This window comes from Hemiscyllium ocellatum, chromosome 2 (assembly GCF_020745735.1).
Source record: "Hemiscyllium ocellatum isolate sHemOce1 chromosome 2, sHemOce1.pat.X.cur, whole genome shotgun sequence".
Lineage (NCBI taxonomy): Eukaryota > Metazoa > Chordata > Chondrichthyes > Orectolobiformes > Hemiscylliidae > Hemiscyllium > Hemiscyllium ocellatum.
In genome coordinates this window covers 144,232,900-144,304,988 of record NC_083402.1, presented here as the reverse complement: position 1 = coordinate 144,304,988, position 72,089 = coordinate 144,232,900, and positions in this window count along the sequence as shown.

The window sequence follows — 72,089 nt, the reverse complement described above, 5'->3', positions numbered from 1 at the left end:
GGGAACTACAGACCAGTGAGCCTGACGTCGGTGGTGTGCAAGTTGTTGGAGGGAATCCTGAGGGACATGATGTACATGTAGATAATAGACAATAGACAATAGGTGCAGGAATAGGCCATTCTGCCCTTCAAACCTGCACCACCATTCAATATGATCATGGCTGATCATCCTTAATCTATATCCTGCTCCTGCCTTATCTCCATAACCCTTGATTCCACTATCCTTGAGAGCTCTATCCAACTCTTTCTTAAATGAATCCAGAGACTGGGCCTCCACTGCCCTCTGGGGCAGAGCATTCCACACAGTCGCCACTCTCTGGGTGAAGAAGTTTCTCCTCATCTCTGTCCTAAATGGTCTCCCCGTATTTTTAAGCTGTGTCCTCTGGTTCGGCACTCACCCATCAGCGGAAACATGTTTCCTGCCTCCAGAGTCTCCAATCCTTTAATAATCTTATATGTCTCAATCAGGTCCCCTCTCAGTCTTCTAAACTCAAAGGTATACAAGCCCAGTCGCTCCAGAATTTCAGTGTAAGGTAGTCCCTCCATTCCAGGAATTGACCTCGTGAACCTACGCTGCACTCCCTCAATAGCCAGAATGTCTTTCCTCAAATTTGGACCAGAACTACACACAATACTCCAGGTGTGGTCTCACCAGGGCCCTGTACAGCTGCAGAAGCACCTCTTTGCTTCTATACTCAATTCCTCTTGTTATGAAGGCCAACATGCTATTAGCCTTCTTCACTACCTGCTTACCTGCATGTTTACCTTCATTGACTGGTGTACAAGAACACCCAGATCTCTTTGTACTACCCTTTTACCTAAATTGATTCCATTTAGGTAGTAATCTGCCTTCCTGTTCTTGCCACCAAAATGGATAACCATACATTTATCCACATTAAACTGCATCTGCCATGCATCTGACCACTCACCTAACCTGTCCAGGTCACCCTGTAATCTCCTAATATCCTCATCACATTTCATCCTGCCACCCAGCTTAGTATCATCAGCAAATTTGCAAATGATATTACTAATACCATCTTCTATATCATTAACATATATTGTAAAAGGCTGCGGTTCCAGCACTGATCCCTGTGGTACCCCACTGGTCACTGCCTGCCATTCCGAAATGGAGCCATTTATCACTACTCTTTGTTTCCTGTCAGCCAACCAACATTCAATCCAAGTTAGTACTTTGCTCCCAATACTATGCACCCTAACTTTGCTCACTAACCTCCTATGTGGGACTTCATCAAAAGCTGTCTGAAAGTCCAGGTACATTACATCTACTGGATCTCCCTCGTCCATCTTCAGAGTTACGTCCTCAAAAAATTGCAGAAGATTAGACCAGCATGATTTTCCCTTCATAAATCCATGCTGGCTCTGACCTATCCTGTTACTACTATCCAGATGTGTCATAATTTCATCCTTTATAATAGACTCCAGCATCTTTCCCACCACTGAGGTCAGACTAACTGGTCTATAATTTCCTGCTTTCTCTTTCCCACCTTTCTTAAAAAGTGGTACATTAGCCACCCTCCAATCCGCAGGAACTGATCCCGAATCTATTGAATTCTGGAAAATAATCACCAACGCATCCATGTTTCTTGAGCCATCTCCTTCAGTACCCTGGGATATAGACCCTCAGGCCCTGGGGACTTATCAACCATCAGACCTAACAGTCTCTCCAACACCAATTCCTGGCAAATATAAATTCCCTTCAGTTCAGGGCCTTCAGCCACTGTTACCTCAAGGAGATTGCCTGTGTCTTCCCCAGTGAACACAGATCTGAAGTACCAATGTAATTCTTCTGCCATTTCTTTGTTCCCCGTAATATATTCCCCTGTTTCTGTCTTCAAGGGCCCAAATTTAGTCTTAACCATGTTTTTGCCTTACACATACCTAATAAAGCTTTTGCTATCCTCCTTTATATTTTTGGCCAGTTTACCTTCGTACGTCTTTTTTCCTCTGTGTATTTCCTTCTAAGTAATCCTCTGATGCTCTTTAAAAGCTTCCCAGTCCTTCTTTTTCCCACGTATCTTTGCTATGTTATACATTTTCTCTTTTAACTTTATATGTTTCTTAACTTCCCTCATCAGCCACGGTTGCCCATGCCTTCTCCTAGGATCTTTCTTCCTTTTTGGAATGAACTGATCCTGCGTCTTCTGCATTATACACAGAAATATCTGCCATTGTTCCTCCACTGTCATCCCTGCTAAGGTATTGCACCATTGAACTTTGGCCAGCTCCTCCCTCATAACTCCATAGTTCCCTTTATTCAACAGAAATATTGTCACTTCCGATTGTACCCTCTCCCTCTCAAATTGCAAATTGAAGCTTATTGTATTATGGTCACAACTTCCCAATGGCTCCTTCACTTTGAGGTCCCTGATCAATTCCGGTTCATTGCACAATACCAGATCCATAATTGCCTTCTCCCTGGTAGGCTCCAGCACCAGCTGTTCTAAGAATCCATCTCGGAGGCACTCCACAGGAGGTCCAATACCATCCTGATTCTCCAGTCTACCTGCATGTTGAAATCCCCCATAACAACTGTACTAACATCTTTGCGACAGGCCAATTTTAGCTCCTGATTCAACTTACACCCTACATCCATACTATTGTTTGAGGGCCTGTAGATAACTCCCAAGAGGGTCTTTTTACCCTTAGAATTTCTCAGCTTTACCCACACTGACTCCACATCCCCTGACTCTAGGTCCCCCCGCGCAAGGGACTGAATATCATCCCTTACCATCATGGCCACCCCACCCCCTCTGCCCGTCAGTCTGTCCTTATGATAGCACCTGTAGCCTTGAATATTCATTTCCCAGGCCCTGTCCACTTGAAGCCATGTCTCAGTTATCCCCACAATATCGTATCTGCCAATTTCCAAAAGAGCCTCAAGCTCATCCATCTTATTTCTAATGCTTTGTGTATTCATATATACTATTTTTAATTTGTTACTGCCCTCACCCTTCCCATCAACTCCTATTTCACTCAACCTTACAGCACAATCCCTTTTTGAGTTTTCTGCTTCATTAATACAGTTGTCTTTCTTGACTTCCATTGTCCAAGAATTTAAATCCTTGCTTCCTGCACCAGTTCCCCAGCACATATTCAAGTCCATTATCTCCCTGTTTCTGGCCTCACCAGCCCAAGGAACTGGAGGCAAACTGGAGATAACCACCCTGGATGTCCTGCTTTTCATCCTTCTCCCTCGTTCTCCGAAGTCCCGCTCTAGTATGTTCCCCCTCTTCTTTCCGACATCATTTGTGCCGACATGTACCACCACCTCTGGCTCTTCACCTTCTTCCTTGAGGATTTCCTGCACTCTGTCTGTGATGTCTTTAATCCTGGCACCAGGAAGGCAACACACCATCCTTAAGTCCCGTCTGCTGCCACAAAATCCCAGTCAGTTCCTCTCCTATGGAGTCCCCTATTACCACGGTTCTGTGCGATGTTCCACTCTCCCGCTCTGTTTCCACGCCAACGTTTGATTGACAGACCTGGCCGCCTCATGGACTGGCAGTGTCATCTATCTCTACTGTTTCCAAAAGATTCAACTTGTTCCTGACAGGTACTTCCCCTGGGGTCTCTTGCACCTGTCTCCTCTCTGCCTTCCTCATCGTCTGCTCTCTTCTGTTATGGTCAGTGTAATAACCTCGCTGAAGGTCTTGTCCAGAAAGATCTCGTTCTCTTGGATGAGCCTAAGGTCCTCAAGTTCTTTCATCTGTGCTGCAACATGCTCTGTCAGTAGCTGAACATGCGCACACTTTCCACACTTATACAAGCCAGACACACCAGAATCATTGACCTCCCACATCAAGCACGTAGCACACTGAACTAGCTGGGCAGTCATGTCTTCACCCTCTTCAACTGTGGCGTAATCACTTCACTTAACCTCCTTGTCAAAGACTCCTGAGCTAAAGCCTCACTCTTCACTCAACAGGAATGTATTTGGAAAGGCAAAGACTGATTAGGGATAATCAACGTGGCTTTGTGTGTGGGAAATCATGTTTCACAAACTTAATTGAGTTTTTTGAAGAAGTAACAAAGAGGATTGATGAGGCAGAGCATTAGATGTGATCTGAATGGACTTCAGTAAGGCGTTTGAGAAGGTTCCCCATGGCAGACTGGTAGGCAAGGTTAAATCTCATGGAATACAGGGAGAACTAGCTATTTTGATACAGAGCTGACAGAAAGGTAGAAGACAGAGGGTGGTGGCGGGGGGTTGTATTTCAGAATGGAGGCCTGTAACCAGTGGAGTGCCACAAGGATTGGTGCTGGGTCCACTAAATTTCGTCATTTATATAAATGATTTGGCTGCAAACATAAGAGGTACAGTTAGTAAGTTTGCAGATGACACCAAAATTAGAGGTGTAGTGGACAGCAAAGAATGGGCCAATGGGTTGAGGAGTGGCAGATGGAGTTTAATTTAGATAAACGTGAGGTGCTGCATTTTGGAAAAACAAACCTTAGCAGGATTTATACACTTAATGGTAAGGTCCTAGGGAGTGTTGCTGAACAAAGAGACCTTGGAGTGCAGGTCCATAACTCCTTGAAAGTAGAGTCACAGGTAGATATGATAGTGAAGAAGGCGTTTGGTATGCTTTTCTTTATTGGTCAGGGAGTATTGAGTACAGGAGTTGGAAGGTCATGTTGCGGGTATACAGGACATTGGTTAGGCCACTATTGGAATATTGTGTGCAATTCTGGTTTACTTCCTATTGGAAAGATGTTGTGAAACTTGAAATGGTTCATAAAAGATTTACAAAGATGTTGCCAGGGTTGGAAGATTTGAGCTATAGGGAGAGGCTGAACAGGCTGGGGCTGTTGTCCCAGGAGCGTCGGAGGCTGAGGGGTGACCTTGTAGAGGTTTTTAAAATTATGAGGGGCATGGATAAGATAAACAGACAAACTCTTTTCCATGGGGTCGGGGAATCCAGAACTAGAGGGCATAGGTTTAGGGTGAGAGGGGAAAAATATAAAAAAGGATCTAAGGAGCAACCTTTTTCACGCAGAGGGTGGTATGTGTATGGAATGAGCTGCCAGAGGAAGTGGTGGAGGTTGGTACAATTGCAACATTTAAAAGACATGTGGATGGGTATATGAATAGAAAGGGTTTGGAGGGATATGGGCCTGGGGCTGGCAGGTTGGACTAGATTAGGTTGGGATAGCTGGTCAGCATGGACAAGTTGGACCAAAGGGTCTGTTTCCGAGCTGTACATCTCTATGACTCCATGACAAAACTGAATTTTCACCAGGTCGGCCAGGAATTGGAGTTGGATTTGTTTTCAGCTCAGAAACTTGCTTTCGGTGGGGAACTGAATGAAGTTCAGAACTTTGTGGAAGTGAATCCTCAATGCCTATGGGGATGGTTTTCTGGTCCTCTTAGAGCCGATGGAGATGGGGACAGTGTGGGTTGGATGAAATGTTATTTAGATACCCCGTGGCAACCATCCCTAAGGCTGTGGGTTGTTCTCATGGTGAAATCTGCTAACTCTAGCAAAACATTCCACTTCTCAAGAGGAACGTGAGCCAGAGACTGAGAAACTGGAGCAGGGTAGACAAATCTGTTCATGGCTACTAACCTGGATATAATGCCGGGGGCCGGGAGGGAGAGGATGGAGGTCCTTGAAATGGTAAATTGCAGCAGGGACATTTCTTTTGCTGAAAATTCCTCTTTGTCTCTCACGTCATGTACCTGTTCCTTCCTCGATGATCTGAATCCAATCAGAGATTCACAATTCTCAAAGCCCACACCTCTCAGGAGGGCCATGCTATGGACCACGCAGCAGTTCACATCAATGGACGAGGTGCTTGCAAGAGGTTATTAATGGTCACGAGTTGACCGGTTCACACTTCATCTACAGGAGGCTGATAAACTTCTCAATGGTTACCTTACTGAGCAGATGATTTCCATTGTATCACTGCTATCCTTCTGTCTAATGCTCACACAGAAGAATGATGCTGTATCTCCCTTGTCTGGTAGAAATGGTCAACACTTTGGGGATGGAGGATGAGGGAGTCAAGGCAGCCACAAGAAAAGTGGCAGTAAAGGAAACTCTTTTGGTAGTCACAGACCAGTTGGATGTGAGGAAGGGGAAGGTCTTTCTGTTGCTGGATCTCACTGGCTGGTCACTGGTTGCTTTGGTGGCCATATGACTGCAAGCAATGTTGCCCCTCATCTGGGGAAATTCAGTGATAGATGCAAATCCCAAATCCCCCTTTGCTGACAGAGCCATACCCATCATTCAATGCATGTGCTAACCAGGTCCAGCAAAGATAGCCTCAGGAACCTGTGGAAAGCAGTGGTGTTCTAGATGCCACTAAGGTTTGCAATTGATTCTTGAAATGAGCCAGAAGTGAAGAGGTCTAAGATCATCATGACCACATCAGCCAATGACAGGGGGCCAATGATCAGTCCTATGAAGTTTGAAGTGTTTGGTAAGTACAGATGTCTGGAACTATCTGCCTGGTACTTTGCAGTCCCCTGTGATTTTGTTTCTGAATTTAGTCTCAATCATCTCTAGGTTGTTCCTACTTTTGCAGTAGATAGTGTATTGAGGGTTTAACCTTCATTGTGCTCCTGCTCCTCTTTTCCCTTCAATGCCCTCTTGAGACCTGTAATTATGCCCTTTCCTGGAGACAGCTGCCCCGGTCACTATCTGGAGTCCGAAGTCTGAGAGCCATGTCCCCACTGCCAGAAGGAATATTCCTTCTTATAGTGACCATCCAATTTTTCTTCACAGCCTTTCCCCTTGCTCTTCCACTCCTGTGATGCTCAGGATTTTGAATGCTGAATGCTTATTCCCCCTGCCAACTGCACAATATCAAGAGCATCCCCATATCAAAAGCCAAGTCCCTTTTTGCCCACTGACCCTTCTTCTGGGGTCAGTGTGATGTCATAAGCAAACTATAGTTGAAAAGTGTGGAGCTTGAAAAGCACAACAGGTCAGGCAGCATCCAAGGAGCAGGAGAATTGGTGTTTTGGGCATAACCCCTTCATCAGGAAACTGACTGGCACTCAATTATTTAACTGGCTCCCTTAAGGTAATATGTTTCTGAACTTGTAGGTAACTTGTCCAGCTCTCTGAACCTTTCAATCTCAGATCCCAGCAAATTCTCAATGAGCTTTTCAACAGTTTTGTTTTGGAGGAAAGCATATTAATAACAATTTAATAATAATGTACATGCGCGGCTTTTGGAAAATAAATTGTAGGTACATTGACTTCACAGACTCATTAGGAAGGATATTACTAAACTGGACAGGGTTCAGAACAGATATACCAGGATGTTGCTGGGACCGGAGGATTTGAGTTACAAGGAGATGCTGGATAGGCTGGGACTTTTGTCATTGAAGTGTAGCAGGCTGAGGGGTGGCCTTGTAGAGATTGAGAAAATCATGAGGGGTATAGATAAGGTAAGTGGCAGCTGTCTTTTCCTGAAGGTGGAGGATTTCAAGACTAGGGGGCATAACTTTAAGGCGAGAGGAGAGAGATTTTAAAAAGACACGAGGGGCAATTTCTTTTACACAGAGGGTGGTTTGTGTGTGGATTAAACTTCCAGAGGTTGCGAGTACAGTTAAAACGTTTAAGAGACATGTGGATGACTACATAAATAAGAAATATTTGGAGGGATATGGGGCAAGCACAGGCAGGCAGGGCTAGTTTAGTTTGAGATTATGGTCGACATAGACTGGTTGGACCGAAGGGTCTGTTTCCAACTGTATGACTCTGACTCACACAGACACAAAAAGAAAGCTGGGATGATAGTGATAATGGGATTTTTCCTGAGGTAGGCTTGAGCTGAACTTTGCCAATAGTCTTCTCTCTGATACTCCTTCATTGTCCACATGGTTTAATCCTCCTATGTTGCAGAGTAATGTTGCTCTATCATTAACCAGTAGTGGTTGCAGCAGAATGAAATGGCCTTGGGTTGAGGAGAAGCTGCCTTGGACTGGTTCTTTCCTCTTTCCCCAATGAATTCACCCTGACAGTATAAATTGACTACTTTTTCAACCATCTGCCCACAGAGGAGTCTCTCTATGTCCAACAGTGCAGCCCACCATCACCCACCAGTTCTGAACAACCCCCTTCCCACCCCCCAAATCCCTTCTCTCACATTCCTGATGAAGGGCTTATGCCTGAAATGTCAACTCACCTTCTCCTCGGATGCTGCCTGTGCTTTTCCAGCACCACACTTTTCGACTGTGGGAAATCTGAGTTGAACTCTGTTGAAGAAGCACCTCTGCAGTAGCAGCTCCAGGGTACAGTTGGCCTCAGGTGGAAGGAGAGTGGGATTCCTGTCCAAACAAAGCTGGCACTTTCATTGTTGGACACGCACCCTAGCAGTTATTGCCAGCAATGTGATTAGCACCTTGTAATTAATCTGGCATCCAACCCCAGCCCACCCCCGTTCACTCCTCCCTTCTTCATGTGCCCTGCAAATTCCAACAGGGAATGCATTATGCCAAGTGGGCCTCCAGATAAAGAGGAATTTACATTAATGTGTTGAATATTTATCAAATAACCCCTGGTTGGTGCAGAACAAGCTTATTAAGAAACAGAAAAAAAGAAATAGATGTAGGGCATGGTCAAAAACTCTGTATCCCCTTTGAATTGCTTTTCATGGATAACGTTGCCATGGTCTCCGTGATTTCTGGATAGGATGAGTTGCTAAAGGAACCTAATCTGCTTGGTGTGTGTAACATTTACTCTGTTGTTCATTTTCACCTCAGAAGCTATTGCTGCCACTTCTTATCTCATGACAACTTTTGGTTCTGCTGTTTCTTTAGCAGATCCACATACAATCACCGTTCAAGGCAATATTTAATGAATCCTACAGGATCAACATTCAATCTTTTCACAGCATAAAACCTCAGGATCAGAGTGGATATGTGTGTGTAGTATAAGGCAGCAACCCTGCTTAAGACGGTACATCTGCATTAGACTGCATTTTCAAAAACTCAGTACAAGGTTACACATAATAGCACAAAACACCAGACTGAATACCAGACATATGACAAGACACTGTGTTTTTTAGGTATTGATATTCATGTTGCATTACTTGTCAATAACGCAAGAAACATCCAGAATTTATACGAGAAAATAAAAACGATAGGAAGAAGAAAATATCAGCAGAATTTAATTCTATGGGAAGATTACACTGAATACGCCCTTTTTTGATCTGTGCCTGTTTGAAGTAACAACTCCCCTATTGTTCCCCACACTTGTTTATTGTTCCACAGATGCTGCCAGACCTGCTGAGCTTTTCCAGCAATTTCTGTTCTTGATTATGGTTTTCCAGTATTCCATCAAGCCAAGCAATCACAAACCTGCAACTATTTATTCTGAGAGTCATAAACCTCTAGTTATCCACCATAATCACAATTTGGCACTTGCTGTGGCATGAAATGATTTGCAAACTATCAATAAAAGGCAAGTACCGAGAAAAGCTGATGTGAAAACCCATTAATAAAACAGGAGCCTTAGAATGTAGTAGATTCTGCGGCAAAAGAGATGTGAACCTTCATTCTCTGCTATAGAAGCCCATGAAAACAAACTCAGAGCATATCATCAATTTAGAATTGAATGGATCTGAACTGAAAGCTTCCTTAGACAAATTTAAACAACAGAGCAAGGGATTGAAGTCACAAAATTCTTTGTCTTTCCTCTGCTCTGAGACTCAAATGGCAAGTGGGGGCAATTTGCTTCTGAATGGGAAATTATTTGTTTAAGTTCCTCCATCTCAGTCTCATGTTTATTTTAATGACTGTAACAATTTTAATGATCCATAGTTTTCTTAAGGTCTCATCATCAATTCTTTTTAGTGAACTTGAAGCATCCCTGTACCATCAGGAGTACAATTTTACTATCAAATAGTTAGAGGCCTAGAAGTGGAAACAACCCAGAAATTTATACAGCCGCATGTTGGGAGACAGTTTAGCACAGTTGATTGGACAGTTGGTTTGAGACAGCAGTGTGAGTTCAATGCCTACACCAGTTAAAATTACCATGAAGAACTTTCCTTCTCAACCTCCCGCTCACCTGAAGTACAGGGGTTCTCAGGTTAAATCATTGCCAGCCATCTCTCTCTAATGAGAGATCAGACTCCCAGTCTGCTGATTTGACTTTTCCATTAGATCTCAACTTTACCACTGTCCCAATCTGCTCAGATTCCAGATTATTATATCCATTCAATTCGAGTAACACACTTGTAAAGTGTGAGGTATGGGGGCCCTCGGGTTAAATCACCACCAGTCACCTCTCACTAATGAGACAGCAGCCCTCTGGTCTGGTAAGACAATGGTGACTGACTGTTGCACAAACTGAATGTGTGAAATGGCATGAGTTATAATGTATGTTGTGTTATTTTTTTGAGGAGGTAGACAGGAATAAGGCTAATGAGTTGAAACACAAATGCAAAGTATATGAAAAAAATATTGATCGTGAAAAATCAAGTGGCCCAAACAGCCACATGTACCACACATAATGCGGCTGATTTTTGCTTCTGATCTGTCTCACCGAGTTGAGAAATATCCAGACTTGGTAAACTCTCTTGGTTAAAAGGTGTTCAGCAATACTCTTCATGGAGAGGTGGGAGTGGGATCTTGTTCACTCCAAAAGCAAATTCCATCTTGGGAACTGATGCGGCAGGCTGGCGCAAAGGTTCAGCTCAGTTTTCTGGGATTTACCCCAGTTCTCTCAAATGTAATTGGGCACCCGATCCCTCACTCCTCACACATCACACTCCTTTATGCACAGTCCTGTAGTGATTGAAACCAAATGGATCTTATTGTCAATGAGATCCTTGATTGGGATTGTTAACTTGGGCCGGTCAGAGAACCCTGGGTGACAGATACAAACCAGAATATCCTACACACACACAACATGGGAAAAAAAATAAATAGGAGTATCAGAGGTTTAAAAAAAAGAATAAAATAATAAACAGGAGTGTTAGTGCTTCTGCTCACTCTAAGAAATAATAAAAGAAAGGAGTGTCAGAGGTTCTGAAAAAAAAATGAGCAAGGGCATAAGACATCCTGTTCACTCTGAGAGCTGGCTCTGAGAGAGCTGGACCAGTATTCAAGGACTCTCGTCTTGATTGCTTCAGGAGAAATAAAAAAGAAAAAAGAAACAGAATATCCTCATTTCTGGAACTGATTCAGAGCTGAGTGTTGAGAGCTCATGTACTGTGCACATGTAAATAAAGGGTGACTTGGTGATGGGATACTGGCGGACGTACAGTTATTTCACCTCCTGTCCCTATTTTTGCACCTGGAAATTCTATCAACAGAGACCGTGGCTGAATCTATGCTTCTCCAAGGTGGATTATTATGAATGCTTGACTATATTCCAAGACTGCCAAATGAGTTAGTATTGCAGGGACTCTGGCAGATTAGAGACATAGAATCATAGAGTCATAGAGATGTACAGCATGGAAATAGACCCTTCAGTCCAATTTGTCTGTGCTGACCAGATATCTGAAAATAATCTAGTCCCAACACTTGGCCCATATCCTTTTAAACCCTTCCTATTCATATACACATCTAGATACCTTTAAATTGTTGTCATTGTACTAGCCTCCACCACTTCGTCTGGCGGCTCATTCTATACACACACCACCCTTTGTTTGAAAAAGTTGCCTCTTAGGTCCCTTTTAAATCTTTCCCCCAAATCTATACCCTCTAGTTCTAGACTCCCCCAACCCAAGAAAAGACCTTATGGATTAATTAGCATTTGCAATTGATTTAGATCATTTTGAGGTTTAAACAAGTGTAATATTCTTTGTTCTGTTTTGTCAATGTATGTTTGTTTAGATATGATTAAGAGGTGTGAAATGAGGAATCACTTCTGTTATATTTGTCCATATATTCATGAGAATGTGGGTGCCATTGGCTGGGCCAGAACTTATTGCTCATTCCAGATTGCCCGTAAGAAGTTGGTGGTGATTTGCATTTTTCAACCACTGCTTTTGATCGACCCACAATGCTGTTAGGGAGGGACTGTCAGGATTTTGACCCAGTGACACTGAAGGAATGCCAATATGTTTCCAGATTAGGATAGTGAGTGGTTTGGAAGGGAAATTGGAGGGGTGTTGGTGTGCCTATACATTTGCTGCCATTGTTCATCTAGATATAAGTGTCAGGTTTAAAAAGTGCTGTCTAAGGATCTTTGTTGAATTTCTGCAGTGCATCTTGTAGATGGTACAGACTGGTGCTACTGAACATTGGAGGTGGATTGACTGAATCTTTGTAGATGTGCCAATCAAACAGGTTACTTTATCTGAATGGTGTCAAGCTTCTTAATTGTTATCAGAGCTGCTCTCATCCAGGCAAATATTTCATCATCCTCCTGACTTGTGCCTTGTAGATGGTGGACAAGCTTTGGGGAGTCAGGAGGTGAGTTACCTGCTACAGGATTCCTAGTCTCAGATTGGTTATTACAGCTCATGTTATTATATGACTTTAGTTTAATTTAACTTCTGTTCAATGATAATGATGTTGATAGTGAGGAATTCAGGGATGATAATGCCATTGAATGTCCAATGATTAGATTTTCTCTTGTTGAAAATGGTCATTGCGTGGCATTTGTGTGGTGTGAATATCACTTGGCACTTGTCAGCCAAGCCTGGGTATTGTCTGGATCTTGTTGCAATTGAACACAGACTGCTTCAGTATCTGGGGAGTCGTGAACAGTACTGAACATTATGCAATCATTGGCGAACATCCCCACCTATGATCTTGTGATGGAGGAAAGGTAATTGATGAAGCAGCTAAAGATGTTTGAGCCAATTATATTACCCTGAGAGACACTTGTAGACATGTCCTGGAGCTGAGATGACTGACCTTCAACCACCATAATCATCTTCCAATGTGCCAGCTTTGACTCCAACTGATGAAGAGTTTTCCCCAAATTCCTATTGACTCTGGTTTTGCTAGGGCTCCATGTATCAAATGCAGTCTTAGAACATAGAACATAGAAAAATACAGCGCAGTACAGGCCCTTCGGCCCTCAATGTTACGCCGATCCAAGCCCACCTAACCTACACTAGCCCACTTTCCCTCCATTTGCCTATCCAATGCCCGTTTAAATGCCCATAAAGAGGGACAGTCCACCACTGCTACTGGCAGGGCATTCCATGAACTCACAACTCGCTGAGTAAAGAATCTACCCCTAACATCTGTCCTATACCTATCACCCCTTAATTTAAAGCTATGCCCCCTCGTAATAGCTGACTCCATACGAGGAAAAAGGTTCTCATGGTCAACCCTATCTAAACCACTAATCATCTTGTACACCTCTATCAAGTCACCCCTAAACCTCCTTTTCTCCAATGAAAACAGCCCCAAGTGCCTCAGCTTTTCCTCATACGATCTTCCTACCATACCAGGCAACATCCTGGTAAACCTCCTCTGCACCCGTTCCAGTGTCTCCACATCCTTCCTATAATATGGCGACCAAAACTGCACACAATACTCCAGATGCAGCTGCACCAGAGTCTTATACAACTGCAACATGACCTCAGGACTCCGGAACTCAATTCCTCTACTAATAAAAGCCAGTGCACCATATGTCTTCTTCACAGCACTATTTACCTGGGTGGCAACTTTCAGAGATCTGTGTACATGGGCACCAAGATCCTTCTGCTCATCCACACTACCAAGTATCCGACCATTAGCCCAGTACTCAATCTTCTTGTTACTCTTACCAAAGTGAATCACTTCGCACTTAGCGACATTGAACTCCATTTGCCACCTTTCTGCTCAGCTCTGCAGCTTATCTATATCTCGCTGTAACCTGCCACATCCTTCCTCACTGTCAACAACTCCACCAATTTTCGTATCATCCGCAAACTTGCTCACCCAACCTTCTAGCCCCTCCTCCAGGTCATTTATAAAAATGACAAACAGCAATGGTCCCAAAACAGATCCTTGCGGAACACCACTGGTAACTGCACTCCAAGGTGAACCTTTACCATCAACTACTACCCTCTGTCTTCTTCCAGCCAGCCAATTCCTAATCCAAACCTCCAACTCCCCCTCAATGCCATACCTCTGTATCTTTTGCAGTAGCCTACCATGGGGAACCTTATCAAACGCCTTACTAGAATCCATATACACCACATCAACCGCTTTACCCTCGTCCACCTCCTTAGTCGCCTTCTGAAAGAATTCAATATGGTTAGTGAGGCACGACCGGCCTTTCACAAAACCATGCTGACTATCCTTGATCACATGATTCCTATCCAGATGTTCATAAATCCTATCCCTTACAATTCTCTCTAAGACTTTGCCCACAACAGAGGTAAGACTCACCGGCCTATAGTTACTAGGGTTATCCCTACTCCCTTTCTTGAACAAGGGAACCACATTTGCTATCCTCCAGTCTTCTGGCACTATTCCTGTAGACAACGAGGACATAAAAATCAAGGCCAATGGCTCTGCAATCTCTTCCCTTGCTTCCCAGAGAATCCTAGGATAAATGCCATCAGGCCCAGGGGACTTATCTATATTCACCCTTTCCAGAATTTCCAACACCTCTTCCCTACATATCTCAAAGCCATCCATTCTAATTAATTGTTACTCAATATTCACATTGGCAACAGTGTCCTGTTCCTGAGTGAATACTGACGAAAAGTATTCATTCAATGTCTCCCCAATTTCTTCAGCCTCCACACGCAACTTCCCACTACTATCCTTGACGGGACCTATTTCTACCCTAGTCATCCTTATATTCTTGACATACCTGTAGAAAGCCTTTGGGTTTTCCCTAATCCTATCAACCAAGGACTTTTCATGTCCCCTCCTTGCTGCTCTTAGCATTCTCTTTAGATCCTTCCTGGCTATCTTATAACTCTCAATCGCCCCAATTGAACGTTCACGCCTCATCTTTACATAAGCCGCCCTCTTCCCTTTAACAAGGGATTCCAATTCCTTATTAAACCACGGCTCCCTCACATGATTCTTTCCTCCCTGCCTGACAGGTACTTACTTATCAAGGACACTCAGTAGTTGTTCCTTGAACAAGCCCCACATATCGATTGCACCCTTCCCTTGAAGCCTACTTTTCCAAGCCACGCATCCTAAGTCATGCCTCACCGCATCATAATTTCCCTGCCCCCAGCTATAACTCTTGCTCTGTAGTGCACACGTATCCCTCTCCATCACTAGAGTAAAAGTCACCGAATTGTGGTCACTGTCCCCAAAGTGCTCACCTACCTCCAATTCTAACACCTGGCCTGGTTCGTTACCCAGAACCAAATCCAGTATAGCCTCACCTCTTGTTGGCCTGTCTACATATTGTGTCAGGAAACCCTCCTGCACACATTGGACAAACACCGACCCATCTAACGTACTCGAGCTATAGCTTTCCCAGTCAATATCTGGAAAGTTAAAGTCCCCCATAACAACTACCCTATTACTTTCACTCTTCTCCTGAATCATCCTCGCAATCCTTTCTTCTACATCTCTAGGACTATTAGGAGGCCTGTAGAAAACTCCTAACAGGGTGACCTCACCTTTCCTATTTCTTAGCTCAGCCCAAACTACTTCAGATGGCGAGTCTTCATCCATCGTCCTTTCCACTGCTGTAATACTATCTTTGACAAGCAATGCCACACCTCCCCCTCTTTTACCCCCACCTCTGACTCTACTAAAACATTTAAACCCGGGAACCTGCAACAACCAATCTTGTCTCTGTTCTACCCGTGTTTCCGTAATAGCCACAACATCCAACTCCCAAGTACCAACCCACGCTGCAAGTTCACCTACCTTATTTTGCATACTTCTCCCATTGAAGTATACACACTTCAAGCCACCTTCCTGTTTACAGGCACCCTCCTTCGAGATTGATGCCGGGTTCCTAACCTCCCTACACTCCAGGTCCTGCACCCTAAAACTACAGTCTAGGTTCCCATGCCCCTGCAGAGTTAGTTTAAACCCCCCGAAAGAGCACTAGCAAACCTCCCCCCAAGGATACTGGTGCCCCTCAGGTTCAGGTGTAGACCATCATGTTTATAGAGGTCCCACCTTCCCCAGAAAGAACCCCTGTTATCCAGAAACCAGAATCCCTCCCTCCTGCACCATCCCTGGAGCCACGCATTTAACTGCTCTCTCTCCCTATTCCTCGACTCTCTGTCACGTGGCACGGGTAACAAACCAGAGACAACAACTCTGTTTGTTCTAACTCTAAGCTTCCAACCTAGCTCCCTGAAAGCCTTCCTAACATCCTCAACCCTCTTCCTACCTATGTCGTTGGTGCCAATGTGGACCACGACTTCGAGCTGCTCCCCCTCCCCCTTAAGGACCCGGAAAACACGATCAGAGACATCACGTACCCTTGCACCTGGGAGGCAACATACCAAACGTGAGTCTCTCTCGCCCCCACAAAACCGCCTATCTATGCCCCGAGCTATCGAGCCTCCAATAACTATTGCTCTGCTCTTCTCCACCCTTCCCTTCTGCACAACGGGGATAGGCTCCGTGCCAGAGGCCTGAACCCCATTGCTTACCCCTGGTAAGTCGTTCCCCCCACAAGTATCCAAAACGGTATACTTGTTCTTGAGGGGAACGTACACAGGGGGTCTCTGCACTGGCTGCTTCCTCCCAGTCCCCCTCACCGTCACCCATCTGTCTACAATCTTTGGAGTTACTACTCCCCTAAAGCTCCGATCTATGACCCCCTCTGCCTCCCGAATGATCCTAAGTTCATCCAACTCCAGCTCCAGTTCCCTAACTTCGGTCTAGGTGGAGCTGGAGATGGGTGCACTTCCTGCAAGTGTAATCAGCAGGGACGACCATGGCATCCCTCACCTCATATATGTTGCAAGAGGAACATTGCACTGCCTTCGCTGCCATCCCTCTAAAAGTAAAAAAAAACTAGGTCTAAACACGAGAATAAGCAAAATGCAGCACTTACTTTCTTACCACAACGGGGCTTATTATTAGGTGAGAGGAGGATGGCGGGTGGGAGGCTCTACCCCTGTAGTGCCTCGGGTTCCTCTCCTGCACGCGTTTATAGGAAAACAACTTATCCAGGTAAGCTTGCGCTACACCAGCTTCCGGGTCCGCTCCGCGCTTTTCAAAAAAAAATTCAAATTTAAACCGTTAAACAAACGTCACTGAGCCTTCAAGCAGCCACTGCCAAACAGCCCTTACCTGCTCCGCTGAGAGAGTGAGGAGACTCTTGATGTTAAGGGCAGTCATTCTCAGCTCACTTCTGGAAGTCTGATTCCTGATGAAGGGCTTTGGCCCGAAACATCGATTTTCCTGCTCCTCGGATGCTGCCTGACCTGCTGTGCTTTTCCAGCACCACCCTAATCTAAACTCCTGGTTTCCAGCATCTGCAGTCCTCACTTTTGCCTAAGTCTACTCCTCTGCCCATTGATATTATGAATGAATATCAACGGGCCAGAACAGGTCAGGAATACAGATTGGATCACTACACGCATGCTTTTCCCACACCAGTCAAAATGGATGGTACCAAGAATGGGAGTGGGAATTCTGGATTCAGATCACGTGTGCCATTTAAACATGGTACAGAAATTGGATGACTCTGCAAAAGTCTAGGCAAATTTTTTGTACATCAAATTATAACCAGTCTTCACAAAAACCTGGATTAAAGTCAACCTCCCAGGAGAGATGGAACATAGATTAAAAACCAAGGCTAATTAAGTGGAAGAAGTCTGGAAAATGAATTTCAAGTGTACAAAGAAAGAAAGAAAGTGGGTTATTTTACAAGGAATGTAAGAATAAGCAGAAAAAGATTGCTTCCAATGTGAAGTACTTCATTACTAACAATTCTCACATCTTAAAATAAACTGTTCATACTCCTCTGGTTTGGGTAGAAAGTCTCTTTTTGATCCAGTGGACACTGTTGACATTATGTGTTGTTGGTGTTCAATCTGGCATGCTGCCACAATTGCAGGAGGTATATCGTGGAGCCCACAAAAAAAGGGGAAATGTACCATATGGGTGTGATTAGTTGAAACAAGATGGGAAATTTCAACTTTGCAACAACGGGTTAAGGTGCAACAAAAAAGTAATGATGTGTTTACAGTATGTGTGGAGTTTTATGCTAAACTAGAGGCAGCTTCATTTTGAGATATATCTGCAGCAATGAACACTTATTAATGTGAAACAGTTTTCAACATAGCCCTGATGTAAAGGTAAATTTAATGATAGACAGGAATACCGAAACACCCAGTTCATGATCATTTAGACTCAATATACAGCAGTTGGCTTTGGGCAGTTGTGACTGAGGGAAGTAGGTTTTCAGGTGTACTATCTGGGGCAGGCTGGGGAGTGTTTAAAGGCTGATGTTTGGCAGTAGAGTGAACAAGCTGTCATCCTGGATTCTGTGGTCTGTTGGTTGGGGGAAGCAGGGAAGCAATGTGGGTGATTCATCACAGGGATTAAAACATGTATGGTGGGTCTAAAGAGCACTGGGGTTCTGAGGTTGAATTGAGGAAGCTGGCGGTGGGCAGAATAGCTGCAGTCAAAGGATCAATTCTGTTCGGAATGGAGGGAGATTCAGAGTCAAAACAGGGTATTGGAAAGTCTCATCTGATGGATCATGACAAAAACATTTAGGATAATGGGCTGTTTCAGACGAGTCAAGAGATCATAGGAATAAAACAGAACGTGCTGGAGAAACCCAATGGGTCTAGCAGAATCCGTGAAGAGAAGAAAAAAAGTTAAACTTTCATTCCTGATGTAACTCTGCTTCCAAACTGGAAGGGCTGGAAAATGGTCAGAATGTATTTTTACTTTATTCATTCACAGGATGTGGGTGTCACAGACCAGGCCAATATTTATTGTCCCTCCCTAATTGCCCAGCGGGCAGTGAAGAGTCCTGTGGGTCTGGAGTCACATGTCGGCCAGACTAGGTCAGGATGGCAATTTCCCTCCAGAAGTTACATTACTGAACCAGATGGGTCTTTCCAACAACCATCTATGTATTCATGATCATTCTTAGATTCCTAATTCCAGATTTATTTTTAGCCTGAATTAAAATTCCACCTTCTGCCATGGCAAGATTTGATCCCCATGCACTACGTGGGTCGACAGATCAGCAATAGTACCACTGGACCATCACCTCCCCATTACATTGTAGTTAGAGGGGTGAGTGGAACAGCTGGTGAGGGTGCCCTGAGCAAAACACAAAGGGAGGGCTGATTTTGATAAAGCCAAAATGAAAACAGAAATTGCTGTGAAAACACAAGTCTGGTAGCATCTGCGGAGAGAAAACTGAGTTCTGAAGAAGGGTCACTGGACCCAAAACGTTACTTCTGCTCTGTCTCTACCGCTGCTGCCAAATCTGCTGCATTTTCCAGTAATTTCTGTTTTTGTTACTGATTTCCAGCATCTGCTATTCTTTGTTTTTTTGTGTGTTTGATCAAGGACAGTTCCACTCTGCTGAGCACAAAGTTAACAAGACACAAATGAGAAATGGGTTGGCGGCTCCTAATCAGAATGGAGGACAGAGCTCATGCTGTTTTTGAATTCCATGCTGGATCCTGCACGCTGGAAAGTGCCTAAGCAGAAAACAAAGTGTTGTTCTTCAAGCGTGTGTTGAACTTCACTTGAGCATGGCGATATTTCCATCCTGGGCCTGTCAGCATGGAAACAAGATGCTTTATTAAAAGAGTAAGCAACAGGAAGTTCAGGGTAATTCTAATGGAGAGAGGGGAGGTGTTCCGTAAAGTGGTCACCCAATTGACATTTCGTCTCAGCAATTTAAGGAAGTGAATGCAGTAGACTAGATTGAATGAAGTACACGTAAAACGCTGTTCCACCTGGACGGTGTGTTTGTGGTCTTGAAAGTTCACAATCAGTAAGATCGGTGCTGTCCATTCTGCAGGATGAACTGGTTTGATGTTTCATTTGCTCTTCAGCCTCCTGACTTCCACCTCTACTTTTGCCAATCAGGCCAACTGGGCTGGCTTTGCAGAATTGCTTCCTGGTCAACATGCAAAGTGGCCTTGTTTCCTCTGATAGTCCCTTGACCTTCCTGGAAGTCTTCAGGGTATTTAATTAGGATTTCACTCAAGCAGCCATTTTCTAACTGAAAAATGTGAAACCATTCTAGGTGAATCTTTCACAACCAATTTTTCCCCATCTCGCTTGGGCCCAAGCCTTTTACTACAATCAGTGGTAAGTGAACCAGCTGCTTAATCTGTGAAGGTTCCCCGGTATAGGTTCTCGGTCTAGCCAAAGTCTTATGTGAACTTCAGGACTGGAGTCCTGAGCAAGTTTTATTAAACATCGATTCTGTGATATAGCCATGCTGGTATTGACCAGATGACCATTTAACCAAACACTTATTTTGATTGGTTCTGATTTGGATGTTGCTAAGCAATTTAACTGTTCCATTCCAGATGTAGGTGGATTCTCCTGGATATAAACCTATAAGTTATCCCACTCAATTTTAGTCTAGTGGGACTCTTTTGCTGCCTCAAACTACATATCAGCAGCAACTACAATGGCTTGCCAGTACAGATCCTGAAGACAATTGTAACTGTTTGGCCAAGACTTGGCTTTGTTTTGGGGTTTTGCTGTTGGCTGCCCCGGCGGTTGTTCTGTTCAGGATTTGTTCTGAGTGAGGCTATACAATTGCCTTCACTCAAGTGGTCTTCCCCAAGCTCAGAGGGACTGGTGAGGGTGTCCACTTCCATCAGAATACTCTGTGATTCAAACAGAACAACAAGTTACAGGAATAGAATCTTGGATTGTTTCTTGACTGTGTTGTGAGTAAATCTCAGGCCTACTAAATTAGGCAGGGTAGTGCTGGAAAAAGACAGCAGGTCAGGCAGCATCCAAGGGCCAGGAGAATCAATGTTTCGGGCATATGCCCTTCATTAGTCTTCACTTTCTCCTATTAAATTAGGCAGGAAGAAATGCAGTCTATGAAACAACGGGATGAATTGAAAATTCAGTTATTAGTCAACGTTTTCAAAGCATTACAAAAATGGATGCAAGTAAAGAGAATTAGGCTAATATGTTTAGTCCATCTGCTTTTATAGAAATGCAACAAATGAACTCAGAATTGAAAAAATTATGCTGAATAAGCTACTCAGAAATTGAATCAGACACATTACCTAATTATTATTACTTGAAAGACAAAATAGCAATGAGGAAATACAGATAATTTCAAATATAAGTTGCCTGAGGATTAGGCAGTGCTCCTTAAGGTGATAGTCTCATCTAAGTTTTGTAACAAAATCTTATGAGTGCCTCATGAAATTCTAATGGCAAATCACTTAGGTATTAGGAAAGCTCATTAAAATAGAATTACAATCACCCCATGGACTGGGTCAAATACATGGTCAAAATTTGTCAGAAATGTCATACATGTCAAATGATGGAGAAATCTCAGCCCTCAATTAAACCTATGTCTTTAATTTTCATAGCACTATTTAAGAATTATTTTACAAGGTCTTAATAGTGTGTAAGCCCTTTATCTAAAAGCTGGAACTGGAATGAATATATCTTAATGATTATGAATGTTTCTACAAGATTTCTGGAAGCAACGCCTTTAGATATGGATTACTGAAAGAAATGCAATCAAAGCACAGGCCAAATTTTACGTGGAAAATATTCAAAGAAATGATGATTAATTTGGCAATAAAACAAGGCCCATCTTTTGCTTCTTGGCCACAATCTCTTGCACATTGAAAGATGACATCAAACTTTGAAACTCTGATTGGAGCTTATTATCAAAAATGTCCTAATGATTGGGATAAAGGAATTCTTTGTTACTATATTTCCAACAAGTCAGCAGTAATTTGTCCCTTTAAAATAACATATAGACATGAGATGAGATGACCATTTAAAAAGCTTTAAGGAAAAATTGATCGATAGATGCTATGCTTATGTCTCCAGCTTATGTTTCACATTTCAGAAAGAAACTGATTAAAGTATTTAATTTGGCTAAAAAACACCAAGAGGATGCTCAACAAACAATGAAAAATAAAGCAGACAAAATTATCTAAGTTAAATATTTTGTAATTGAAGACAAAGTGGTAGTGGTATTATCTGTCTCAGGAGAATGATTAAAAGCAATGTTCACTTCACTTTATCGAATTAAAAAGAAATTCAGTTATATGAGTATGCAGTGAAACAGGAGAAAGACTAAGTGTTCTGTTAATATGTTCAAGAAGTATGGCAAGATGATAATCAGCGAAAGGTGTATTCACACTAGTGAAAGAGAGAGTATTATAAGTGAAAGAACAATTGAAAAATGAATTGGAAATTGAAAATTCTGAAGTTGGCCATTTCACAATCTGATTAGATAAGATGGGTTGCTAATAAATTTAGAAAGTACCATGTCTTAACTTCCAAAAAAAACTACTTAAGTTTTTTTACAAAACTAATTTAGAATTATCTATCAATTTGTGGAAATTAACTTGGAAAAAAAACGGTTTGGCTGTTTGCATTGATAACCTCAGGCATGGCATTACCTATAAAACAATACCCTTACAGACTCAATTCAGAGAGATTATGTCAAGTGAGCGAAGAGATTAAGTTTATGATGAGCAATGAAACTATTGAACCAAGTCTTAGTGGCTGAAGCTCACTTTTCAGGATGATGCCTAAACAGATGAATTGCAAACATTCTATATTGATCTTTGCAAAGTCTACATGGTAACAAAATGGAACTCCTGTTCTATTTTAAGATGGGAGGAATGCATTGAAAAAATTGGACTCAAATGATTTGTCTCAAAAAAAACTTGCCAAAATGATATTGACAAGTTCACTTGGTAGATAGTGTCAAAGAAATATGGGTTTTTCTGGGTTTTATCAATGCAAAGTCATAACATTTGGAAAGCAAAATGCACCAGCAATGTTCCAACAATTAACCAATAGATGAAGGACTATCTAACCATATTGTTTACATTATCAATTTAGTTGTTTCGAACCCAACTTAGGAAGAACATTTACAACACTTGACTGAACTTTGATCAGTTATTTTGGATATAAAATGCGATTAAGGTTGAAATTGTCAAAAATGAAGTGACTTATTTGGACCATATTTTGGGACAAGGCCATGGAGCACTTAGGGAATGGAAAATAAAGGTCTGTTTTATTTTTTCTTATGACCATTGTTTGACAACCGGTAAGTCCAATAAGCTCCTTTACTTACATTCTAATTTCTCAAATACTGGTGACAACTGTCAAATACAGTTCTTCCATTCCTTCCCTTTTAGAGTCGCTATAGAATGTGGCTATTGAGGCTACAATCATATCATACACATCGTCATCACCATTATTCTCATTGTACTACAAGCTCTAACTTCCAAACCTATGATGCCAATTCGTGGAGGTTTTCAGGGAACATCTCTGGGACAAAAAGCACCAAAAAACCCTCGCCATTCTGTGGCTGACCACTTCAACTCCCTGTCCCACTGTGCCAGGGACATGCAAGTCCTGGGCCTCCTCCATTGCCAAATCCAAGTCACCCAAGAACTTCAGGAAGAGCGCCTCATCTTTCACCCTGGAACCCTCCAACCACACGGAATCAACATCGACTTCACCAGTTTCCAAAACTCCCCTCCCCCCCACCTCATCCCAGACCCAACCCTCCAACTCGGCACCACCCTCTTGACCTGTCCTACCTGTCCATCTTCCTTCCCACCTATTCACTCCATCCTCTCCTCCAACCTATCATAATTACACCCCCACTTGCATTCACCTGTCGCCTTCCCAGCTACATTCCTCCTAGCCCCAGCCCCACTCCCATTCCCCTACTTATGTCTTATCCACCTTCCCCCTCCACATTTCTGATGAAGTGTTCATGCACAAACATTGACTTTTGTGCTCTTAAGATGCTGCCTGAACAGCTGTGCTTTTCCAGGGCTACACTTTTCGACTACAACCAAAACCTCTACCAACTGAAAAAGGTCAAGGGCAGTAAATTCATAGGAACACCACTGTTTGGAACTATAATGCTGTTTATTCATGATCGCAGGATCAAAATCCCAGAACTCTCTTCCTAACTGTACTGTACCTACACATATGGATTACATCAGTTCAAGAAAGTAGCTCACCACCAATTTCTCAAGGGCAATTAGGGACGTCCAACAAATGGGAAATTAAAGTGAAATTTATGGGATGGGGAGTTACCTCAAGAGGCTTCTTGAGATTAAATTTTATTTTCCACATGGTGAGACATTCCCTGATGTTTCGTTTTACCAGGTTTCCAAAATGATTTTGAACATGGTTGATGCTGAAATCAATAACACAGTACATGACATTGCAAAGCTCATCGGAAGTGGCTTTTAGACAAGATGTCAAACATATATTTTAAAAAAATAATTTAACTTCTGGAACACACCTCAATAATTCACTCATATTTGTGATCTAAAAGAATCTATAAAACACATGTTGTAATTTATACTCAGGCATGCAATGTCAAATGAATGTCCCATGCAGCATGCCAAATATTAGTGGACCACCCTTGCTTATTGGGAACTCCTTAACATACCGTGGATACTTCACATTATCACAACTTCTCTACTTCCTTGTTTAGGATTATTCTCACAACAACCTCACCTCCCACAGCAAAAGGGAAGACAGGCAACAGTTTTCTCTAACTGGGTCCATTGAAGCAAGTCAGTGAGAGATGGTTAAAAGCAGCTGGTGCTGCTAAAATGTTCTTTTCTAGATGTGTTAGAAACCTTTCATCTTGACAATTGCGTTCAAACATAGTTGTGCTACTCCCTGCTGTTATTTGTGGTTCGACTTTTATATGAGACATAGAAACAAAATTATTGACTCCCAGTTATATTTGTATCTAAATGGCAAAACAGCAAGTGGCCTCACTCTACCTCATGTGTAGAAGTCACATAAATCTCGTCACAATTGACCGTCCGACAAAATCTACAACAATACCAACAATACAAAACTTCATAATGTCAGCTAATTCAGAATTCATTGTAAAGGTAAGATTCCATCAAATGATATGACGTAACCACCATCACAACATAATCAGCAATGAATGACAAGCAGGCATAACAAGGAAACAGTGAGGTCTGCAGATGCTGGAGATCAGATTCGAGAGTGTGTTGCTGGAAAAGCACAGCAGGTCAGGCAGTACCCAAGGAGCAGGAAAACCCTAAGAGCAGCAGATGCTACCTGACCTGCTGTGCTTTTCCAGCAACACACTCTCAATGCAAGCATAAAAGTTCAAACTGTTACTTAATGATGCTTTCATCTAAAAGCGCTTGGTAAAATGAAGTCAATAATGCACTGAGATAACATGAAACATGCACTCAACAGGACTTTTTTTTGTTTTATTCATGTTTAACAGTGTATTGGATGCTAATATTTATTTGGCTGAATTTGGGAAAATAGTTAACATGAATTATAAATGATGCTGAATAATAATAAAATGATTTTTTTGTGAAATCTTAATGCAGAGAAGAGATCTGATAAAGGGCTTGGTTATGGCCATTATCCCACATTTCAGTTGCTGCATGATTTGCTGTGCATTTTTACCATTTTCTATTTTTTCATTACTGTGCCATAATGATATTGTAAGTTTTAAATGAAAAAGAATACTTAAGACACATAAAATCAATGCACTGGAATTAAAACATCTTTTCAAGATTGAGGCCACAGGAGGCCACCTCAGGTACAGAGGACCTTTTCAAAGCTCATTAAAACTGTAATCTCAGCTCTAAATTACACAAGAAACGTTTGATATTCACCTGGCCCAAGCCAACATAATGAGTCCCAAGGTACAAACAGTTCTTCCTGCTTCAATAGGCATCAAAGTAAGTCTTTGAAGTTGATTGGGTCAGGCAATTGAAAACCTGTTTGCCTCAGCCAAACAATAATGATGAGACCTCCTCAAGAAGCTTTTGGATCATCAGCTTTCATGGTTGGAATTTACTGAAAAGACAGATACTTCTGTAATTTGGAGCGCGATAAAACTGACCATAGGGGTAATTTGATGCAGAACTCCAAGAAGAAGACTATGAGGACCACTCTCAAGAGAATCACTTTAACCAAAGGAGAACAAAGAGGAAAGATTTGCAGAAAACAGATCTCCAGCATCCGTAGTTCCTTGTTTCATTCTATGGTTAAATGAGCTATATTAATTGAGTTAACTGACTATCTGATAGACATGCCTGATACATGTGGCATTGTGCAGTATTGTTTCTTAAAAAGACAAACTCTTGTGCTTGATATAAAAGCATATTAATCTTACATTGTGTATTTGATATAAAGTACTCCCACAACTGGTGGGGAATTTGTAAGTATAAGTGACTATCCTTCTATCACTGTCTAAGAAGCATTTGACACACCACACAAAAGTTCTGAAGTGTAAGTCCTCTTGTGTCCACAGTTATGTATAGCAAGCCAAGTTGGAAGGACTAGAAATGACAATTTATGCCACATTCTGCAGTATAATCGTCTGACAATATTCATTCAACTGGGTGAACCAGTTGTGTCAAGTATCAGTAAACAACTCCAGCTTATAGTTGGTCTTCAATAAAGCAACAACAAAGAATGGGAAGAGTTGGTAAAACTGATCATATTTAGCAATTTAGAATTTGTTGAGGATAAACTGTGCATCCAGTCTTTTGAGCTGATGTTGGAGTCAAATCCCAAAGGTGAATAAGTACTTAAAATTCTGTTCTGCACTATTTAACTAATTTACCACAGTACTCAGAGCTAAATACTGCAACTCTAAATTAATTGACTATGCCAGAATGTTACACATTTAGTGGAAAAGGCATCCAGTTAGGTTATAATTAGTTACTTAACATAAATTACTGCTTAAAATGCTTATTATAATATTTTCACAGAAGCTATTTGATCTGATGCTCGTAAAATATTTAGATGGAAGTTAAGTTTAGGGATGTTTACAGCTGAGTAGTCTGTGCTTCTGGGTGTTGAGAACCATCATCAATTCAAGACTTACCACATGCACTGAGACATTTACAGTGGAAATGTCACTAAATATTTAAATATTCCTCGATGTAAAAGCAGGACGTTAATTAACTGTAATGAATTGTAGCTGCGTCTTGGATTTAAAGTTAACCTCAGCGGAAAAGCTAAGAAACTGTAGTTCTTGCTTTATCCCAGCAGAAATTGTAACTGTACTACAGCTTGATGTGAATTAAATTATATGGTGTGAAAATCTCTCAGATAAAATTACCATTCAATTTGGTGGATTTCAGTGGCACAGCACATTATTCTGTAATAGGATTGCCAACATTACTTGGACATACTCTTGGAGGTTTCATCACAAACCTTCCATTTATAACTACTTCACCCCGTAAAACACCCTTTTACAACAGTTTTACCACTGATAAAGAAAAGTACTCAAGGATACAAAATGTACACCATACTTGTTTTTTAACAGCTTGCTGCTTTTTATCTTTGGTAGCTTGCAAAAATAAACAGAAGACAAACCTTTAATTCTTGTAGAGTCTTATACAGTTGTCAAAGCTGACTTTATTGAGGCATTGAGTAATGAAGGACCCTGAATGGGAGCTGTAAGGAAAAGCAGAAGTCCTGGCTGATACTTACCTCATAGCAAGGCCATACCAGCTTCCTTTTCTTTCATCTCTGGACACTCTCAGTTGAGGAAGGATTCTTCTCTTGCAGCACGTTCCTGTAATACAAACCCCTACACCCTTTCTGTTTTGAGAATTACAGGTTGCTGATGCCTGCAATCCTGCGGCTCCAATTTTGCGCTGTTTTCAATGTTTGGAATGATCATCACTTCCAGCCTGTGAAAGTGGTGAAACAGCGCCCTGAGAATGGTGGGGAAGTACCTACCTGCTAATTGTTGCCTTGGGCACAGCCGGGTGGCTCCTGGTGTTGGGCAGTAGGCCCATTTGTAATCGTAATGCATTCCAAAATCATCAACTAGTATAATGACATCATGCATAAAATGACACTCTAGTCTGTACAGCCAGTAGAAGTGGATCCCAAGATTTATTCCTTTTTGTTATTGTGTGGATAGGAAATGCGGGACAAATACCACGGCTCTTCAAACCCAGCCTCGACCAGTCAACTCCACTGACATGAAACACCACTCAAAAATACTCAAAAATATGCCCCTAATAGGTCTATCTTTTTCAGCTTAAAATTGTGGTACCCTAGAGTTAGCAGGCTGCCCTGGGACTTTTGTTCTTAAATTACAGCTCAACATCCAAATAACTTCTGTCTCTCTACAGTGGAATCAGAGATCTTATTTTAATATGCATAAACAAAAAGGTGATAAGATAAAGAGATGGGCTGATTAGGGTCCAAAAATTTGGTCTATGTTGTGGAGCTGGAGTTATGAATTAATTATTGCTGTGGACCAGGCCAGACCTCCTCAAACTATTATAAGAAGGTCGCCTAGATTCTATTATTTTTCTTATTTTAAAGGCAGATGTGAAGTGGGTGTTCCAGGTGAAATGTAGCTGGTCAAACCACTTGGCTTTAAGCAAAACAGAAGTTAATTAAACCACTACAGTTGAAACACAAATAAAAGAAAGTGGAATTTAGAGTAACTAAGGAAAACTTAGCCAATCTGATACAGTAACAATTGCAAATTGACTGTTCCAATACAGTAACTTCCCATAAATACACCCCTTAGCAAAAAGATAAAATCAAACACAGATTCTTACAGGCAAGAGTGAACAACGTCCAGAGAGAGATCTCAGAGAAAGTCAGAAGCACTCTTTACTGAAGCTTGTAAGTCCCATGGAGTCACAAATCTCATCACTGCTACAGCTAAGAAAAAACACTAGAAAAAAACCTTCACTGGCAGAACTGGCCACTCCCCTTCCATTGTTAAACTGTTTTTAAAAAAACCAAATGCCTCTTTCTGAGGTAAGTTCCCTTCCAAGTTCACCATCCTGACTTGGAAATATATCGCCATTCCTTCACTGTCACTGTGTGAAAATCCTGGAATTCCCTCCCTAGGCCATTGTGGGTTTACCAGAAGAACGTGGACTGCAGCGGTTCAAGAAGGCAGCTCACCACCACCTTCTCAAGGACAGGCAATAAATGCTAGGCCAGCCAGCAATACCCATTTCCCATGGATAAATCAGGAAAAAGTAAAAATGACTTAGACCTTGGTCCAGAGGGCACAATTACAAATTATATGAAACTTGGAAATATTGTGAACCATGAGAAGAATATTGTTGAACTCTAAGGTTGGACAGTTTCCAAATGTCATCCCCGGAATCAGACTGGTAAACTGTTCTCGTAGTTCCTCTAGAGCAAGCATGTATTTCCTTAGGGAAGGAGATCATGAATGGACATGCAACAAATTAAATCAATGCAGAGAAATATGAAATTATACAACTCAGTCGGAAGAATGCAGAAAAATAATATAAAATAGAGGGTGTAAGAAAGAATCATAATGAAGGACACAGAAATGGAAGGTACGAGGTGTATGTGCGTAATATGTGTATTGAAAGTGGGAGGACAGGTTGAGAAAGTAGTCGAGAGTGTGGTGCTGGAAAAGCACAACATGTCAGGCAACACCTGAGGAGCAGGAGAATCGGTGTTTCGGACATAAGCCCTTCATCAAGAATGAGGCTTGTGGGCCGGGGATTGTTGAGAGACAAATGGGAGAGGCTGGGGCTGAGGAAAAGGTAGCTGAGAATGGGTTAGGGGAGAAGGTGATAGGTCGGAGAGGAGGGTGGAGCAGATAGATGGGCAAGACGATAGACAGGTCAAGAGTGCAGTGCTGAATTGGAGGCTTGGACTTGGATAAGGTGGGGAGTGGGGAATGAGGAAACTGGTGAAATCCACATTAATTCCACGGGTGCAGGGTCCCAAAGCGGAAGATGAGGCATCCTTCCTCCAGACATTATGTAGTCAGGGTTTGGTGATGGAGGCCGCCCAGGACCTGCATGTCTTTGGTGGAGTGGGAGGGGGAATTGAAATGTTCAGCCATGGGGCAGTGGGGTTGGTTGGTGCGGGTGTCCCAAAGATACTCTCTGAAACAATCTGCAAGTTGGCATCCTGTCTCTTCGATGTAGAGAAGACCACACCTGGTACAATGGATACAGTAGATGACATTGGTGGAGGTACAGGTAAAGTTCTGTTGGATGTGGAAAGGTCATTTGGGGACTAGGAGGGTGGTGAGAGAAGAGGTGTGGGTGCAGATTTTGCACTTCCTGCAGTGGCAGGGGAAGGTAGGGTGCCACTCCATGATTCCCTTGTCAGATCTATGCCCCCTCACCAGCCCTCACGTCACTCCCAACAAAATTCTGACTTACTCCTAGTTTGACAGAGTAGTCAATAAAGCATGAGGCATCTTTGTCTTTATCCAGAGGGACATGGAGAACAAAAGAAAGCAATTTATTTAAATCTATACAAAATGACACTAATTCATCTGGTGATGGGCAGTACATTTTAGAAATAATGTAAAGGTATCAGAGAGACAGAAGGAAAGATTCATGAGAATGGCTTCAGGAAGCAGTCGCTTCATTTCGGTAGAAAGATTGGAGAAATGTTAATTACTTTCCTGGGAAATGAGAAGGTTCCAAGGAGATTAGGTTGACCAACGGTTCCCATTGGTGGATGGGTGGAGAACAAGAAAGCAGAGATTTAAATTGACAGAAGACGCAATCTAGACATGAGGAAAAACAGTTTTATATATTATGTGTTTGCGGCCTGAAATTGAATACCCACAATTGTCTTGGAGATAGGCTCATTCAAAGCATTCCAGAGTAGAGAGACATACAGAGGAAACCAGTGGCCGGGTTCAGGTGAAGAATTACTTGGCTCCATTCTTCAACTTCAAAGAATCAGTCCAGTGCCATCGCATCGACATAATTATTATGTAGGATGGATGCAGAGGACTGAGTAGTGTTCACAGACAGTTCCTGGGTTTACTGGAGGCTGTTATTAAATCTCATTGTAGCCATTGTAAATGAGGAAAATAAAACTCTTAGAGAACTCCAGCACTATTAATGCACCACTAGTGGCTTCATTGGTGCTCGGGGATCAGGGGACTCTATGGATCATTGTAGAAGGCTCAGGGGCAAGTGACAATGTGGTAAATGCCTTTGTGTTTGGCCACAAAGCATCAGGGTCTCAAGGAGTCCAATGCCTTTATGAGGATTGTCAAGGTCAGTGAATGGAAGTCCCCTCCTCCTCTCTCCATCACCAACTACTGAAATCATTGGAAGCCCCTGGTGCTCAGAACTAGCACCCAACATCCAAATAAGCTACTTCACCTTCACATATCTACCAACATAGCAAGTTTCACATCCATCTCTTCCTTCTTCCCTACACCTTCAGCTATTTCCCATGGCAGGCACATTCCCCAAACACAGTGCAATATACTCTTGTTCTTCCCTCTCTCTTGAACAACAAGGTGAAGAGGAGTAGAGGACATTTGGAGTGGGAAAGGATTCTTAGTATCTCCTGGACCCAGGTTTATCTGTGAAAGAATTCATGGCTGAGAACATTGACAATGACAGTATGTCACCGTATTATGCCTCTTCTCAATTCATGGCAGAGCCTCACTCAGCAGAATGTCATGACGATCAAGCCATTGATTGCGTGACTGCTCATGGTTTCATTTTGAATTCAACTCCTTTTGCTACCCTTTCTGATCTTCTGTATTGAAACATGCAAGAACTGCCACCAGTTCCCCCACAGCAGTTCCAGAAGCAAGACAGATAACCACAGCAGAGCAGTAAGCAGTAAACCCAGTCACAGCTCAGATACTGGTACAGGGTTGGGACCTGGACATCACACTCACAGGATATGAGTGGGCTGCAGCAAGGGCAAATGAAATGCATGGCTCACTGCAAGCAACCCAATAAGAATCGCAATGAGGGTCATATACAAGAAAGCACTAAGGAACATGCTGAGTATTTTGATGTGCTTCTCCAGCTCCACATCTATTGACTCTGGCTTCCAGCATCTGCAGTCCTTCCAGTCTCCAAGCTGAGTACATTGGTTGGCTTGCAATAAAGCCTCCTGTCACTGTCACAGAGCATGGAGAAACCCAGCTGTAGTTTGATAGAGGGCACTCTACTTGGCTTTGCATCTTTTCAGCTTTGCCCCATTTCCCTTTCATGCTGCACATCCAGCAGAACCTCACTGCAGCAATGTCCATCTGTGTTGCCAGCTTTGTGTGATCAGGCGCCGTAACATCTGTAGCACAACATCACAAACCCTCCAGAGTACACCCAGAGATTTTACACTAGCAGCAGCTCTTCAAACTCGCATTACCTGGAAAGTGTGTGCATGGTCCTTGAGGTAAGACTAATGCAAAGCTCCATATGCAGTTGAAAGCTTGACCTTTATGAGTGATACATAAATTTGTTGAACAATCCTGCACAGTAAAAATTTGAAGTATGAGAATTATGAGCAGCTGTCTGACTGCGTCACATCATGGTATCAGCAATTCAGCTGCTTCTGGAGCCCATAGAGATTCCCGGGCACATCCTTCTCAAGGTACTGCACTATGTGAAAGGTACTGCCAGTGGTTAATGGTGTAATGCGTATTTACAGCTGTAATTAGCTTCTCTAAAGCCACCTCCAGTGACGCCGTGAATTCAAATTTGAATACGTTTTCTTTTCTTTCGGATGTAGTTTCTAATTGTGAAAATCAATTGGTTATGGCTTAATTTGGAGTGTCGAGCAAAGCTGTGTTCTTTCAGCCTTTGTTGGAACTTGCTGACTCTGAACACGTTGTTTCCTCGTCTTTATATTAATTCTGACAACAGAAAGAAGGAGGTTGTTTTTATTTCTTTCCTCTTGACAGATTCATCAGCAGGCCCATCAATGAAACTGACTAACTCTCTTGCTTTGTCAGCTGACATCTCCTGTTGGGTTTAAATGTAAAGGGCCATCCCAGCAATATTAGGTGTGGAGATTTATATGGAGTGGCTGAATTAAGATAACAACACTAGAAGATACCAAATGTTGTCTTACTGCTCAGCTCTTACTGCCTCTAGCTCTAGCTGCATGCTAAATTGTAAACCTTCTTAGATACACTTCAATTCAACTGTCAAAATGTCAATATAGCCTGTTCCCAAATACTTAAAGCAGTTAATCCCAAACATGACAATAGCACTGAATACAACCATGGAATCAAACCATTCAAAGTGCGTAAATAGTTCTAATCACATTTATTCACATTGCTTTCAAATCCCTGAAATCATTTATTCCCTCATTCACCCGTTCAATATAATACTTTTATGCCTCCACCCTGGAAAGAATTAATCAGCATAATAATTGCATGGAAAGAAATATTTCCTGCTAAATCTCTTCCATTTAATCACAGAATCACAAGATCACAGAACAGGCCCTTTGGCCCATCATGTCAAAGCTATCCAAAAGCAACCACCGAACGAGCATTCAACACTCAGCATTCAAAACAGTCTGCTTCTGTTTACTGGTCTACCTTTTTAAGAAGCTAAACATATATCAAATCATCAATGATCCATGACATTTTCAGCAAAAGTGACCAATTTCTCAACTATCTGAATTTTCTCATATCAGGCAACATTTTAATAAATTTATGTTGCAATTCCTCTTAAATCTAAAATTTCTTCCAGTACCACAGAATCTAGCTGAGATATAATTAAGGCTTTATATCAATTAATCATACCTTTTATTTTTTGTCTTCTGTTAGCTTGTGACAAAACCTAAAATTCAATTAGCTATTATATTGCCTTATCAATTGAGGCACAGGCTTCTGTATCCTGCAAACTCCTATTACTAAAGCCCTTTGCTCTTGCACAGCATTGAACGTACTATAATTCAAAGTATAATTACTGCTGTTATGTTTTAACCAAATTCAATCACTTCACACTTCCTGGCGCTGTATTCCATGTGCTCTTTTTTGTACTTCATTCCCACACTTTAGATCTTTATAACATTACTTGGTCTCTGATATAATGAATTACTGCAAATTTCAATCCTGTCTCTTTGACTTTTCAAATTCAGGTGATTTAGAGGTTTCACTATCCTTCTAGAACATGTTCTCCTGGGTCTTTGGTTTGAGGATTGTTAATCACGGTTCTGTTCTAAACCCAATGAAATGTGTAAAGTCTCTCCCCACTAGAGGACCTTTTAACTTTTGGATGCCCTACACGGAGATATTGTAGTTACTGAAATCATCTCATTTCATCCATAAGACCATAAGACCATAAGACATAGGAGTGGAAGTAAGGCCACTCGACCCATTCAATCATGGCTGATGGGCATTTCAACTCCACTTACCAGCGTTCTCCCCGTAGCCCTTAATTCCTCGAGACAACAAGAATCTATCAATCTCGGCCTTGAAGACATTTAGCGTCCTGGCCTCCACTGCACTCCGTGGCAATGAATTCCACGGGCCCACCACTCTCTGGCTGAAGAAATGTCTCCGCATTTCTGTTCTGAATTGACCCCCTCTAATTCTAAGGCTGTGTCCACGGGTCCTAGTCTCCTCGCCTAACGGAAACAATTTCCTAGCGTCCATCTTTTCCGAGCCATGTATTATCTTGTACGTCTCTATTAAGTCTCCCCTCAATCTTCTAAACTCCAACGAATACAATCCCAGCATCCTCAGCCGTTCCTCATATGTTAGACCTGCCATTCCAGGGATCATCCGTGTGAATCTCCGCTGGACACGCTCCAGTGCCAGTATGTCCTTCCTGAGGTGTGGGGACCAAAACTGGACACAGTACTCCAAATGTGGCCTAACCAGAGCTTTATAAAGTCTCAGTAGCACAACAGTGCTTTTATATTCCAACCCTCTTGAGATAAGAGACAACGTTGCATTCGCTTTCTTAATCACGGACTCAACCTGCATGTTTACCTTTAGAGAATCCTCGACTAGCACTCCCAGATCCCTTTGTACTTTGGCTTTACTAATTTTCTCACCATTTAGAAAGTAGTCTATGCTTTTATTCTTTTTGCCAAAGTGCAAGACCTCGCACTTGCTCACGTTAAATTCCATCAGCCATTTCCTGGACCACTCTCCCAAACTGTCTAGATCCTTCTGTAGCCTCCCCACTTCCTCAGTACTACCTGCCTGTCCACCTAACTTCGTATCATCGGCAAACTTCGCTAGAATGCCCCCAGTCCCCTCCTCCAAATCATTAATATGTAATGCGAATAGCTGTAGCCCCAACACTGAACCCTGCGGGACACCGCTCGTCACCGGCTGCCATTCTGAAAAAGAACCTTTTATCCCAACTCTCTGCCTTCTGTTAGACAGCCAATCCTCAATCCATCCCAGCAGCTCACCTCGAACACCATGGGCCCTCACCTTGCTCAGCAGCCTCGCGTGTGGCACCTTATCAAAGGCCTTTTGAAAGTCTAGATAGACCACATCCACTGGGTTTCCCTGGTCTAACCTACTTGTTACCTCTTCAAAAAATTCCAACAGGTTTGTCAGGCATGACCTCCCCTTACTAAATCCATGTTGACTTGTTCTAATCAGACTCTGCTCTTCCAAGAATTTAGAAACCTCATCCTTAAAGATGGATTCTAGAATTTTACCAACAACCGAGGTTAAGCTGATTGGCCTATAATTTTCCATCTTTTGCCTTGATCCTTTCTTGAACAAGGGGGTTACAACAGCCATCTTCCAATCATCTGGGACCTTTCCTGACTCCAGTGACTCTTGAAAGATCTCAACCAATGCCTCCGCTATTTCCTCAGCCACCTCTCTCAGAACTCTAGGGTGTATCCCATCGGGGCCAGGAGATTTATCAATTTTAAGACTTTTTAACTTTTCTAGCACTATCTCTTTCGTAATGGCAACCATACTCAACTCAGCCCCGTGACTCCCTTTAATTTTTGGGATATTACTCATGTCTTCCACTGTGAAAACTGACGCAAAGTACTTGTTAAGTTCTCCTGCTATTTCCTTATCTCCCATCACTAGGCTTCCAGCATCAGTTTGAAGTGGCCCAATGTCTACTTTTGCCTGTCGTTTGTTTCTTATGTACTAAAAGAAACTTTTACTATCATTTCTAATATTACTGGCTAGCCTACCTTCATATTTGATCCTCTCATTTCTTATTACACTCTTTGTTATCCTCTGTTTGCTTTTGTATCCTTCCCAATCTTCTGATTTCCCACTGTTCTTAGCCACTTTATAGGATCTCTCTTTTTCTTTAATACATTTCCTGACTTCCTTTGTCAGCCATGGTTGTCTAATCCCTCCCCGAATAATCTTTCTTTTCTTGGGAATGAACCTCTGTACAGTGTCCTCAATTATACCCACAAACTCCTGCCATTTTTACTTTACAGTCTTCCCGGTTAGCCTCTGCTTCCAGTCAATTTTTGTCAGTTCCTCTCTCATGCCCTCATAATTACCTTTATTCAACTGTAACACCATTACATCCAATTTTGCCTTCTCTCTTTCAAACTCCAGACTGAACTCTACCATATTATGATCACTACTTCCTAAGGGTTCCCTTACTTTAACATCTTTTATAGAGTCTAGTTCATTGCAAAGCACTAGGTCCAGAATAGCCTGCTCTCTTGTGGGCTCCATGACAAGCTGTTCCAAAAAGCCATCCTGTAAGCATTCCATGAATTCCCTTTCTTTGGATCCACTAGCAACATTATTTACCCAGTCCACCTGCATATTGAAGTCTCCCATGATCAATGTGACCTTGCCTTTCTGACATGCCTTCTCTATTTCCCGGTACATGTTGCGTCCCTGGTCCTGACCACTGTTAGGAGGTCTATACACAACTCCAATTATGGTTTTTTTGCCTTTGTGGTTACTCAATTCCACCCACACAGACTCCACATCATCCGACGCTATGTCATTCAATACCATTGATTTAATTTTGTTCTTAACTAACAAGGCAACCCCACCCCCTCTGCCCACCTCTCTGTCTTTTCGATAAGTTGAAAAACCATGGAGGTTTAACTGCCAGTCCTGACCCCCCCATAACCAAGTCTCTGTGATGCCTTCCACGTCACAATCATTCACTATTATCTGTGCCATTAGTTCATCGGCTTTGTTATGAATGCTACGAGCATTCAGGTAAAGTGCCTTAATGCTAACTTCCTTATCATTAGAGATGTTGGAAGTCATATGGTGTCCTAAGTTATCCTTGCTTTTTTTTGCATTCTCAGTCTGCCTCAATTTTAAATCCGCCTGGACACATGCTATCCTGCTGCTTATCTTTCCATTTAACGCCATACTCCCTGTCGCTTTCACTTTCCCTTCCCCCCAACTCAGAAGTTTAAAGTCCTACTGACCACCCTATTTATTCTCTTCGCTAGAACATTGGTACCTGATCAGTTCAGGTGGAGACCGTCCCAACGGTACAGATCCCCCCTGTTCCAAAACTGATGTCAATACCCCATGAAGTGGAATCCCTCTTTCCCACACCAATCCCTTAGCCACGTGTTTACTTGCCTAACTTTCTTGTCTCTATGCCAATTGGCACGTGGCTCGGGCAGTAATCCGGAGATTATGACCCTTGAGGACCTGTGCTTCAATTTCCTGCCTAGTGCTTCGTAATGCCCAAACAGGTCCTCCACCCTAGTCTTGCATATGTTGTTAGTACCAACGTGGACCACAACAACTGGATCCTCCCCCTCCCGCTCCAATATCCTTTCAAGCCGGTCGGAGATGTCCCGCACCCTGGCACCGGGCAGGCAACACACCATGCGAGACTCCCGATCCAGCTTGCAAAGGATACTATCTGTCCCCCTAATTATAGAATCCCCTATAACCACTACTTGTCTATTAGCTCCCCCCTCTTGAATGGCCTTCTGCACCATGGTGCCTTGGTCAGTTGGCTCATCCTGTCCAGAGCCCTTTTCCTCATCCGAACAGGGAGCAAGAATCTCATATCTATTGGACAAGGTCAAGGGCTGAGGCTCCTCCACTCCTGAACTCAGGTTCCCCCTGCCTGCCTCACTTACAGTCACACTCTGATGTGCCTGATCACTGGCTGAATGTGAATTACTTAATCTCCCAGGTGTGACTGCCTCCTGAAACAAAGCATCCAGGTAACTCTCCCCCTCCCGGATGTGCCGCAGTGTTTGAAGCTCAGATTCCAGATCATCAACTCTGATCCGGAGTTCTTCCAGCAACCAACACTTGCTGCAGATGTGGTCACTGCCGTTCACAATGGGATCAGCCAGCTCCCACATCATACAGCAACAGCACATCACCTGCCCAGCCATCTCTGCTTAGTTAGTTAGTTACTTAGTTACTTTGTACACGTATGAGTTAGAATACTTTCTGATACCTCTCTGCTATAGTTTTTTTTTCCCTAAAAAAGGACTTGATATATATATATATATATATATATATATACACACACACACACAAAAAAACAAAGTAAATTTTTCACTGGTCACTGGTAAAGAAATAAAAAATCCTTACCTTAAAAGAAAAAGCAGAGTAGTTAAGAAGGTTAGAGGAGGAGGGTGGGTGGGAGATACTACAGGTGTAGAATCTCGGGTTTAGCCTCCTTCCTGAGTTATATACTCACTTTTCCTTCCCGGCTGCCCCTCTGCTCGCCGTCACTTCCTCTGCTGCTCCCGCTCTTTCTGTGAAGAGAGAGAAAAAAAAACACCGCTGCTCGCTACAGGTAAGTAATTTTAAAACAAACTGTCTTACCTTAGCTGTAGTCTCCCGGGTTCACTTTTACTCAGCCGCTGCTCCCACTCAAATGACCGTTGGTGTCAAAGGGTGAGTATTTATACTCACTTTTCCTTCCATCTGATATCAAATTCAAACCTCCTATTACAAACAATTTTTCAGACAGTGTTGCTTACTGCAGAATCGCCCCACAACCCCGCACCGCCCGTTTCTACCTCCTGCCCAAAATCCACAAACCTGACTGCCCCGGCCGACCCATTGTCTCAGCCTGCTCCTGCTCCACCGAACTCATCTCTGCATACCTCGACACGGTCCTGTCCCCCTTAATCCAAAAACTCCCCACCTACATTCAGGACACCACCCACGCCCTCCACCTCGTCCACGATTTTCACATCCCCAGCCCCCAATGCCTTATCTTCACCATGGACATCCAGTACCTATACATCTCCATCCCCCATCACGAAGGCTTCTTCCTTTCCCGCTGACCCAACCAGTACCCTTCCACTGACACTCTCCTTCGACTGACTGAACTGGTCCTCACCCTGAATAACTTCTCTTTCCAATCCTCCCACTTCCTCCAAACTAAAGGAGTTGCCATGGGCACCCGCATGGGCCCCAGCTATGCCTGTCTCTTCGTAGGATATGTGGAACAGTCCATCTTCCGCAGCTACACTGGCACCACCCCCCACCTTTTCCTCCGCTACATCGATGACTGTATCGGCGCTGCCTCGTACTCCCACGAGGAGGTTGAACAGTTCATCCACTTTACTAACACCTTCCACCCCGACGTCAAATTTACCTGGAACATCTAAGACTCCTCCCTCCCCTTCCTAGACCTCTTCATTTCTATCTCAGGTGACTGACTCAACACGGACATTCACTATAAACTGACCGACTCTCACAGCTACCCAGATCACACCTCCCACCCTGCCTCCCATGAAAGTGCCATCCCATATTTCCAATTCCTTCGCCTCCACCGCATCTGCTCCCAGGAGGACCAATTCCAATACCGAACAACCCAGATGGCTTCCTTCTTCAAAGACCACAATGTTCCCTCAGACGTGGTTGACGATATTCTCCACCGCATCTCCTCCACTTCCCGCTCCTCCGTCCTTGAACCCCACCCCTCTAATCGCCACCAGGATAGAACCCCACTGGCCCTCACCTACAACCCCACCAACCTCCATGTACAGCGTATCATCCTTCATCATTTCCACCACCTCCAAACGGACCCCACCACCAGGGACATATTTCCCTCCCCTCCCCTATCAGCGTTCCGGAAAGACCACTCCCTCTGCGACTCCCTTGTCAGGTCCACACCCCCCACCAACCCAACCTCCACTCCCGGCACCTTCCCCTGCAACCGCAAGAAATGTAAAACTTGCTCCCACACCTCCCCCCTCACTTCCCTCCGAGGCCCCAAAGAATCCTTCCATATCCGCCACAAATTCACCTGCACCTCCACACATATCATTTACTGCATCTGCTGCACCCGATGTGGCCTCCTCTACTTGGGGGAACAGGCCGCCTACTTGCGGAACATTTCAGAGAACACCTCTGGGACACCGCCACCAACCAACCCAACCGCCCTGTGGCCCAAAACTTTAACTCCCCCTCCCACTCTGCCAAGGATATGCAGGTCCTTTGCCTCCTCCATCGCCAGACCATGGCAACACGACATCTGGAGGAAGAGCACCTCATCTTCCGCCTAGGAACCCTCCAACCACAAGGGATGAATGCAGATTTCTCCAGCTTCCTCATTTCCCCTCCCCCCACCTTATCTCAGTCCCAACCCTCGGACTCAGCACCACCTTCTTGACCTGCAATCTTCTTCCCGACCTCTCCGTCCCCACCCCCTCTCCGGCCTATCACCCTCACCTTAACCTCCTTCCACCTATCACATTCCCAACACCCCTCTCCCAAGTCTCTCCTCCCTACCTTTTATCTTAGCCTGCTTGGCTCCTCATTGCTGAAGAAGGGGCTTATGCCTGAAACATCGATTCTCCTGCTCCTTGGATGCTGCCTGACCTGCTGCGTTTTTCCAGCAACACATTTTTCAGCAATGAGTTCAAGTGCTCATTATTTGTACTTACATGCAAACTTTGCTAGTTTTTGTTATTTGAATTCTCTGTCGCATTCAAAAAACTTCTGCTAACCCTATGTCATCACAGTTTTTATCCTACTCACCAAATGAAGTAATTTTCTTACACTAACGTTGATAATATCAATGGACTTTCTTTTGGGTTCCACCATCAATACCAGTTGTTCTCTGACTGCCAGTTCTACAACTCTCTGTTCAATAGCTAACAGCTCCTGGACCTGTGGTTCTACTCCTCACTGCTCCTTGACTGATTATTGCCAGACTGGTCTCTTTTTGTAAGCTTAACATAACTGGTTGTTCTTTGGCCTGCTCCCTGTCAATTGTAATTGCCAGATGAATAAGATTGTGGTCATGACACGTATTCATGCATGAGAGTCAGAAGGCTTGATTGTGAAGTATGCATATGTCTTCAAATCTCTTGCAACCCTTTCGTTGCAGAGTTGCTTGTGGCATACCTTTAATCATGAGATTTATAGCTTCCACAGAATGGAGTTCCACTGTTGTAGGCCAAACTGTTTTTTTTTCAGCCATATTATATAATCTGTTAATTTGGTGGCACCCCAGTATGAAGCTTCAAATCAATGAGATATTAACATAAATTGCTCTTACCAAACCAATTTTTTTTCACATTTTTCCCTGAGTAATATATTGAATGTCTCTTCTATTTCAGATTCTTCTATCTTATTTAGATCTTTGAGCAAGAAGGTATTCAAATTCCTGGTGCTCAGTAACTGCATCCTACCACTTGCAGCAAAAGCCCTTCTGAAGAAGGGTCATTGGACCTGAAACGTTAACTCTGGTTTCTCTCCACATTTGCTCTGAATGGAGCTGCCTCAGGTTCGGGTGAGTTTGGGATGGTAATAGTAGGAATTGTGTTTGATGGGTTGACCTCATTTAGCCTGACATTATTTATATAGAATGATAAGTCATTCTGTTAATCCTGTAAAACTTACAATTTTCATTGCCATGGAGAAATTTTGGGAGTTGGGAAAGGGAGATAACAATTTGAGCTAATTCTCTTTTGTGACCTCAACAATATCATTTTGCCGTTGGGCAAAATTAGGCACTTTTCCACAGAATGGATAACATAAAAATCAAATTTATGTCAAAATAATATTGCTGAAGCTACAAAATAGTCAAGTAAATAGTTTTGTTAGAAAAAGGATATTTCATTGGCTGAGTGGAAGCAGTTCAAAAAACTAAATAATTGTCTTTGCTTGACAACATCAAAGGAAAGTAAAATCATTGAAATGATTTACCACAGGTAAATGTAAGGACAAACAACATCTGAACTATATTAGTATCATCGCTGGCCCATAAAGTCATCACCCTCCTTGCATCTGCATAGATACATTTGGGTGGCACTGTGGCTCAGTGGTTAGCACTGCTGCCTCACAGCACCAGGGACCTGAGTTCAATCTTCGAGGAGAAAGTGAGGTCTGCAGATGCTGGAGTATCAGAGCCGAAAATGTGTTGCTGGAAAAGCGCAGCAGGTCAGGCAGCATCCAAGGAACAGGAGATTCGACGTTTTGGGCATGAGCCCTTCTTCAGGAATTCCTGATGAAGGGTTTATGCCTGAAACGTCGCATTTCCTGTTCCTTGGATGCTGCCTGACCTGCTGCGCTTTTCCAGCAACACATTTTCAGACCTGGGTTCAATTCCAGCCTTGGGTGATTGTCTGTGTGGAGCTTGCACATTCTCCCCATGTCTGTGTGGGTTCCCTCCCACAGTACAAAGATGTGCAGGTTAGGTAAATTGCCTAGGTTAGGGGGAATTGGTCTGGGTGACTTATTCTTCAGAAAGTTGGTATGGACTTGTTGGGCCAAAGGCCCTGTTTCCACACTGTGGGGAATCTTAAAAAAAGAAGTTTTTCCAGTGAAGAAAAATCTTCAAAGTTAAATGTTGTATACTGCATAGCAATACAATACATTTTCTAATCTGTGAAACGAAACTAATTATAGAACTGTATTACAAGGTTTATATTATCAATCCCTACAAACTAGAAAGATTAGTGTTCAAAAACAAAGCATCAGAGGGTCTGTGACACAATGATATGTATTCACTTGTGACATGGATGGCTTAGCTTTCCAACTCAATGTCTTGAATTATAGATGTTCTACAAATTGTCATCTGTTCCCAAGAAGATTTTCAAAAATGCGTTATCTTGCAGAATAAATAAATTCTGCCATTGCACTGCTTGGCTACTTGGTGTAAATTTTCAATTTCAATACTTTGTGCTGAAGCTTAAGAGTTGGGTGCACATACTGAAGAACGGAACATGAGCATAATCAAATCACCATCAAATGTCTTAATGGTAAGGTCCTAAGGAGTATTGCTGAACAAAGAGACCTTGGAGTACAGCTTCATAGCTCCTTGAAAGTGGAGTCGCAGGTCGATAGGATGGTGAAGAAAGCGTTTGGTATGCTTTCCTTTATTGGTCAGAGTATTGAGTACAGGAGTTGAGATTTCATGTTGCGGCTGCACAGGACATTGGTTAGACCACTGTTGGAATATTGCGTGCAATTCTGGTCTCCTTCCTATTGGAAAGATGTTGTGAAACTTGAAAGGGCTCAGAAAAGAGTTACAAGGATGTTGCCAGGGTTGGAGGATTTGAGCTATAGGGAGAAGCTGAACAGGTTGGGGTTGTTTTCCCTGGAGCATCGGAGGCTGAGGGGTGACCTTATAGAGGTTTACAAAATTATGAGGGGCATGGATAGGGTAAATAGGCAAAGCCTTTTCCCTGGGGTCGGGGAGTCCAGAACTAGAGGGCATAGGTTTAGGGTGAGAGGGGAAAGATATAAAAGAGATTCTAAGGAGGCAACTTTTTCACACAGAGGGTGGTACATGTATAGAATGAGCTGCCAGAGGAAGTGGTGAAGGCTGGTACAACTGCAACATTTAAGAGGCATTTGGATGGGTATATGAATAGGAAGAGTTCGGAGGGCTATGGGCCGGGTGCTGGCAGGTGGGACTAGATTGGGTTGGCATATCTGGTCGGTATGGACAGGTTGGACCCGAAGGGTCTGTTTCCTTGCTGTACATCTCTATGACTCTATGACTCTATAAATGTCAAAAAAACTTCTTACTGAATGGAAGCAAGATTAAATGAGGAATGGGATTTCCTCTGGGAGGTACATGGGAGATGAAGTCATTTGCAAAGGGATTTCTACTGCAGGGTTGAATGTATTTTTGCACAATAACTTAGCTATTATACCCAATAACTATCTATCAAGCCCCTACAGTGTCTCTCATGACTGATTCCCATCTTAACACAGGCTGTCTCCAGAACTATTTGTCTCTTGTGAGTGTTCCTGGATTCACCAGCTTACCCTGCATCCAGGCCATGTTTAAAATCCCGTGGTGTATCTAGACAAGCACAGTGAGTCCAGGGCTGCACTGAAAGGCCTGCTGCACAGGTGATGCAGAGGCAGGGCTCCATCTTCTGCAGGCCCAGTAGCAGAGCCCATGAAATCAGAACAGGACAGACCTGATCTGAGGTTGCCACCTGTGGACATCTGCTCAAGAGGAATGTACAGCTCTGTGAGGAGACCTTCCCCACTGTGACAGCATAAGCACTGCCATTTTTCTTCCTCACACTGACTCTGCTGGTGAACGTACTTCAAACAAAGTTTTCATGTTCTCCCAATCTCACTAATGCCTGCTACATCTTCCCTCACTTACATCAATCCCTCACACCTGTAATTCTGCATGTCCAATTGGGTGCCTAATTACTCACTCAGGACACTTTCCCATCTACACCCACTTCAATTTGCCTTAACACCTGCTTCACTCACATTCCAGGAGGTGAACAATAGAATCATGCCACTTGGTGCCACCTCACCTGGGTGTGTGTCCTTAATTGTACAATGTCCATGCTGCAGCATTACAAAAGAGCTGCCAGTGCAGCTTGAGATGCAGTATTGAAATGCAGAAATATCCTGTAAGTGAATTGGATATGTTCTCTGCGTGTTAGACCATAAGACATAGGAGCAGACATTAGTCCATTCAGCCCATCGAGTCTGCTCCACCATTCAATCATGGCTGATACGTTTCTCAACCCCATTCTCACACTTCCTCCCCATAACCCTTGATCCTCTTGATATTCAAGAACCTATCTATCTCAGTCTTAAATATACTCAATGACCCAACCCCCACAGCCTTTTGTGGCAGTTAATTTCATGGATTCCCCACTCTCTGGCTGAAGACGTTTCTCCTTATCTCCATTCTAAAAGGGCTTCCCTTTACTCTAACACTATGCCCTCGGGTCCTGGTTTCTCCTACCAATGGAAATACCTTCTCAATATCCACTCTGACGAGGCCATTCAGTATTCTGTAAATTTCAATTAGATTCCCCTCATCCTTTTAAACTCTATCAAGTATAGACCCAGAGATCCTCAAAATTTCCTTATGTGTTCGGCTTTTCATTCCTGGGACCATTCTCATGAACCTCCTCTGAACCCATTCCAGCGCCAATGCATCCTTCCTGAGATATGGGGACCAAAACTGTGCACAATACTCCAAATGTGGTCTGTCCAGAGCCTTCTCGACACTCAGAGGTTTTATATTCAAGTCCTCTCAAAATAAATTCTTAGAGGCTGGTTCATATCAGATGCCAAAGTCCATGGATGTGGGTGCCTATGGTTCATGCCCCTAGAGTGTGTCTCAAGACACCAGGTGCCCAAAGTGGATTTCCTACAGAGCAAGTGGTGAGCTGAGTTTGCCTGGTGCCCGTCTTTGATTTCTATCTGAGTTTTCTCAACATCTAGCTTGTTTGGTGAGTTTGATAAGAGAGGAAACTGCATTTTAATGACATGGGGTGGGCTGGTCACACCTCTTGTCAGGGTCATAGGAGATGGGGTAAGATGGTCCAGATCTCTGATTCTGCAACAAATCTCACTATCGTCCATGTCACTCAGCCGCCTATAAGATTCCACCCAAAGTATTTCCGTAATACAGTTGAACATGTTCCAAAGATGTATGTCAGATTAAAAGCAGTGTTGGATAGGAATGGTAAAGCAAGAGACTAGGGAGAAGATTGGAGATTTTCAATGGAGTGTCCAGATGGAGTGGGGAGTAAACAGAAAATTGACAGGTTCTGGAGGATAAAGCAGCCTTGGATGTTATAGTAAGTGACTGAACTGTTGTTTTAGGAGAGAATAAAAAGAAGCTGACAATGAAAATTAGCAAGGAGAAACGGGAATGGGTGTTTGCAAAGGGTAACATATAAAGGAAAGAGAACATTGGGGTGAAGGTGCAGAAGCTGAAAGGGGAGTGGGTGCACAAGAAGAGGGAGGAATTGATGTGCGAGAGGACCATTGGTGATTTGAAGAGGAGCAAAGAATGTCATGGTGGTTGTAAATACAATGGAAAGGAAGCTGACAAAATAAAAGCAGAGATAGTAAATGAACAAGTGATGTCAGTTGTGCGTAAGATTAATAAAGGAGAGTTCCAATTTGGAGTAAATTTAAATATAGAGAAAATGATTGAGCATGGAGAAAAGCCATCAACGATAACAAAATGCAAGCTGCTTTCCTCACAAAAGGAACTGGTATTGGAATAAGGTGTAAATGCTTGGTATCTAATCATGTTATTCTGACATCAGCAGAATAGAATAGAATAGAACAGAAGATCAGACCAGAGACATTACATTAGAAAGCTATATTCAGTAACCTGTAATCATGTGTTATAAGTGAATATATGAATTAAATATAAATTATATAACTATATAATTATTTAATTATAATTGGAAGTGTTACAGCACTGGAGAGAGTGAGACAGCTTCATTGTTTAGGAATAAGAACAATTAGAGGTACAAATGACCATAACGTATGGCAACATAGTTAAAAAGACTGTATGTGTTGCCACCCATGGTCCAGAAATGCAAGAGCTGATACAGTCTGCTAAATAAAGCAGGCTAGCAGTAGTATTGGCATAAAGCATACCACAGAGGGCAAAACCAGTAATACTTGGAATTGAACACACTGGCCAAACTGGAACTTCATATGGAAATATACAAGATGAGTGGGACCAAGTATCTCATTCACAAGAGTAGGGAATTGTGATTTTTGTGGTCACTGAGGGGTATATAATAGAACTGCCTTTGTTTGTTCTGACACAATGGCTATCATACTTAGTGAGATGCTATTGTAGCACCACCTTATGCCAGGGCTTAAGTACTGCAGATAGATTTGTTATGGTTGACGTTGATTGATGGTTATACAATGACTGATCATGAAACATCACGCTCATAGTACCACCTAGAGCTGTAATATGAGAATGTTAAGACCGCTCACACTGCTAATGCCTTGAAATAACTCCACAGAGACTGATATCCCATCACCAAGTCACCCTTGACACTTGTCCAGCTTCTTCAGAGTCAGCTCTCAGTGACAGGATGTCTGGCACTCCTCTTTTTTTTTCCTTTTTTTTTCTTTGTTTTGACAAGCAATGCTCTTACACTGCTTTTTTTTTCTTTCTTTTCTTTTTTTTAAATTAACCCCCACACTACCGCCTAACTGCGGTAGTGCTTATTTTCTCCCCAGCATTAATGGTGTGTGTGTGCAGGTGTGAGGCACGGTGACAGACACAAAGTGCACGAATCTTTATTCAATTTCCACCACCAGGAAGATAGGAAAACACCCGAGTGGCCAGTGACAAGCAGTGCCCTTCACATCAAACGGCAAATGCTGTGTGAGACACTCCTCTTTTTATCTGTCTAGCAGGGCTACCTGTTTGGACCAGATTAATGGCCCCAATCAGGGAACTCATGCTCTCTGAGGTCTACCAGGCTGGCCTCGTTACAATCACTATATCCATAATAGATAACAGGAACAAATTAATATTTTGCAAAGAAAGAATTGTTTCCCATTGTTTAAACAAGGTTGTTGTCAATATTAAATTTTCAATTACAGTGACATCCAAGAATCGTATATTTAAAATCACTGAAGGGATTTGGTTTATTGAGCAATCTAATTATTTCCATTACATTCGTGTAGAATTTAGTAAAATGGTCCTACATAGATTCTAACTATGCCTGCCTTTTTGTGAGTTTTTTTTCTGTTTTGGTGTTATATTTTACTCAGACTCCCTGATTAACCTTTTTCGGGTATGTTAACGGTGCTGTTTCCTACTCTCACTCCTTAACTGTAAAATTAATTGAGTTTGTTTCCAATTCCTACTTTCCTTCCCTTCCTTGAATCTCTGTCTTCATTTTCAGGCATAGGCTATTAGCCAATATTCATCAAAAACTCACTAACTCTGACACCCACCCTGACAATATTTCCTCAATTGTTACTTTGGAGCCTGTTCCTTTCTCCCAGTTCCTCCATCATCTTTTGCTGATGCAATATTTCACACTTGCACTTCTGATAAAAATTTATTGTCCTCAATTATTAATTCCCTCTCACAGGGGGTAAACAAGGCATTCAACTACGTTTGATTCATCTCATATACTTCTGCTCTCAATATTTTTCCCCACTCCCAGAGCAATGAAAAGGTTTCCATGTCCTCACTTTCTACACCACAAGTGGTTGTACTCAATGGATCATTCTCCATCAGTTTCACCACCTCCATCACCACTTCCCCTCTTCTACACATTCTAAAGGGATTGCCCAGTCTACTCAATTATTGCTTCCCATAGCAACTTTCCAGTTTTGTTCTGGAAGTGCAATACCTGCCATTTTATCTCATCCTTTCTCAATGCCCAAAGTCCCAAATACATCTTCCAGGAAATCCACCACCTGAATGTTCCTGCCCAAGCCACTCGCCATCCTAACTTGGAAATGTATCACTGTTCCTTCACTGTCGTTTGGTTAGAATTCTGGCATTACCTCCCTCAGAGTATTGTGAGTCAACCTACAGCACATGGACTGCAGATGTTCAAGAAGACAGCTCATCACCACCTTCTCAAGAGCAATAAACACAAACATAAATTGCTGGAAAAGCTCAGCAGGTCTGGGAGCATCTGTTGAGAGAAAAGTTAATGTTTTGGGTCCAGTGACCCTTCCTCACAACTGAAAGTAGCTAGGAAAATGTTGGGTTTTATGCAGAAGATTGGGGGAGGGGCTGGAGCAGTGCAAGGAGTAAACAATAGGTAGGGACACAGCCCAAGGAAAGAAAAAGAACAGTTAGACAAATAGAGGAGTAGACAATGATCTGACTAGGACAGTGAATAGCTGCAAATGTGTTGCTGGTCAAAGCACAGCAGGCCAGGCAGCATCTCAGGAATAGAGAATTCGACGTTTCGAGCATAAGCCCTTCATCAGGAATAATTAGGACAGTGAATAGCTGTTCATAGAAACTGTTAGTGGCTAATAATGGGTTGTGTGTAGTAGCAGACTGTGTGATAACAAGGCCTGGTATGAAAGGGTGGGGGATGGGGCCTAGAAGAGTTAAAAACAGGCAATAAATGCTGGCCAGCCATCAACATCCATGTCCCATGAGTAAATTAAATAAAAGCAGGGACTTGTTTCAACTTCTTTCAACTTTGGAACCAATACTTAACAAAAATAAGCAAAGAACTGCAGATGCTGCAAATCAGAAACAAAATCAGAAATGGCTGGAAAAACTCAGCAGTTCTGGGTTCTAAAGAGTTATGAAGAAATGTCACAGGACCTAAACTGTTAATTTTGTTTTGGGTTCACTACTTCGTTAACCCAAGTACCCAAGGACCCATTCCTCTGAGAAACAAGAGAGAGATCTCATCAAGGTGAAGGAGACAATCTGTGCTCAAAGTCTGTGTCCAGTCCAACACCGGCATCTCCAAATCATGTGCTCAAAGAAGAGAACATTTTGCAGACCTTCTCAGCAAAGGTCCTGCCTTCAACTTAAATGTCATCAACGCCATTCCTCAATATCCCATCTGGCTCAGTCTTGGCATCATCACAACCTGCAGCAAAGTTGAAAAAGTCATTTGACAGTTGGGAAATAACAAGGTATTTTGAAAAAGTTAAATCCCTGCCAAAATTCTGAAGATTGTCTATAAAAGCTTCTACTAATTTTTATAAATGCGCCATAGAAAGCAGTCTATCTGCATGCATCATGACTTGGTACAGCAAGTGGTCTGCCCAGGACCATAAGAAACTACAAAGAGTTGTGAACACAGCCCAGACCATCATACAAGCCTAACCTTCCATCCAATGACTCCATCTCCATTTCTCACTGCCTCGGGAAGGCAGCCAATATGATTAAAGAACCCTCCCACACCAGTTATAATATTTTCTAACCTGTTCCAATGGACAGAAGATATAAAAGCTTAGACAAACATACTAATGGGTTCAAGAACAACTTCTTGCCCACTGTTATTAGATTTCTGAATGGACCTCTCAAATTCCAAATTTAGTGTGGATCTCGCTCTTTGTGTACCTCCCCTGCAGTCACAACATCATATTCCTCACTCTATTCTATTACCCAGTGCACTTTTTCACACAGAGGATGGCACAAGCTGCCAGAGGAAGTAATGGAGGCTGGTACAATTACAATATTTTAAAGGCATCTGGATGGGTAAATGAACAGGAAGGGTTTAGAGCGATATGTGCCAAGTGCCGGCAAATGGGACTAGATTAATTTAGGATATCTGGTCGATATGGATTAATTCAACCAAAGGGTCTGTTTCCGTGCTGTACATCTCTACGACTCTATGAGTTTGTATGGTATGATCTGCCTGTACTGCATGCAAAACAAAACGTTACACTGTACGTAGGCACATGTGATAAGAATCAACCAAATCAAATCAAGTCAATTGAAGAATGGCAGAACTACACTGCTGACAGAGCTGTCCAACCTCATATCCTTTGCCTGGACTGAGCAGTGTAACCTTGGAACATCTCCGGGACATTGATTGCGATCATATTCAAAAAATGAGTACAAGTCTAATTGCAGAACTACAAAGGAGCCTGCTGCTGACCATCACAGGCAAGATCATTGCAAAGATATTCCTCAACCACCTCTTCCCAGTAACCGAGGAACTTTTTCAGTTCTCAACTCCCTAAGCAGGGGTTACATTTTACCTGATGTATCCCGTCTATCCTTTTTGTAACTTAGAATAGATCAGCTCTTATTCTTCAAAACTCTAGAGAACACAGGCTCAAGTTGCCCAATTTCTTTTCATAAGACAGTTCAGCAATCCTGGTGATCAATTCTGGTGAACCTGCATTGCATTCCCTTTAAGTTGAAAAGTGTGGCGCTGGAAAAGCACAGCAGGTCAGGCAGCATCCAAGGAGCAGGAGAGTCGAAGTTTTGGGCATAAGCCCTCCATCAAGGTTGTGGTGGTGAAAGGGAGCTGAGAGATAAATATGGGAGTAGGGGTAGGGCTGGAGAAGATAGGTGGGATGGCGATAGGTGGATGCAGGTAGGAGGTGATGGTGATAGGTCGGTGGGGAGGGTGGAGTGGACTGATGGGAAGGAAGATGGACAGATAGGTCAGGTCACATTAATATTCTTTCTGGAGACCAATACTGCACAGTATTCAAGATGTGGGCTGCATGGTGGCACAGTGGTTAGCACTGCTGCCTCACAGCGCCTGAGACCCGGGTTCAATTCCCGACTCAGGCGACTGACTGTGTGGAGTTTGCACGTTCTCCCCGTGTCTGCGTGGGTTTCCTCCGGGTGCTCCGGTTTCCTCCCGCAGTCCAAAGATGTGCGGGTCAGGTGAATTGGCCATGCTAAATTGCCCGTAGTGTTAGGTAAGGGGTAAATGTAGGGGTATGGGTGGGTTGCGCTTCGGCGGGTCGGTGTGGACTTGTAGGGCCAAAGGGCCTGTTTCCACATTGTAAGTAATCTAATCTAATGTGGTATCTCCAAGCTTCCATTCAATTGAAGTAAGACTCCTGGTCAGCTCTTCAACATACCGTGGTCAAAACCTAATCCAAATACACTCCAGAAACTTATCTTCCACTGCTTTTAGTACGCAATGGTTCACTCAGTCTATATGAATAATGATGGCTATACAACTGCAGAGCTGGAAGCCCTCCCCCTTCAGGCTTTTTCTCTTAATATCTGGAAAAACAGCATCAGGCGATAAAACAAATTGGAGAAATATCCTTTCCTTGAAAACTCAAAAACGTCTACATATGCTGCACCACTGAGTATGAAACTCATCAATTAAAGATCCACAGTCCCAGCAGAAAACCAGCTTCGCAAGGATAGTAAGGACTTGTTTAGAACCACATGTTCTATGATTCTATGACTGTTTAATTTTCTTTTTCTACTCTCCCCATAACTTCTGTTAGTTGGCCCTTTGGTCCATTGGACTAGAGTTGTAGTGTTGATTCTTACATTAAATGATCAGAGATTGTTCAGTGGGATCATTACTTACTGGGATCAGTATTCAGTGACGATCCACTGAAAGCTCCTGTCATCCTGGCCCTAGTATAGGCCAGTTAAAAAATGTTAAATTATCCATGCATTTAACAGGAAGTTCAGGTTGTTGCAGAGGAAGCAATAGCAGTGCTGTCCAGTCCCAGATTGCTGTCATTGCTATTCTTCCACCTTCTTAATCTTTCTCCATGGCTACCGGGAAAAAGACATCAAATTTGCTCCATTTTCTTAAAATGTGGATCGAAAAGAATCCTTAACTGGGAGAAACAAATGATGCTCTTCTTTCCTGGTTTCCTGCACTTCAATAATTTCAAAATTGCCTGAACCTTGCTCCCCAATCCATTCCTACACGTACGTTCTAAGTGCAGTACAGTAATAACTGATACAGTGCTAAGAAATTGACATTAAGAAAATTCTTTTTTAATCAGGGCACTGTGGTATCTAAATGCTCGTTAGTTTTATCAGTGCAGGAACTCATGGTGATCAGTTTGATGTATGACATTTTCCTTTGGAAAACCCTGTACTATTACACCAACAGAGTTTTTGCTGTCCCTTTCTTTGGAAGATTATGGTAATTGAATTTTAATCAGAAAGCTCCAATAGGTCTCCCAAAAAAGCACACCAAACACTCTCTCTCCTATACACATACACACATTCTCTCACATACGTATACTCCCTCAGATACGCTCTCTCTCATACACACAGACACACACTCTCGCTCATACACACAGACACACTCTCATACACACAGACACACACTCTCTCACAAACACACAGACACACTCTCCCTCATACACACAGACACACACTCACTCACATACACGCACACTCTCTCACATACACACAGACACACACTCTCACTCATACACACAGACACACTCTCTCTCACAAACACACAGACACACTCTCCCTCATACACACAGACACACACTCTCATTCACACATACACACATTCTCTCACATACACATACTCCCTCAGACACACTCTCTCACATACACACAGACACACACTGTCATACACACAGACACACATTCTCTCACATACATATACTCCCTCAGATACACTCTCTCACATACACACAGACACACACTCTCATACACACAGACACACATTCTCTCACATACGTATACTCCCTCAGATACACTCTCTCTCATACACACAGATACACACTCACTCACATACACACAGACACACACTCTCATACACACAGACACACACTATCTCATATACACACAGACACACACTCTCTCACATACACACATACACACACTCTCTCTCATACACACAGACACACACTCTCTCTTACACACACTCTCTCTCATACACACACTTTCCCACATATGCATACTCTCTCAGACACTGTCTCTCTCTAAATGCACACACTGTCAAACATACACTCTTTTACACACTCACACACACACTCTCTCACACATATAGACACACTCTGTCACACACACTCCTATGTACAGAGTCTCTCACGTACACACTCTCACACATACACATTCTCCCACATACAAGCACAATCACACACACACACTCTCAAATACACACACATTGTTTAATACACACATTCTCTCTCATACACAATCTCACACACTCTCTCTCACACACAGACTCTTTCTCACACACACTTACACATACACAGTCTCTCACGTATACACACACACTCGCACGCGCACACACTCTTTTACACACACACACTCTCTCTCGCCTATGCACACAACACGGTGGCACAGTGGTTAGCACTGTTGCCTCACAGCGCCAGAGATCCTGGTTCAATTCCCGCCTCAGGCAACAGTCTGTGTGATGTTTATACATTCTCCCCGTGTCTGCGTGGGTTTCCTCTGAGTGCTCCGGCTTCCTCCCACAGTCCACAAAATGTGCGGGTTAGGTGAATTGGCCATGCTAAATTGCCTGCAGTGTAAAGTGAAGGGGTAAATGTAGGGGAATGGATCTGGGTGAGTTGCTCTTCGGCGGGTCGGTGTGGACTTGGTTTGAAGGGCCTGTTTCCACACTGTAAGTAATTCTAATCTAATCAAACATATAAGCTCTCTTTCACACACACACGCTCTCTCTCATACGCATTCTCACACGCACTCTCTCTCTCACACACACATTGATACTTTCTCACACAATTTCTCACATACTCTAACATGCAAACACTCTCCCATACATACACACTCACTCTCTCATATCCACACACTCACATACATACGCTGTCGCAGACACACACAGGCACATACACGCTCTCTCTCTCACATATACTCACACACACACTCCTTCACACATTCACTCTCTTTCTCGCACACACCCCTCACATTCTCTCAGGCACACACTCACATTTACTACACACACATATTCTCTCTCACACACACACTCTCTATGCACAAACTCTGTCTCACATATACTTGTACATACGTACCACACTCTCTCTCACGCATATTCTCTCCATACATGTGCAAACAAACACTCATATCACATACTCCCTCATAAACACATGCATCTTCAGACACTCTTTCACACACTCTCTCACATGTACCCTCTCCCACATTCTCTCACACATACCCCTCTCTCACATACACACTGACACAGCCCTCATCCATTTACAGTTGATATCCAGCTTGTATATTTCATCTTACATTTAATAACTTTCTCTGGGTTAGTAAGCAATAAAAATCAGCTTTCCTTCACTCAAGAAATCCTTGCAATTTGCTCCTGTAATTTTAACAAGCAACTAGTAACTACATGTTACTAAAATGTGATATTATTGGATGCTAAAAATAGTTTGAAAATTTGTCTTGTCAACTTAGGAGATTGACAAAAACAGAGAGAATTTACCCTTTCATGCCTAGTATGTGTATACCAGATACTGTCCTGCACACAGAGAAATGAAATTTGAACAAAAAGCTCCATTTAATAGTTTATTTCAACACACACGCACACGCAAACACAGACACACAAATAAATACACGCATATACAAACACATGCACACACATACACGCATAAACATAAACACATGCACACAAACACGAACACACACAGACTCGCACAAACACATGCACACTTACACAAACACATACACATACAAACATACATACATACTCTCACACACATGTACACACACAAATGCATACACACACGCACACAAGTAGACACACACAAGCACATGCACACTTACACATGCACCCGAACACCCACATATACAAACGTACACACAAACACATTCAGGCACAGACACAAACACACACAGACACAAGCAAACACACATGCAAACATGCGCACACAAATGCATATACACACATACACAAACACATACACATGCACACACACACGAACACACACACAAAGATACATGCACACAAACACACAAAAACACACAAACACACATATGCACACACAACCACACACATAAACCCATACACACATAAACACACTTACACAAACAGACGCACACACACATACCAAAGACACACACAAACACATGCACACTTACACATACACACACCTACACACAGACACACATACAAACACGTACACATACATGCACACACATACATGCACAAACACACACACATACACACACAAATGCATACACGCACACATGCACACACACGTAGCCACACACAACTACATGCACACTTACACATATACATGAACATGCACACAAACAAACACACACATGCACGCACATGCAGACACACACACACACAAATGCATACACACACACAAACACATACACAAACACACACACAGGAATGTACAAACACATATACACACAAACAAACGCTCACACACAAACACACAAACCCATGCAAAGATACAGACATACATACAAACACATACGCACACACATGAACACACACAGACATGTTCACACACAAATGTAAACATTCACATACAAACAAATGCACACACAAACACACACATACATACACACACAAACACATGCCCACAAGTAAATAGAACATAGAACAATACAGCACAGAACAGGCCTTTCAGCCCTCAGTGTTGCACTGACCTGTGAACTATTTTCAGCTCGTCCCCCTACACTATCTCATCATCATCCATGTGCTTATCTAAGGATTGTTTAAATCTCCCTAATGTGGCTGAGTTAAGTGCATTAGCAGGTAGGGCATTCCATGGCCTTCCCACTCTCTGAGTAAAGAACCTGCCTCTGACATCTGTCTTAAATCTATCACCTCTCAGTTTGTAGTTATGTTCCCTAATACAAGCTGACATCATCATCCTAGGAAAAAAGACTTTCACTGTCTACTCTATCTAATCCTCTGATCATTTTGTATGTCTGTATCAAATCCCCCCTTAGCCTTCTTCTTTCCAATGAGAACAGACCCAATTCTCTCAGCCTTTCCTACTAAGACCTTCCCTTCAGACATGGCAACATCCTGGTAAATCTCCTTTGCACCTTTGACAATGCTTCCACATCCTCCCCGAAATACGGCAACCAGAACTGTACACAATATTCCAAGTGTGGTCGCATTAGCGTTTTGTATTGTTGCAGCATGATATTGCAGCTCCGGAACTCAATCTCTCTACCAATGAAACCTAACACACCGTATGCCTTCTTAACAACACTATCCATGTGGGTGGCAATTTTCAGGAATCTATACATGGACTCCAAGATCCCTCTGCACATCCACACTACCAAGAATCTTTCATTGACCCAATACTCTGCCTTCCAGTTATTCTTACCAAAGTGAATCACCTCATATTTATCTGCATTGAACTCCATTTGCCACCTCTCAGCCCAATTCTGCAGTTTATCCAAGTCCCCCTGCAACCTGTTACATTCTTCCAAACTGTCCACCACTCCACCAACTTTATTGTCATCTGCAAATTTACTAATCCATCCACCTATGTCTAAATCATTTATAAAAATGACAAAACGCTGTGGTCTCAAAACAGATCCTTATGGCACACCACTAGTAACTGGACTCCAGGCTGAATATTTTCCATCAACCACCACTTGCTGCCTTCTTTCAGAAAGCCAGTTTCCATTCCAAACTGCTAAATCACCCTCAATCCCATGCCTCTGCATTTTCTCCAACAGTCTACCATGTGGAACCTTATCAAAGAGTTTACTGAAGTCCACGTATACCACGTCAACTGCCCTACCCTCATCTACATGCTTGGTCATCTATCAAAAAACTCAATGAGGTTTGTGAGACACGACCTGCCCTTGACGAACCATGTTGACTATCTAAAATCAAATTGCTGCTTGCTGGATGATTATAAATCCTATCTCTTGTAATCCTGTCCAAAACCTTTCCTACAACAGAAGTAAGACTCACTAGTCTATTATTACCTGGGTCATCTCTACTGCCCTTCTTGAACAAGGGCACAACATTTGCAATCCTCCAGCCCTCTGGTACCAAACCTGTAGACAATGATGACTCAAATATCAAAGTCAAAGGCTCTGCTATCTCCTTCCTAGCTTCCCAGAGAATACTCAAAAAAATCCCATCTGGCCCAGGAGACTTGTCTACTTTCACTCCTTCTAGAATTGATAACATCTCTTTGTAACTAGCCTGGATTCCTTCTAGGATCTGGATCAGTGGTGCTGGAAGAGCACAACAGTTCAGGCAGCATCCAACGAGCTCGCTGGATTCTTTCTAGTCTAATATCTTGTATCTCATTCGTCTCCTCTATAGTATTCTCCTTTTTCTGAGTGAAAACCGATGAGAAATGTTCATTTAGCACCTCTCCAATCTCCACAGGGTCCACACTCAACTTCGCACTTTTGTCTTTGACTGGCCCTATTCCTACCCTAGTCATCCTTTTATTCCTCACATACCTATAGAAAGCTTTAGGGTTCTCCTTTATTCTATTTGCTAAAGACTGTTCGTGTCCTCTCTTTGCTCTTCTTAACTCTGTCTTTAAATTGTTCCTAGCTGATCTGTAACTCTCCATCACCTCATCTGAACTATCTTGTCTCATCAACACATAACTTTCCTTCTGCTTAACAAGAGATGCAAACCACTTATCACTTCCTCCCTGCCTGACAGGGACATACTTATCAAGGACACACAATATCTGTCCCTTAAACCAGCTCCACATTTCCATTGTCTGCATCCCCTGCATTTTGCTACCCCATTCTATGCATCCTAATTCTTGCCTAATCACATTATAATTGCCCTTGCCCCATCGATAACTCTTGACCTGTGGTATGTACTTTTCCCTTTCCATAGCTACACTAAACGTAACTGAATTATGGTCACTCTCTCCAAAGTGCTCACCTACAACTAAATCAAACACCTGGCCTGTTTCATTACCAAGCGCCAGATCCTGTGTGGCCTCCCCTCTTGTCGGCCCTTCGCCATACTGTGTCAGAAAATCCTCTTGTACACATTGGACAAAAACTGATCCATCCGACGTACGAGAGTTATAACATTTCCAGGCAATGTTGGGGAAGTTAAAGTCCCCGATAATGACCACCCTGTTCCTTTCAGTCCTACGCAGAATCATTTGGTATGTGTATGTCTGTCTCCTCCACCTCCCTGGAACTCTGCGGAGGCCTATTAAAAAACTCCAATCAGTGTGACCTCTCCTCTCCTGTTTCTTACCTCAGCCCACACTACGTCAATCAACGAGTCTTTAAGCCACTGTTATACCATCCTTGACTAATAAGGCCACACCTCCCCCTCTTTTACCGCCTTGCCTGTTCTTAATGAAAGATCTAAACCCTGGAACCTGCAACATCCATTCCTCACCTTGCTCTATCCATGTCTCCGAAATGGCCACAATATCAAAGTCCCAGGTGAGCTGCAAGCTCTCCTAGCTTATTTCAGATACTTCTGGCGTTAAAGTAGATATATTGAAACATATACACATACACAGACACACACACAGACAAACACACACACACACATACACACACACAAACACACATAGATACATACAGACACATAGCAAACACTGTGCACATCATATGCAAACACACACAAACACAGACACACATTCTCATACACGCACACACAAATGCATACACACAAACACATACACGCAAAAACACACACAAACACATTCACACACACACATACAAACACACACAAACACATATGCACACACTCAAAGACACACATGAGCACACACACGCAAACACATGCACAGATACAGACACACACAAACACATACACACACAGATGCGCACACATACACCTACACACGCGCATGCGCTCACACAAGCACATACACACAAACACAGAGACATGCACACACACAAACACACACACAGACATGCACACAAACAAATGCAAACATACACATACAAACACAAACATATATGCGCACACACACAAGCACATACATTCACACAAACACACACACAAACACATACACACAGACACACACAAACACATATGCACACACACAAGCACATACATTCACACAAACACACACACAAACGCATACACACAGACACACACAAACACATATGCACACACACACAAGCACATACATTCACACAAACACACACACAAGCACATACACGCAGACACACACAAACACATATGCACACATACAAACACAAACACACACAGACACACACAGACACAAACACACACATAAAATGCACACATACATACACGTGCATACTCACGCACTCACAAATGGATACATACACGTATATACACAAGCACATGCACACACACAAACACACACGCACACTCATACAAACACATTCACACAGAGACACAAACATACGCACACACAAACATATACACATACAAAACACACACAAACACAAACACACAAACACGCAAATACATACAAAAAAATACATATGCAAACACAAGCACAAACACACACACAAACATATACATGCACACAAACACATTCGCACACACATACACACACAGGCACAAACATACGCACACTCACACAAACACACACAAACATATACATGCACACACAGGCACACACAGACGCACACACACAAACGCAATGCACATACACACAAACTCACACATGATGACACACATACACACAAACTCACACATGATGACACACAGACACACGCAAACACAAATGCACGCATACAAACACACACAGACACACACAAACTCACACGAACACATGCACACATGAACATATACACACTCAGATACATGCAGACACACACACAAACACAACTGCATACATACAGAAACATACATGCACAAACACATATGTACACACACACAAACTCACACAGACACACACACATACACATGTAAACATGTAAGCACATACACACAAACGCACACACAGAAACACAAGCGTGCTCACACACAAAGACATACACGTGCACACACACACACAAACACATACACATATGCACACACACAAATATATATGTATGCACACACAAGCACACACTCACACAAACACATACAGACGCACACAAACACATCCACACACACAAGCATAAACTCACACACACAAACACTCACAAACAAACATGTATACACACACACATACGCACACACATGCAGGCATACACACACACACAAACACACACGCACACACACATACACACATACATGCATGCATGCGCACGCATACACACACACACACACACACACAGACATGCATACACACACACACATGCATACACACACACGCGCCTATACAAATTTTGGTTATATAGCTATTTCCATGATTTAGAGGTGCCATCCATCATGACAGATAATTGTGGTTTCAATGTAGATAACTTGAATTAAAGAAAAAAACTAAATGGATTTTTACATGTTGTTTCTGAGGATAATTACCTGGGAGACTTATCAGCGTCAGACAGACCTAATCAGAATAAATGGCAAAAGCACTCAAGGCGTCAAAAGCCTGCATGCAGATTTTCCTTGGCATCTAAAATTTAAATGTCACTATGTTTCTCTGTAAACACATAAAAACTTTATAACTTTAGTAAACCTTTTTTCTATTGGATTGACAATCTCTAACACATTTACTGACAAAAATCAACAAAGAAATAAAAAGTTAGTGAGGAATTCCAAGACTAGGGGGCATATCTTTAAGGTGAGAGTCGAAAGTTTTTAAAAAGACATCAGGAGCAGTTGTTTTACATGGAGAGTGGCTCATGCGTGGAATGAACTTCCAGACAAAGTGTTGGACGTTGGCACAGTGACAATGTTTAAAAGATATTTAGGTAAGTACACAAATAGGAAAGGTTTGGAGGAATATGGGCCAAATGCAGGTAGGTGGGACTAGTGTAGTTTGGGAACATGGTTGGTATCAACAAGGTCTGTTTCTATGTTGTATGAGTCCGTGACTCTACAACACTAATTGCAGTGTACCTCTACATAGCCACTTACTCTCTTCCCATCACCCCTGCAACAATACACTCACCTTCTGTATTGATGTTCAGAAGTAAAACTACCTTTCAAACAATGAAAGAATACAACAGAGACAAGGACTTCCCCATTTAAAACCTATCAGTTTAATAAGACTTAGAATGCTCTTCTGGAAATAGCAATAAAATTATGGAACACTATCACACAGTAGGTAGCCATTCAGTCCATCACACCTGTGCCAGCTCTTTGAAAGGAGTATTTGATTTGTTGAGTTTGAATGAATTTGCTTTATGGCCCTGCAAACTTTTACTTGTCAAGTATTTATCTACCTTCCTTTTCAAAGTTATTGCTGCATCAGCTTTCACAACCCTTTCAGGCATGAACCCCAGATCACAGCAACATAAATATTTAGATTCATAGGATCTGTATAGTGTGGAAACACACCCAACAGGTCCACACCAACCCTCCAAAGAGTAGCCCAAACAGACTCGTTCCCCTACCCTATTACTCTATATTTAGCCTTGACTAATGTACCTAACCTACACACTTCTGAACACCATCAGCAATTTAGCATGATCACTTCACCTAACCTGCACATTTTTGACTGGAGGAAACTGGAGCACTCGAAGGAAACCCACACAGTCACGGGGAGAACGTGCAAACTCCACACAGACAGTCGCCTGAGGCTGGAATCAAACCCGGGTCCCTGATGCTGTGAAGCAGCAATGCTAACCACTGAGCCACCGTGCCACCCTAATTTCTCCTCAACAAACGTCTGGCTGTTTCTCCAATTACCATAATTCTATATTCTTTAGTTACCAATATTATTACTGGTGAAAACAATTTATCCTTAATTACATAATCAGAACTCATCATCATTTTGGACATACTTTGAATCCCTCCGTAATATTTTCTACCATAAGAATAACAATCCCAGCTTCTCTGAGTATCCTACATTGATGTTAATATTCCAGTAAAAATCTTCGCCATCCTTTTAAACATTTGGCATCTTCTGACGAAATGAAACCGTGCATTTATATAGAACAGCTACTGGATGGCTGAAAACACTTAACAACTCATTAAGGTACGTTTGAAGTGTTGTCACTTGTGTGAATTCAGAAATACAGGAACTAGGTTGTGGGTGACATCGGCCCAACTGTTTTTGGTGATGCTAACTGAGGGACAACTACTGGGAAGGACCAAAGTCCCTTCAACCTGCACAGTTGCACAGTCATTCTTCCAAGGTTCTGCCAATGTCAATCTGGATGCTGTGCACAGATCTCAGAGCTCCATGTACCAGAATCAGATTAGAGGAAGTAGTGTTCAGGAAATATGCTGTCATGAGATCTTTGATGACTCCCTGATAAGACAGACAGCCTGAGTTTAACTTACCTTCTGAAAAACGATTCATCTGATAGTGCTGTACTTTTTCTATCCTTCCTAAATCATCGATTCTGAGATCAAACATCGTCCTGATTTGAGAGTGACCAATGATCTATGACTGACACTTCTTTAAAGTGTAATGCCCAGCATTTGCTAACAGCGTGGCTCAGTGGTTAGCATTGCTGTTTCACAGTTCCAAGAGACCCAGGTTCAATTCCAGCCTCAGGCGACTGTCTGTGTGGACTTCACACATTCTGCCAGTGTCTGCGTGGGTTTCCTCCAGGTACTCCAGCTTCCTCCCACAGTCTAAAGATGGGTGGGGTGATGGGTCTGAGTGGAGGTTAAGTAGATTGGCTTTGTAAAATTGCCCCATAGTGCCCAGGATGGTAGAGGTTAGGTGGATTAGCCATGGGGAAAAAACTGGATTACAGAGCGTGAGATTGGGGGGGGGAGGGTGATGGGTCTGAGTGGAGAACTCAGCTGAGTTGGTCCAACAAAATTTTCCATAAACACATTTCACTTTCCGGATATCGAAGAACTTCTTCTTGAAAATGGGAAGGTGCCAGGATCCCAGATCCATTTCACCTAATTGAGTATAGTGGGGGTTGGTGTACCTTCAGAGAGATGGGTGGAGGTTTATCTCTCTGATCAAAGGGAAGAGATCCTCATTTGAAATCTTCAGTAACAGCCTACATCAATATGCACAAATGGGGTTTGATGTTTGCTCAACAAAATTGATATTAGATACATAAAGCATTTGGTTTCTCATAGGTCCATTCTCCTTAAGGTTTGGAGACTGCATTTTCCAAATTTTGACATTGTTTGCAAATGAATATGCATCCAGCAGAGGGGGTGCGTCACCAGAGACAAAGATTATATTCAAAAGCTGCATTTGACATTTACATTGAAATAAATGGGTTAACACCCTCCCATTAAAATAATGGAGAGAAGAATGTCAAGCAGACACATTAAATGGCCATCCGCTATTATCATCAACAGTCATTCTCAGCCTATGCTACTCTTTTGTGACTGTTAAAAAGGTTTAGTTGCGCCTACTACAAATAAAAATCATTACTTGTTTTTTAATGATTGCTGTGTGCAAAGTGCAAATAAAAGTGGTTTCTCAAAACAGGATTAGGAGCTGAATTTTATGCTCTCAGATGCACCTAACTGCTAACCACTCAACTGTAGGCAATCTATCACAGTTTCATTGATTATTAATGCCAATTCTTAGATTTCCCTGTGGATGTTGATTACTTTAATCATGGCATTGTGAGCCCCCTTTTCTGGATTAGTGGTGCTGGAAGAACACAGCAGTTCAGGCAGCATCCAAGGAGCAGCGAAATCGACGTTTCGGGCAAAAGCCCTTCATCAGGAATAAGAGCAGAGAGCCTGAAGTGTGGAGAGATAAGCTAGAGGAGGGTGGGGGTGGGGAGAGAGTAGCATAGAGTACACTTTCTCCCCACCCCCACCCTCCTCTAGCTTATCTCTCCACACTTCAGACTCTCTGCCCTTATTCCTGATGAAGGGCTTTTGCCCGAAACGTCGATTTTGCTGCACTTTGGATGCTGCCTGAACTGCTGTGCTCTTCCAGCACCACTGATCCAGAATCTGGTTTCCAGCATCTGCAGTCATTGTTTTTACCCCATTGCGAGCCCCCTCTCTAATTACTCAACAGAAACAAAGCCGCATCAATCTTGTGTGTTAAACAAACAGCATAAAGAGAGAAATTATAGAACACAACCAGGTATTTTAGCCAAGAACTTCCTTTCTAAATCATAAAGTCAAATCCTCATATGTATCCTTTCAGGCTGAGAAGCCCACATCTCTCCAAGCTAATGACATTGGCATTCAGTCTCATAGATTTACTACGGATTGCTGTGTTCTGGTCATCAGAACTGAGCATGGTATCCAAGCTGTGGCCTGGCCATAACACTGTATAGTTTGATAACTCACAGAGGGTGGTACACCTATGGAATGAGCTGCCAGAGAGTGTGGTGGAGGATAGTACAATCCCAGCATTTAAAAGGCAACTGGAAGGGTATATGAATAGGAAGGTTTTGGAGGGATATGGGCTGGGTGCTGGTAAGAGGGACTAGATTAGGTTGGGTTATCTGGTTAGCATGTTAGACAGAAGGATCGGTTTCTGTGCTGTACATCTCTACAACTCTATGACTCTTGTCACTTTTTTTCTACCTTGAAGGCCAAATAGATGAACATCTATTGGCTTTTGTCAATTATTGTCCTCATTGCTTTTACATGTATTATCTGCACTTATTTCAATATAAAGCCAGTTGAAGAGTCAGCATAGAGATTGTACCTGTACTACATTGTTTTGAAATATGATCCTGGTTTGAAATCATAGCAACATGACAACATAATTTACAGTTGTGATATATACTTAAATAACTACACTTACTTTCACTATTACAACAAGTTCCACATTCAGATATAAGATGTCACTAAATAAGCTTCTTTGTGTCTTTTTGTGGAATACAGAGGGTTCCCTATTGACTAACACCTGACTTACAAATGCTTGAACTTACAAACATGATCCTGTACAGGGGTGTAATTTTGAAGACCTGACATAAGAACACTTCGTGTACTCACGAACAGCACCTTTATATTGTGGCATTGTGTCACAACTTACATACAAATCAAATTGCAATCAGACTCTGTTTCAAACCTGGAAACTGCCTGTCTATGGATATTCTGGGTAGATTCTTCCCAGGCATTGAATGACAGGGACTCTGGGGGGAATATCACGTGAGATCAACAGTGAAGATTCTCCAAGTCAAAGTTGTCTCATTTTCCAAGCAAGTGTTGCTCAGCCAATTGAGACTCATTAGCATCTCAATATTAGTTAGGGTTTGTGTCTGGCTTTGCATTCTCTTGATAATGCTTGTGAACAGGGCCAGCACAATGTATACAAGAGGGAGACAATACAGCATTGGAATGCAAGAGGTAATGCAGAAGTGGGCAGTCATTGACAGACAGCACCAGCCTGGCTTCAATGAAGGAAACAGTGCATGACTATATCTGGCATAAAAACACAAAAAGTCAGGCAGCCATGGAGAGAAAACAAGCGAACAATTCAAGTCTAGATGACTCTTCATCAGAGCTTTGAGCACAAATGGTTAGAACAATGTAGTGCAGATCTGTATGCATATCCAGCTGGTACTGAGTGCACTGAACCTACTTTTCCATGGCAGCTGCCAATCTGTTCATGCCAGGTGCTTGCACTGCAGAAGCAGTATAATGTTAACTGCATTGATACTAACCTACAAACTTTGTGTCAGTCGTCTAAGTGCACTGGACAAACCTTCCTGCCTCTTTTCTGTCTGTCTGTGGATTAGAATGAAGTTCCAGGGCGGCACAGTGGTTCAGTGGTTAGCACTGCTGCCTCACAGCACCAAGGATCTGGGTTCGATTCTAACATCTACACAACCGTGGAGTTTGCATGTTCTCCCCGTGTCTGCATGGGCTTGCTCCAGATTCCTCCCAGACACCAAAGATGAGCAGGTAAGGTGTGTCGGCCATAGGAAATGCTGAGTTACAGGGTGGGTCTGGGTGGAGTGCTCTTCAGAGAGTCGGTGTAGACTGAATGGGCCAATGGCCTCTAGGTCAGTGTAGGAATTCCATGATTCTCAGTTGTTAACTGCCAAAGTGAGGGGATCCTCTGCAGGGCCTGAGCAAATGCCTGGTCTCCTGATGCTTTCTGAGAAAGTGATCTGCACGTTCCTTTCTTGAATAGTTGAGGACATGTGAGTATCTCTTACCAGCACACTCTGATTGAGCTAACATTCCCACCAAGGTTCCTGCAGCTGAACTGCTGGAGGGTATGAGAGGTAACCTGGCCAGTACATCCTCTGAAGGACCTGTCACTTCTTCCTCAGAAATGAAGGAAGAACTGTGAGAGGGGCCTAGTCTATTGGTGGCTAAGACAGTGCAAATGCCACTAGCGTCCGCAGGAGTTAACAGTTCCGAACAAGGATTAGAAGTTTAGGCATGTTAAGGACACATACTCAGTGGTAGTTAGGTGAGAGCAGTGCAGCAATGGGCAATGATTCTTACTTGGTTGCCAGGACTAAAGTTGAGGTTTCAACATCACCACGGGAACGTCATGATCTTCACCAGCCAGGGCCATGATTCTCTCCTCTCCATCCTACTGTGGGCTATTTCCACCTATGAGCAAAATGAAGAATTGAGTGAGTGAAAATATCTGGCACAGTTGTCAGTGCTGGGGCAGGTATGGAAGGATCAGTGTGGTGTCCCGAGTGAGTGAGTAGGTAGTTCATAGCTGTTATGTTGCAGGACAGGCCCATTGTGTCCACCCTAGCCTTCTGAGCATATAGTGCAGGCGTCCACCTTTCCTCTGTAACCCTGCACATCATTTCTGTTTAAACAATCTCAGAAGCAGCAAGAAGTCAAGAAAGGGAAGGGATGGAGGAGCTCAGGAAAATTGTGGCCACCAGAGAAGTGATACTAAGTAAATTGTTGGAGTTGTGGGCTGACAGGTGTCAGAGCCTGATGTATTTTATCCTCAAGTCTAAAAAAAGAAGTGGTTAGTGAGATAGTTGATACATAGTTTTTAAATTTTTTCAAAAATTCCCTTGATATGGCAATGGTCCCATTAATCAGAAAACAGAGGATGTAACTACTTTACTCAAAAAGGGAGGGAGACAGAAAGTAAGAAATCTACATGCCACTTAGTCATTGAGAAACTTTTCGAAGCTGTGGGCAGCATGGTGGCACAGTGGTTAGCACTGCTGCCTCACAGCGCCTGAGACCCGGGTTCAATTCCCGATTCAAGTGACCGACTGTGTGGAGTTTGCACGTTCTCCCAGTGTCTGCGTGGGTTTCCTCCGGGTGCTCCGGTTTCCTCCCACAGTCCAAAGATGTGCGGGCCAGGTGAATTGGCCATGCAAAATTGCCCATAGTGTTAGGTAAGGGGCAAATGTAGGGATATGGGTGGGTTGCGCTTCGGCGGGTCAATGTGGACTCGTTGGGCCAAAGGGCCTGTTTCTACACTATAAGTAATCTAATCTAATCTGTTATTAAAGAAAAGATAAAAGGGCACTTGGGTACGTTCAAGATAATTAGGCAGAATCAACATGGTTTTGTGAAAGGGAAAACATACTTGATTAATCTATTGCAGTTCTTTGAGGAGATAGCACATTCCATGGATTAAAGGGAACTGGTGGGTGTACTGTACTTAAATTTCCAGAAGACATTTAATTAGGTGCCACATCATAGATTTTTGTCAAAAGTGAAAGCTCACAGTGGAGAGGATTGTGCATTGACCTCAGATCAAAGATTGGTTAGCTAACAGGAAGCAGAGAGTAGGTATAAATGGGTCTGTTTCAGATTGCTAACATACAACAAGGATTGTGCCACAAAGATTGGCACTGGCCCTTCACCAGTTTATCAGTTATGTACATGGCGTAGAGGAAGCGATGGAAGTGAAGGTTGCCAAATTTTTTGACAACACAAATATAGGTATAAATGAGGCTTTGAAAAGGACACATGGAGGTTACAAAAAGGTATTGATAGTTTGTGAGTGGGCAAATGGAGGTTAATGTAATAACATCATATTGCATTTTTTGGCAGAAAGAATAAAAGAAGCATATTTTATAAATGGTAAGAAATTGTAAAGATTGTCATTGCAGAATGATTGTGTATGAATTGCAAAAGATGAGTATGCAGGTCAAATAAGTAATTTGGAAAGCTGATAGAATGTTATCTTTTATCACTAGGGGAATAAAATAATGAGGCTATGAAGCCACATCTGGAGCACTTTGTTGTCTATTAGCTATTTTATTAAAGGAAGGATATAAATTTATTGGCAGCAGTTCAGCAAACTAGACAAATCTGAAACAACTGGAGTAAATGTAGAAAGGACATTCCCCTTTCTGGGACAATCTAGAACTAGAGGTCACTGTTTGTAAATAAGGGATTGTTTACCTAAGGTAGATAAGGAGACATTTTCTGAGAAGGTTGAAAATCTTTGGAACTCTCATCCTCAAAAGGAAGTGGAAGCCGAGTCTTTGGCTTTTCTTTTAAGGCCAAGGTAGACAGAGAAATCCTTGATAAGCAAGTGGGTCAAAGGTTATAAAGGAATGGGAAGGAATGTGATGTCATGATCTTATCGAATGGCAGAGCCAGCTCAAGTGGTCTACTCTTGCTCCTAATTATTGAGTTCATGAGGGAAATACAGCTGGAAGACTTGCTTTAGCTTAATGCTAATGGTTGAAATCCCAATGTTACTCATAGAGCCTTATGATAGAAAATCAGGCAGCAGAGTTAACATAGAAAGCTGTGGGAAATTGTTGCATCTGTCTGCAACCCAAACTAGAAGTTGAGACCTTCATTGTTATGGAAGGTTGTGAAATGGAAAACAAATGGAAGGAACCTCCATTGAATCTTATCTTTGAATGTACATTTGGATGGGTATATGAATTGGAAGGGTTTGGAGGGATATGGGCCGGGTGCTGGCAGGTGGGACTAGATTTGGTTGGGATATCTGGTCGGCATGGACAGGTTGGACGGAAGGGTCTGTTTCCATCCTGTATATCTCTATGACTCTATAACTGGAAACCTGAAGAGAGCAACAGTAAATTCTGGAGAGCTGTGGCCATACATTTTGGGTTGGTCACTTGAAAAGTAAGCAAATATTCAAAATGTTGCAAGATAAGGGAACTCTGAGGGGTGAGAACATGGAATAAAAAGTAGAGCAGAGCTTTAGTATAAGTTTCTAGAAGCTATAGTGTTAATGGGACATCTTTGGTCAGATTTCTTGTTATATAACATAAAGTTTGATCTTCTGATAAATGGGCTGTTGTATACTAACAAGTGCCAAGCAATGTACAACTCCAACAAGAAAGAGTTTAGCTATTGTCCCATGGCATTCAATGTCATTAGCATTGCTAAAGCCCCCATCACCAACATTCTTGGATTCACCATTGACCAGAAACTTAACTAAATCAGTCATCAAGAACAGTGGACTTGATGGGCCGAAGGGCCTGTTTCCATGCTGTAGGAAACCTAATCTAATCTAATCAAACAGGCCAGAGGCTGTTAGCTCTGTGAAGTGTAACCCACCTCCTGTGTCCCCAAAGCATTTCCACCATCTACAAAGCATAAATCAGGAGTCTGATGGATTCTGTCCATTTAAGAGGGTGCAGAAAAGGTTTACAAGGTTTTGTCAGGACTGGAGGGTTTGAGTAAAAGGATGAGGCTGAATAGGCTGGGGCTATTTTCACTGGAGCATCAAAGACTGAGGGCTGACCTTATAGAGGTTTATAATATCATGAAGGGCATGGATGGAGTAAATACCCAAGGTTTTTTTTTCCCGGGGGTAGGGGTATCCAAAACAAAAGGGCATAGGTTTAAGGTGAGAGGGGAAAGATTTAAAAAGGATCTACGGGGTGACATTTTCCACACAGAGAGTGGTACATGTATGAAATGAGCTGTCAGAGGAAGGGGTGGAGGCGGTACAGTTACAACATTTAAAAGGCATCTGGATGGGTATATGAATAAGAAGGGTTTAGAGGGATATAGACAAAATGCTGACAAATGGGACAAGGTCAGATTGGAATGTCTGGTCAACATGGAGGTGTTGGAGAGAAAGGTCTGTTTTTATGCTGTGTGACTACAACCCTACAAGGGGCTATACAGGATTAGTTAGTCTGGGTTGGGAGAGTGTGTGTAAAGGAAGATGATACATGTAGTATAGAGCATAACTAGGCTATGAGCTTTGGTGGGATGTGGGTGCAATAGCAAAGAGAAGGTAGGGGCACTTATTCTGATAGAGTGGAGGAGTATATTGACCTTCATGTGGTATTGTGGCACATTCCTCTGAAATGCAATCCACACTGACCCTGTGGGAATGTTAAAACAGCCTGGCAGTGTCTGGTGTTATGGTCTCCTTTGCCAGCCTCAGGGGAGGAAGATACCCACTCATTCCTCCAGGTCCCTCTCAGCAAAGCAAGGCACCAACTTTCCTTTGCAAGGTGGCCCTAGACAGACAATGCATGACCAGGTGCATGCCTGGGATTGAAATTGGCATTAGTGCCAGGAATCATGGGATGCCCCAGCAGTGGAGAATACTCCCACCTATGGCGAGTGGGAAAATGCAATGAGTGGGCACCAAAGGTCATGATGCACAGATAATGACGGAGCTTAGGAAGGTAGTTAGGCCTCGTGGAGAAAAACCCTTCATGAAATAAACCAAAATTCACACTTTGCAGATTTCTGATAAAATTCAGCCCTCTGGGTTCTATTTGGCCACAAGTTCTCTGCCTCCTAATCCAGCACACTGGTGGAAATATCACTCCAATTTCCTGCTCTCATCCAGAACAGCAACAATCCAATTAATTTTGCTTTCAATTTCTATCTCTCGACTAAGTACCTAATGAAGGTAGACAAGAAGTAGGAACGCTCCAAAAACTAGTACTTCCCAAAAAACCTATTGGACTATAATCTGGTGTTGTGTGATTTTTAACTTTGCCTTTATATGGTTTATCTTTGTCTCTTTCATCACTCAACTTCTCTTATCTTCATTCTGAGTATATACGAACTGATTCCCATAGTTCCATCAGTTATACCTTGCCTTATTCTGCTTCTTAAATTCCATTCTCTGTCCCATCTGTTCAGATGATGCAACCTTCACACCAGAGCTTGCTTTTCATCTTTCTCCTTAACCAAGAGTTCCCTTGCATCATGCTTTGTTTGTCTGATTTCTTTTGACCTCACTGCCCTCCCTTTCTTCCAGAGCTATGAAAGGGTTCTCCTCATTCTCACATCTGACACCAGCCTCCATAGCCAATGGATCATTTAACTTTCTACAATATCTGAACAAACAACCTGTCTGTCTATCATTGAGTTTCTGAATCTAGATCACTGATATACCTCATAAACAGGGATGATTCTGGCATGGAAAACCTCTGAGGTATCCCCACTCAAACATCTGCTCCCCAACACCATCATAATTCTTCTTTTCCAGCTTTTGAGACACTTCTTTTCTGTAGCAGGGCTAATCTGCATCCTCACCATGTTAACCTAATCAGCAGCATTTCTTATAGAGGTAGCAGTATGTTTCACCATAGTCCTTTTGTATTGTCAGTTCCTCAATGATATCACAGCGGCTGATCAGGTAGAAATTTATCTTGAATCCAGGCTGAATTGCTGTTCGAAGATGCTCAAGTTTATTCCTGAGAACTGAAAATGTGTTGCTGGAAAAGCGCAGCAGGTCAGGCGGCATCCAAGGAACAGGAAATTTGACGTTTCGGGCATAAGCCCTTCATCAGGATTCCTGTCGAATTTCCTGTTCCTTGGATGCTGCCTGACCTGCTGCGCTTTTCCAGCAACACATTTTCAGCTCTGATCTCCAGCATCTGCAGACCTCACTTTCTCCTCGAAGATTTATTCCTGAGAAA